We start from the raw sequence: 72,089 nt of genomic DNA on the forward strand, positions 1-72,089 counted from the left end.
TGCTATTATAGTTGGATCTTATGTTTCTCCTCCCCCTCTTCTCTCTTGTAATGAATTGAGTTTCCCCTTTGAAGTTATCTTATCGGATTGAGTCTTTAAAGATTTGAGAACACTTGATGTATGTCTTGCCATGGATATCTGTGGTGACAATGGGATATCACGTGATTCACTTGATGTATGTTTTGGTGACCAACTTGCGGGTTCCGCCCATGAACCTATGCATAGGGGTTCACACACGTTTTCGTCGTGATTCTCCGGTAGAACTTTGGGGCACTCTTGGAGGTCCTATGTGTTGGTTGAATAGATGAATCTGAGATTGTGTGATGCATATCGTATAATCATGCCCACGGATACTTGAGGTGACATTGGAGTATCTAGGTGACATTAGGGTTTTGGTTGATTTGTGTCTTAAGGTGTTATTCTAGTACGAACTCTAGGGCTGTTTGTGACACTTATAGGAATAGCCCAACGGATTGATTGGAAAGAATAACTTTGAGGTGGTTTCATACCCTACCATAATCTCTTCGTTCGTTCTCTGCTATTAGTGACTTTGGAGTGACTCTTTGCTGCATGTTGAGGGATAGTTTTATGATCCAATTATGTTAGTATTGTTGAGGGAACTTACACTAGCGAAAGTATGAACCCTAGGCCTTGTTTCCTAGCATTGCAATACTGTTTACGCTCACTTTTATCATTCTTTACCTTGCTGTTTTTATTATTTCAGATTACAAATACCTTTATCTACCATCCATATACCACTTGTATCACCATCTCTTCGCCGAACTAGTGCACCTATACAATTTACCATTGTATTGGGTGTGTTGGGGACACAAGAGACTCTTTGTTATTCGGTTGTAGGGTTTCTTGATAGAGACCATCTTCAGCCTACGCCTCCTATGGATTGATAAACCTTAGGTCATCCACTTGAGGGAAATTTGCTACAGTCCTACAAACCTCTGCACTTGGAGGCCCAAAAACGTCTACAAGAAAAAGGTTGTGTAGTAGACATCAAGCTCTTTTCTAGCGCCGTTGCCGGGGAGGTTAGCACTTGAAGGTATATCTTTAGATCTTGCAATCAAGTCTTTTAGTTTCTTGTTTTATCACTAGTTTAGTTTTTAAAAGAAAATTACAAAAAAAATGGAATTAAGTTTGTCTCATATGCTTCACCTTTTAAATATCTTTCGTGAGTATGATGGAAAGGATAATTGTGCTCAAGTGCTAGAAGAAGAAATCTATAAAATGTTTGGCACTAAATATTTGAATGATGAGCATGATTGCAATGTTGTTAGTATGAATTCCTTGAATATCCATGATGCTAATGATATGCAAAGCCACAAGCTTGGGGAAGCTATGTTTGATGAAGATGATATTTTTTGTCCCCCAAGTTTTGATGAGCAAATTTATTATGATGAAAGCATGTGTCTGTGTCAAAACCGGCGGATCTCGGGTAGGGGGTCCCGAACTGTGCGTCTAGGCCGGATGGTAACAAGAGGCAAGGGACACGAAGTTTTACCCAGGTTCGGGCCCTCTCGATGGAGGTAAAACCCTACGTCCTGCTTGATTAATATTGATGATATGGGTAGTACAAGAGTAGATCTACCACGAGATCGGAGAGGCTAAACCCTAGAAGCTAGCCTATGGTATGATTGTTGTTGGGTATGTTGTCCTACGGACTAAAACCCTCCGGTTTATATAGACACCGGAGAGGGTTAGGGTTACACAAAGTCGGTTACAATGGTAGGAGATCTACATATCCGTATCGCCAAGCTTGCCTTCCACGCCAAGGAAAGTCCCTTCCGGACACGGGACGAAGTCTTCAATCTCGTATCTTCATAGTCCAGGAGTCCGGCTGAAGGCATAGTCCGGCCATCCGGACACCCCCTAATCCGGGACTCCCTTAGTAGCCCCTGAACCAGGCTTCAATGACGACGAGTCCAGCGCGCAGATTGTCTTCGGCATTGCAAGGCGGGTTCCTCCTCCAAGTACTTCATAGAAGATTTTGAACACAAAGATAGTGTCCGGCTCTGCAAAATAAGTTTCCACATATCGCCATAGAGAGAATAACATTTACAAAAATCTAATCTGCTGATGTATTCCGTAGTGTGACACACCACGGCCAAGCCTTTATCTGAGTCATTTTATTATCCCACCTCAGCGCGCCATGCGAGGCGGTTTCCTTGGCACATCTTGTTAAAGCAGAGATCGTGTCCCCTTATTCCGGGATTCTCATCAATACGGGCGTGGGTAAGCCAACCGCTTCTAGGACTCCTAGATTATAGGCAAGTCCAAACGGACACGGAGAGGACGCTTGATATTCACCCTCTTTATAAAGGGACAAGGCTTTTATTTTTCCCTCCTGTGCTCAATCGAATCCTTCCCCCACCTCAAGCTCAAACGCCCAAAGCTCTGGTCAGGTGCTCCGAACCTTCAGTCATGTCTGGATCTAGCCTTCAAGGCCGATGGGTGCCTTCCTCCGTCACGGAAGAAGACATCAAAAAGTTGAGGGAGGCCAGATATCTGACCGCCGAGATCTTGCATCGGTTGCCTCCCCGAGGGCAGGCCGCCCCTACCCCCGAACCCAACGAAAACATCGAGTTCATTTCCCACTTCCTCCGAGGTCTAGGCCTTGCTCTGGATCCTTTCGTCAGGGGTTTGATGTTTTATTACGGGCTAGACTTCCATGATCTAGCTCCGGACTCCTTTCTTCATATCACGACATTTATTGTCGTGTGCGAGGCCTTCCTCCGGGTTACCCCTCACTTTGGCCTATGGCTCAAGACCTTTGAAGTAAAGCCGAAGATGATCGAGGGGCAACATGCAGCGTGTGGAGGTGCCTCAATACGCAAGATGACGGGAGCTCCGTGGCCCAAAGGTTCCATCCCAGAGGTGTCTGAATCGTGGCAAGAGGAGTGGTTCTACATCACGGCTCCTAGAAGTGCCAAGTGGGCGGCCGCCCCTGTTTTCCGCTTGGGCCCTCCACCACAACTGATGTCATGGATCAGCAGAGGTCTTGAGCTGGGGTCCAGCCAAGGACGTGCCTATACTGCAAGGCCGCATTCGAGATCTCTTCAATGGAGATTTCAGTTTGGTTGGCGGTAATACAAGTTATGCTAGTTCGTCAAGTCCAGCCTTGCAAACGCCGGCCTCTTCGCCTGTGGGAGTTCAATCCCGAGGGACCGCGTGTCATTCAAAATTTTCTCGGCCTGACGCACGAGGAGATGTACAAGTCATTCTTCGGACCTCAGGTGGAGTGTCCGGAAATCACCGAGGACGTGGGCCTGAGTAGTAACCGCGCCGCCGAACAGGTAAGGCATCTTCCGGCCGAACATACTATCTCTCCTTTGTTACGAAGTTATTTCTGAGAGTTTGCTTTTTGACCAGGACTGGCTAACAAAGGCGAAGTTGATTCGGTGTTCGGCCCCCCTCCCTAAGGGTTTGGAAAATCTGGTATTGGAAAAGATGCTCCAGACCGCACCTTGCCCGGAGCCCTTGAAGGAAGATACTGTGGAGGATAATACGGGCGGACGCGGGCCCCCAACGCTGCCCATTCTAACCGAGGGAGCGAGCGTCTCCATGAAGGAAGACAACCAGAAGAGGAAAAGGAATGCGCCCGGGGATTCGGAAGCCGAAGCTTCCAAACGGGAGAAGAAGTCTCCCACAGAGGGTCCTACCTTGGGGGGCGCTGTTGCCGCACAAAGTCCACGGGGGGATCAATTCTCCCGCGAGTCGTAAGTGACCCGAAATACTTTAATAGTACAGATATGCCATCTTTTTCTTCTCAGAAAATAACCACCGCATATATCTTTGCAGTTCGGGCCTTAGCCCCTCTCAAATGAGCTCGTCTTCGGGGGATCTTCTTCCAGAGATGATGGAGAGCGAAAAGCCTCCTCCAGACTCCTCCGCTCCGGAAGCAGGCGACCCTGAAGTGTCGTCGCGGAGGGCCTCTCCGAGACCGGTGAGGCCAGAAGATAATCCCATTGACCCCCGAAGCTCCCAATGTCCGGCTCCTGAAGAGAGCAGATAAAAGAGTCCGGCACTGTCTAGTGTACGATCGGATGTTCTGAGGGAGTTAGTGGGGCGAGCGGCCATCTCAGACGAACACCGTGTGCTGATGAATACGGTGATGGAGAGAATCTTGTCCGCCGAAAGCGGATTGCATGAAGCTTTTATGAGTCTACTGACAGGCTTTGAGGTACATAAAAGAATGTATGATAGTCCTGCACATGCTAGGTGTGCCCTGTGTAGATAGTAGCCCCTGAGACTCTGGTTGTCATCGGAAACAACGACGAACAGAGGATCATATTCCCAGGTAATAACCATACTGCCTCTATGTGCAGGTGATGGAAGCTCCGGTGGCTAGCCGGACTAGCGAGTTTGCCCATTTAGAACGGCAGTTGGATGCGGCGGACGCCGACATCGAGCTTGTTAGCAAAAGGCTGGACGAGACCCAGGGTAAGTGTCATTATCTGGTAAACACCACATAGGAAGAGCAGCATGATGCCAGTATCTTTAATATGTTGTGACTGCAGATTGGGCTGCCACTGTTGAAGCCTTGCGGGCAGAACTTGCCCGAGCCAAGGAACAAGCGAGGTTGGGTAATGCGGCTGCTTTGAAGGTGGCTGAAGAGTTGCAGCCGAGAAGGCCGCGCATGGCGAGAGCCGAGACAAGATGGCCAAGATGGCCATAGAATTAAAAGCCGCCGCCGACCATTGCCGGGTTCTTGAAAAGGAAAACCAAGCGAAGGCATCGGACCTTGAGAAGGCTGCTGCGACAAGAAAAGACCTCCGCTCTGCTATGAGGGCGAAGAAGGAGGAGCTGCGGGAAGCCGGGGATATTGTAGCTGGGAAATCCTTTATGTTGCGGAGGAAGTTCGGAGATCCACTGTATGCCCCTCTGGATCGGCTGTGGAGTTCGGAGGATGTGTATATGGATTTGGTGGCGAGCGCTACCGATGCGGCCAAGTACTTCCAAGGTCAGACGGACCGTGAAGTAGACCGGCTGTTTTGGAGACAATTCCATTCTACCGAGCGTCCGCTTTCATTGACTGAACAATTAGCCGAATGGGCCAAACTAAATAGGTTGTCCGGACTCTCCATGAGGTCTGTTGTGGATCAGCTATGGCCGGAAAGGTCAAAACCAAACAGCTATTTTAGCTTGGTGCAGCAGTTCCTTGACATGGTGTCGCGCATTAATGCGATGAAGAGGTCGACGTGCATAGAGGGCGCACGGATGGCCTTTGCCCATGTTAAAGCATACTGGGCGGAGATGGATGCTACCACTGTTGCAGCGCGGGATTCGGCCATAGGTCGAAGGGCTGCTGAGCACTACTTTGAAGAAGTTCTTGAGGGTGCTCGTTTGATAGAGACCCAGTGCTCTAAAAATATTATGTTTGAGTGATATGTAATCTCATTGTAAGCGAAATGCTTTTATAAATTTTTATAAGGCTATTTTTATACTTTTGCCTGAAAGTAATATGATGCCTCCTGGGCGGCCGTTTATGTATACATGTGTATAACCTGAAAGATTGCAGTCGTCGGCTTCAACCCCCACGTATATAATGCGGAGGTGCTCGTGAAAACACACGTTCACACTTAACCCAACGTCTTGGTACTATTAAGGAGGTGATAGCGGAGCGAGCGAGGCAACCGGACTATAATGCTTTAACACTTTCACTTAGCCATAGGAGTTTGACAGTGGGGCTACTAGATAGCCCCTGGTGGCTCCGCACTCTCCCGATCCCGGGGTGCGTACATGCCTGGCCGGAAAACGGCCCTTTGTTAAGGCGGAGGAACTATAACATTCCCACAGGTCATCGAGTGGTTGACCAGTCTCACACTATATCATGACAGTCAGTTTTCGGCTTTCTCTACTGAGGTGCTCGTCCGGATGAACCAGGGCACAATCGCAGTAGTTCTCCTGGTGCTACCTTAGCCGGTAAAGCGGAACGTAAGGCACCAAAACACAGGAGCCGGGCAAACCCAACATTTGACCAAAGACAATGATTCGGAGCTGATGCATATAGGGCCAAACTCGCGACGTCGAACACTCCCTAAGGTATTCGGTCTTTGTGGTATAAACCGGGCCCAAATAATGGCCTTTGTAAGAAGCCCCTTGTGTCCAGGTACATGCATTGTTCTGGCGTTGCCACATGCCAAGACGTCAGCATCCTTCTCAACGGTGGATATGTATCAACAAGAGATAGTAAAAAAGGTTTACGCAGGGTCTTAATCTTAAAAAATCCTTGGAGCGGGTCCCAGCTGCACGTCTGCGCCTGTATCTCCATTGTGCCGTATCCTGGACGGGTGTAGCACGATGATCGTCTGTAAAAGAGAGGAGTTTAGGTGAAAAAGTTGTCGTGCAAAAAGATAGTTTTTTAAAGAAACCATGTATAATTCAAGATGAGAAGAAATTGCCACTTGTCTGCGCGCGTTGAGCCCCTTGTATTGACAAATAGGGGTGTGACTATTTATTCGGTATAAGTAGCGGCGCCGGACTCGATTAGTTATGTCTGAGGTCTTGACGTCCTATTGGATGCTTTCGCTGGTTCGGGCGCCTTTAGTGTGCGGCTGCCAAGGCAGCCTCACTCTCTTCGGCGCGCAGAGATCGCTTGATATTTCCGTGCACTGAAATGATGCCACGTGGACCGGGCATCTTGAGTGTGAGGGAGGCGTAGTATGGTATTGCATTAAAGCGAGCGAAAGCTTCGCGTCCGAGCAGTGCTTGATAGCCACTTTGAAACGGAGCGATGTGGAAAGTTAGATGCTCGCGACGGAAGTTATCGGGGGAGCCGAATATAACTTGTAGTAGGAGGGAGCCCGTACAACGAGCCCCTGGGCCTGGCGTTACTCCTTTAAAGGTAGTATTGCTATGGCGAATTTGTGTTGGGTCTAACCCCATCCCGCGGATTGTATCCTGATATATTAGGTTTAGGCTACTGCCGCCGTCCATCAAGACTCTTGTGAAGTGATATCCGCCAATTACTGGGTCTAATACCAGGGCAGCCCATCCTGTGTGTCGGATACTTGCTGAGTAATCGCGATGGTCGAAAGTGATCGGTTGAGACAACCAGTGGCAGGACTTCGCGGTGACAGGCACTTGGGTATATTTACCTGGGAGTGCCGCGTTGTCCTTGATCACATGTAACACGTTTACTGTTTTGACTTCTGGTGGAAATTTCTTTTGTTCCCCCGTGTCTTGCTTGGGGGGCTCGTCCTCGTCTTCACTTGGTGTATCCTCCCCCTTGTGTACGGCGTTGAGCTTGCCGGACTGCTTGAAGACTCAGCATCCACTGTGGGTAGGATTAGCAGGTTTACCAGGGGTACTATGGATCTGACATACTTGGTCCAAAATTTTGTTGAGGCTGGATAGTTCATCCCTGGTTCCTTTAGGGGGCGGATTTTGACCTGGCCGAGAGCTTTTGAATCCAGCATTTACTGCCGCGCCCTTCGTGCTGTCTTCTTTATTCCAGTGTTTGTTATTGCTGTTGCGCCGTGATTTCCCGTTTCCATCTCTAACTTCAGATGTACTGGGGTCGCTGGTGCTGCATCTGGCTAGCCAGCTGTCCTCACCCGCGCAAAAGCGGGTCATGAGGTTTGTTAATGCGGCCATCGTTCTTGGCTTATTTTGGCCGAGGTGTCTGGCGAGCCATTCGTCACGGACGCTATGCTTGAAAGCTGCCAAGGCTTCGGCGTCCGGACAGTCGACAATCTGGTTCTTTTTAGTAAGAAACCTATTCCAAAGCTTTCGGGCTGACTCTCCAGGCTGTTTAGTTATATGACTCAAATCATCCGCATCCGGAGGTCGGACATAAGTCCCTTGAAAATTTGCCCGAAAGGCGTCTTCGAGCTCTTCCCAACTTCTAATGGAGCTTTCGGGGAGGCCTTTGAGCCAGTGACGAGCTGGCCCTTTGAGCTTAAGGGGTAAGTACTTGATGGCATGGAGATCATCTCCTCGAGCCATATGGATGTGAAGGATGTAGTCCTCAATCCAGACCCCAGGGTCTGTTGTTCCGTCGTATGCCTCTATGTTTATGGGCTTGAATCCCTCTGGAAATTCATGGTCCAGCACCTCATTAGTGAAACATAGGGGGTGTGCGGCACCCCTGTAGCTGGGTGTACCACGTTGTTCGGATGTTTGTTGTGTTGCATTGTATGCTGGGGCGCGCTTGCGTGGTCCGTAGATGGATCTTGTTGCGCCATTCTTTGGGTGCGAGCCCTCGCATGGGTCGCGTATTGTATTGTGAGCGGCATTGTATGCCGCTCTGTGTTGGTAGAGGGGTCGTCTATCCGACCAGGTGGCTGCTTTGATATTTGGTTGTGGGGGGTCTGAGGCCTCCTCATCGAATTCAGGTAGCAGCTTCCGCTTTGGGTAGCTCTTGGAGGGGCGATTGTCGCCGTACATCGATGCTGTGTTGAGTATTTTACTCCATATGATGTGGAGTGTGTCTTGCGCAGCCTTGAGCCTTTGCTTCTTCTTTTTCAGACTCCTAGCGGTGGCAACAAGCCTTTTACGGGCAGTCTGCTGCTCCGGGTGTCTGTCCGACATTATGTCGTCCGGACCATTATCCTTGATAGGATTTGTTTGTTCGGTTTGATTATCTGGATTGCCGTTGTCCGGCAGCGGTTCCCCCTGCTCCAGCGCTGGGTCTGTGTGGTCGCTATTTCTGTCGAGGAGGGATTTGGGGCGGCGCTTGTGTCGCCGCTTTGACTGCTTTTCGAGGGAACAAGCCTTCGGTGCGTCCTTCTGCTCCTCTTCGTCATCTTTTGGTGCGTCCACCATGTATACGTCATATGACGAGGTGGCGCTCCAGGGCCCAATAGGCGCTGTTTCGTCATCGTCTCCTTCATCGGCGTCCATACCGTCGATGTCTTCGGAGTCGAAGTCGAGCATGTCGGTTAAATCGTCGACAATGGCTACAAAGTGGGTGGTGGGTGGGCTTTGAATTTCTTCATCGTCCGTATCCCAATCTCGCTGACCATAGTCCGGCCAGGGCTCTCCTGATAAAGAGAGAGACTTTAGTGATTTTATAATATCGCCAAAGGGCGAGTGCTGAAAGATGTCCGCGGCAGTAAACTCCATGATCGGCGCCCAATCGGATTCGATCGGCAGAGGCGCGAATGGTTCGGAGTCCGGAGAGGAGTCCGGCTCCTTGGAATCATGAGTCTTGCGGAGTGCGGGGCTGGTGTTCGGCTCGATCGCCGTTAGGATCGCAGCCCCCGAGGCGGCGTCCAACCACCCATCCTCGATCAGCGCAGTTGGCTCCGAATTAAGGGTCGAAGCCGATGCGGGTGCGGCCTTCAGTGCACTGTTAGGCGGCAGAGCTAGATCATGCTCGTCATGACAGTGCGGCGCGCTAGGCAGTGGCTTGAATCCGTCGAAGATCAAGTCCCCGCGGATGTCAGCCGTGTAGTTTAAGCTTCCAAATCTGACCTAATGGCCAGGGGCATAGCTTTCGATCTGCTCTAGATGGCCAAGTGAATTGGCCCGCAGTGCGAAGCCGCCGAAGGTGAAGATCTGTCCGGGGAGGAAGGTCTCACCCTGGACTGCATCGCTATTGATGATCGTTGGAGCCATCGAGCCTGACGGCGACGACACAGAGGAACTCTCAATGAAAGCACCAATGTCGGTGTCAAAACCCACGGATCTCGGGTAGGGGGTCCCGAACTGTGCGTCTAGGCCAGATGGTAATAGGAGGCAAGGGACACGAAGTTTTACCCAGGTTCGGGCCATCTCAATGGAGGTAAAACCCTACGTCCTGCTTGATTAATATTGATGATATGGGTAGTACAAGAGTAGATCTACCACAAGATCGGAGAGGCTAAACCCTAGAAACTAGCCTATGGTATGATTGTTGTTGGGTATGTTATCCTACGGACTAAAACCCTCCGGTTTATATAGACACCGAAGAGGGTTAGGGTTACACAAAGTCGGTTACAATGGTAGGAGATCTACATATCCGTATCGCCAAGCTTGCCTTCCATGCCAAGGAAAGTCCCTTCCGGACACGGGACGAACTCTTCAATCTCGTATCTTCATAGTCCAGGAGTCCGGCTGAAGGCATAGTCCGGCCATCCGGACACCCCCTAATCCAGGACTCCCTCAGCATGCCTCCTATCTATGATGATTATTGTGATGACGCGTATGCTTTAAAGAATAATAATAATAACAATGAAACTTGTCATCTTGATTTCAATTTTCAATCCCATGATAGTTACTTTGTTGAGGTTGCTCCCACTACTATTAATGAGAAGAATTTTGCTTGTGTGGAGAGTAATAAAAATTCTATGCTTGTAGATCATGAAAAGAATGCTTTAGGTGATGGTTATATTGTTGAATTCATTCATGATGCTACTGAAAATTATTATGAGGGAGGAATATATGCTTGTAGGAATTGCAATAATATCAAGTTTCCCCTCTATGTGCTTAAAGTTTTGAAGTTATGCTTGTTTTGCCCTCCTATGCTAGTTTATTATTGTTTCCACAAGTTGTTTGCTCACAAAATCCCTATTCATAGGAAGTGGGTTAGACTTAAATGTGCTAGTCATATTCTTCATGATGCTCTCTTTATGTTTCAATTCTTATGCTTTATGTGAGCATCATTGAAATCATCATGCCTAGCTAGGGGCATTAAACGATAGCGCTTGTTGGGAGGCAACCCAATTTTATTTTAGCTCCTTGCTTTTTGTTCCTGTTTAGTAATAAATAATTCATCTAGCCTATGTTTGGATGTAGTTTTATGCTTTTAATTAGTGTTTGTGCCAAGTAGAACCTTTGGGAAGACTTGGGGTAAGTCTTGTTGATCATGCTGTAAAAAACAGAAACTTTAGCACTCACGACAATTGCTGTCATTTTTATTTGGAGAGTGCTCTTTAGTTAATTCTTTTTGCAGATGATTAATAGATAAATTTCTCAGGTCCAGAAATTTATTTTAGAATTTTATGAGTTCCAGAAGTATACGTTTGATCCAGATTACTACAGACTGTTCTGTTTTTGACAGATTCTGTTTTTCGTGTGTTGTTTGCTTATTTTGATGAATCTATGGCTAGTAAAATAGTTTATAAACCATAGATAAGTTGGAATACAGTAGGTTTTACACCAATATAAATAAAGAATGATTTCATTACAGTACCTTGAAGTGGTGATTTATTTTCTTATACTAACGGAGCTTACGAATTTTCTGTTAAGTTTTGTGTTGTGAAGTTTTCAAGTTTTGGGTAAGGATTCGATGGACTATGGAATAAGGAGTGGCAAGATCCTAAGCTTGGGGATGCCCAAGGCACCCCAGGGTAATATTCAAGGACAACCAAGAGCCTAAGCTTGGGGATGCCCCGGAAGGCACCCCCTCTTTCGTCTTCGTTCATCGGTTACTTTACTTGAAGCTATATTTTTATTCACCACATGATATGTGTTTTGCTTGGAGCGTCAATTTATTTTGTTAGGATTTTCTTGCTGTTATTTAGAACCATATTTTGCATCTTTTATTTCAATAAAAGTGGCATTGATAGCCTTTACTATGCCTATGTTACAAGTATACATGTTGCTGTTTGAAAACAGAAAGTTTACCGCTGTTGCAATAATTCCCTAGAAAAGTCAGAATGTGATAAAATGTTGAAACCTTTTGCATATTAAGATCTGATAAATTTACTACAGTGGGAATTTTATTTCATAATTTTTGGAGCTAGGTAAGTATGGATGTTGCAACATTCTTTACAGACTATCCTGTTTAGGCAGATTGCGGTTATGTTTGCATTGTTTGCATATGTTTGCTTCTTTAATGATTCTATTTGACGATAGGACTATTAAATATGCAGAGGCATTTAGTATGCAATGTTAAATAATAATTTTAGTGATTTGCTACAGTAGAGTATGATAAGGTTTTTGCAATGGTTTATACTAACGTATCTCACGAGTCCTTGTTGAGTTTTGTGTGGATGAAGCTTTTGAGATTTAGGGGGACCGTGATATGAGAGGAATTAAGGAGACACAAAAGCTCAAGCTTGGGGATGCCCAAGGCACCCCAAGATAATACCTCAAGAAGTCTCAAGCGTCTAAGCTTGGGGATTCCCCGGTTGGCATCCCACCTTTCTTCTTCAACAACTATCGGTTAGTTTCGGTTGATCCTAAGTTTTTGCTTCTTCACATGATGTTTGCCATTCTTAGAATGTCATTTTGCTTTGCTTGCTGTTTGAATAAAATACCAAGATCTGAAATTCTTAAATGTTAGAGAGTCTTCACATAGTTGCATAACTATTCAACTACTCATTGATCTTCACTTATATCTTTCGGGGTAGTTTGTCATTTGCTCTAGTGCTTCACTTATATCTTTTAGAGCATGGTGGTAGTTTTATTTTGAATAAATAGATGAACTCTCATGATTCACTTAGATTATTTTGAGAGTCTTAATAGCATGGTAATTTGCTTAAAATCCTAATATGCTAGGTATTCAAGAATAATAAAATTCTCTTATGAGTGTGTTGAATACTAAGAGAAGTTTGATACTTGATGATTGTTTTGAGATATGAGGATGGTAATATTGGAGTCATGCTAGTTGAGTAGTTGTGAATTTGAGAAATACTTGTGTTGAAATTTGTGATTCCCGTAGCATGCACGTATGGTGAACCATTATGTGATGGAGTCAAAGCATGATTTATTTATTGATTGCCTTCCTTATGAGTGGCGGTCGGGGACGAGCGATGGTCTTTTCCTACCAATCTATCCCCCTAGGAGCATGCACGTAGTACTTTGTTTTGATAACTAATAGATTTTTGCAATAAGTATGTGAGTTCTTTATGACTAATGTTGAGTCCATGGATTATACGCACTCTCACCCTTCCACCATTGCTAGCCTCTCTAGTACCGCGCAACTTTCGCCGGTACCATAAACCACCATATACCTTCCTCAAAAAAGCCACCATACCTACCTATCATGGCATTTACATAGCCATTCCAAGATATATTGCCATGTAACTTTCCACCATTCCGTTATTATGACACGCTTCATCATTGTCATATTGCTTTGCATGATCATGTAGTTGACATTGTATTTGTGGCAAAGCCACCATTCATAATTATTTCATACATGTCACTCTTGATTCATTGCATATCCTGGTACACCGCTGGAGGCATTCATATAGAGTCATATATTGTTCTAAGTATCGAGTTGTAATTCTTGAGTTGTAAGTAAATAAAAGTGTGATGATCATCATTATTAGAGCATTGTCCCAGTGAGGAAAGGATGATGGAGACCATGATTCCCCCACAAGTCGGGATGAGACTCCGGACGAAAATAAATAAATAAAAGAGGCCAAAGAAGCCCAAATAAAAAAAGAGAAAGAAAAGAGGCCATAAAAAAGAGAAAAGGCCCAAATAAAAAAATAAAAATAAAAAATGAGAGAAAAAGAGAGAAGGGACAATGCTACTATCCTTTTACCACACTTGTGCTTCAAAGTAGCACCATGATCTTCATGATAGAGAGTCTCCTATGTTGTCACTTTCATATACTAGTGGGAATTTTACATTATAGAACTTGGCTTGTATATTCCAATGATGGGCTTCCTCAAAATGCCTTAGGTTTTCGTGAGCAAGCAAGTTGGATGCACACCCACTAGTTTCTTTTGTCGAGCTTTCATACACTTATAGCTCTAGTGCATCCGTTGCATGGCAACCCCTACTCACTCACATTGATATCTATTGATGGGCATCTCCATAGCCCGTTGATACGCCTAGTCGATGTGAGACTATCTTCTCCCTTTTTGTCTTCTCCACAACCACCATTCTATTCCACCTATAGAGCTATGTCCATGGCTCACGCTCATGCATTGCGTGAAGATTGAAGAAGTTTGAGAACACCAAAAGTATGAAACAATTGCTTGGCTTGTCATCGGGGTTGTGCATGATTTAAATATTTTGTGTGGTGAAGGTAGAGCATAGCCAGACTATATGATTTTGTAGGGATAACTTTCTTTGGCCATGATATTTTGAGAAGACATGATTGCTTAGTTAGTATGCTTGAAGTATTATTATTTTTATGTCAATATTAAACTTTTGTCTTGAATCTTATGGATCTGAATATTCATATCACAAGTAAGAAGAATTACATTGAAATTATGTCAACTAGCATTCCACATCAAAAATTATCTTTTTATCATTTACCTACTCGAGGACGAGCAAGAATTAGGCTTGGGGATGCTTGATACGTCTCCAACGTATCTATAATTTTTTATTGCTCCATGCTATATTATCTACTGTTTTAGGCAATATTGGGATTTATTATACACTTTTATATCATTTTTGGGACTAACCTATTAACCGGAGGCCCAGCCCAGATTTGTTGTTTTATGCCTATTACAGTGTTTCGAAGAAAAGGATTATCAGATGGAGTCGAAACGGAACGAAATCAACTGGAGAAGTTATTTTTGGAAGGAAACACATCTGATGGACTTGGACCCCGCGTCAGAAGATACGGGAGCTACCCACGAGGATGGGGGGCGCGCCCACCCCCCTAGGGTGCGCCCCCCTGCCTCGTGGGCCCCCCGTGGCTCCCCTTACGTGCTTCTTCTGCCTATATAACTCCATATACCCTAAAACTTCCAGAACGCACAATAGATCGGGAGTTCCGCCACCAGAAGCCTCCGTAGCCACCAAAACCAATCTAGACCCGTTCCGGCACCCTGCCGGAGGGGGCAATCCTTCTCCGGTGGCCATCTTCATCATCCCGGTGCTCTCCATGACGAGGAGGGAGTAGTTCTCCCTCGGGGCTGAGGGTATGTACCAGTAGCTATGTGTTTGATCTCTCTCTCTTGTGTTCTTGATTTGGCACGATCTTGATGTATCATGAGCTTTGCTATTATAGTTGGATCTTATGTTTCTCCTCCCCCTCTTCTCTCTTGTAATGAATTGAGTTTCCCCTTTGAAGTTATCTTATCGGATTGAGTCTTTAAAGATTTGAGAACACTTGATGTATGTCTTGCCATGGATATTTGTGGTGACAATGGGATATCACGTGATTCACTTGATGTATGTTTTGGTGACCAACTTGCGGGTTCCGCCCATGAACCTATGCATAGGGGTTGGCACACGTTTTCGTCGTGATTCTCCAGTAGAACTTTGGGGCACTCTTGGAGGTCCTATGTGTTGGTTGAATAGATGAATCTAAGATTGTGTGATGCATATCATATAATCATGCCCACGGATACTTGAGGTGACATTGGAGTATCTAGGTGACATTAGGGTTTTGGTTGATTTGTGTCTTAAGGTGTTATTCTAGTACGAACTCTAGGGCTGTTTGTGACACTTATAGGAATAGCCCAACGGATTGATTGGAAAGAGTAACTTTGAGGTGGTTTCGTACCCTACCATAATCTTTTCGTTCGTTCTCCGCTATTAGTGACTTCGGAGTGACTCTTTGTTGCATGTTGAGGGATAGTTTTATGATCCAATTATGTTAGTATTGTTGAGGGAACTTACACTAGCGAAAGTATGAACCCTAGGCCTTGTTTCCTAGCATTGCAATACCGTTTACGCTCATTTTTATCATTCGTTACCTTGCTGTTTTTATTATTTCGGATTACAAATACCTTTATCTACCATCCATATACCTCTTGTATCACCATCTCTTCGCCGAACTAGTGCACCTATACAATTTACCATTGTATTGGGTGTGTTGGGGACACAAGAGACTCTTTGTTATTTGGTTGCAGGGTTGCTTGAGAGAGACCATCTTCATCCTACGCTCCTACGGATTGATAAACCTTAGGTCATCCACTTGAGGGAAATTTGCTACTGTCCTACAAACTTCTGCACTTGGAGGCCCAACAATGTCTACAAGAAGAAGGTTGTGTAGTAGACATCAAGGCCCAAATAATGGTGAAGTGTTATGTAGTCGACGTTCACATAACACCACTAGAGGCTAGACAACATACATCTTATCAAAATATCAAACAAATACCAAATTCACATGACTACTAATAGCAAGACTTCTCCCTTGTCCTCAGGAACAAACGTAATTACTCACAAAGCATATTCATGTTCATAATCAGAGGGGTAATAATATGCATATAGGATCTGAACATATGATCTTCCACCAAATAAATCAACTAGCATCAACTACAAGGAGTAATCAACACTACTAGCAACCTACTAGCACCAATCCCGGACTTTGAGACAAGAATTGGATACAAGAGATGAACTAGGGTTTGGAGATGAGATGGTGCTGGTGAAGATGTTGATGGAGATTGCCCCCTCCCGATGAGAGGAGCATTGGTGATGACGGTGGTGATGATTTCCCCCTCCCGAAGGGAAGTATCCCCGGCAGAACAACTCTGTCGAAGCTCTAGATTGGTTCCGCCAAGGTTCCGCCTCGTGGCGGCGGAGTCTTGTCCCGAAAAGTTCCTTCCTATTTTTTTCTCATCGAAAGACTTCATATAGGAGAAGATGGACGTCGGAGAGCCACCAGGGGGCCCACGAGGTAAGGGGCGCCCTAGGGGGGCGCCCCCCACCCTCGTGAGCAGGGTGTGGGCCCCCTGGCCTTCATCTTTGGCGAGGATTTTTCTTTATTTAGTTAAGATGTTCTGTGGAGTTTCAGGACTTTTGGATTTGCGCAGAATAGGTCTCTAATATTTGCTCCTTTCTAGCCCAGAATTCCAGCTGTCGGCATTCTCCCTCCTTATGTAAACCTTGTAAAATAAGAGAGAATAGCCATAAGTATTATGACATAAAGTGAAATAACAGTCCATAATGCAATAGTTATCGATATAAAAGCATGATGCAAAATGGACGTATCAACTCCCCCAAGCTTAGACCTCGCTTGTCCTCAAGCGAAAAGCCGATAACAATAAATATGTCCTCATGTTTAGAGGTAGAGGCGTCGATAAAAATAAAATACGGACATGAAGGCATCATGATTATTCTCATAACAGCAACATATATAGATTTTGTCATATGATTACTTATGTTCAAGTGATGATCTATTCACAATGCAAAAGTATAAATCATAAACCTTATTGGGCTCTGAGGGAGTCCTGGATTAGGGGGTCTCCGGACAGCCGGACTATATCCTTTGGCCGGACTGTTGTACTATGAAGATACAAGATTGAAGACTTCGTCTCGTGTCCGGATGGGACTCTACTTGGCGTGGAAGGCAAGCTAGGCAATACAGATATGGATATCTCCTCCTTTGTAACCGACCTTGTGTAACCCTAACCCTCTCTGGTGTCTATATAAACCGGAGGGTTTTAGTTCGTAGGACACAACAACTACAACATACAATCATACCATAGGCTAGCTTCTAGGGTTTAGCATGGGGAAATATGCCAGACCTGCGAGACGTATTGGAGGACAAAGCAAAACATGCAAGATCGATCTACGGATCACGAGGGCGCGCCACTATGCGAGACGATAAACGTCACGCCGGATACAGTAAAAGTAAATCCGGTCGGGCCGAACACAGCGGGCAAGACTCATTGGAGCTGCGTCGCGATATAGCCCATTACAGAGGCGCCGCACACCCCTTATGCTTCATAGATGAAGTAATGGATCATCAAATCCCAGAGGGTTTCAAACCCGTAAATATAGAATCATACGACGGCACAACAGATCCTGCGGCATGAATCGAGGATTTCCTCCTGCATATCCACATGGCACGCGGTGATGATCTACATGCCATTAAATACCTCCCACTCAAACTCAAAGGACCAGCTCGGCATTGGCTCAATAGCTTGCCAGCAGAGTCCATGGCTGTTGGGAAGATCTGGAAGCCGCATTCCTCGACAACTTTCAGGGCACTTATGTGCGGCCACCAGATGCCGATGACTTGAGCCACATAATTCAGCAGCCAGAAGAATCGGCCAGGCAATTCTGGACTCGGTTCCTAACAAAGAAGAATCAAATTGTCGACTGTCCGGATGCAAAGGCCCTAGCGGCTTTCAAACACAACATCCGCGACGAATGGCTAGCCCGGCACCTTGGTCAGGAAAAGCCAAAATCTATGGCAGCCCTCACGACACTCATGACCCGCTTTTGTGCGGGAGAAGACAGCTGTCTGGCTCGCAGTAATAACATATCAAAGAACAATGGTACTTCGGATACCAAGGACGGCAATAGCAGGTCATGTCGCAACAAACATAAGCGCCGCATTAACAGCGATAATAACGTGGATACGGTAGTCAATGCCAGATTCAAAGGCTCTAAACCCGGTCAGTGGAAAAAACCATTCAAACAAAGTACGCCGGGTCCGTCCAGCTTGGACCGTATACTCGATCGCTCGTGTCAAATACATGGAACCCCAGACAAGCCAGCCAATCACACCAACAGGGATTGTTGGGTGTTCAAGCAGGCCGGCAAGTTAATTGCCGAAAACAAGGACAAGGGGGCGCATAGCGATGACGAGGGGGAATCCCGGCAGCCACACATCGGAGGACAGAAGAGGTTTCCCCCGCAAGTGCAGACGGTGAACATGATATACGCAACCCACATCCCCAAGAGGGAGCGGAAGCGTGTGCTCAGGGACGTATATGCGTTGGAGCCGGTCGCCCCAAAATTCAACCCGTGGTCCTCCTATCCGATCACTTTCGATCGTAGGGACCATCCCACTAGTATCCGTCATGGCGGATTTGCCGCACTGGTTCTGGACCCAATCATTGATGGATTTCACCTCACTCGAGTCCTTATGGATGGCGGCAGCAGCCTGAACCTGCTTTTTCAGGACACAGTGCGCAAAATGGGTATAGACCCCTCAAGGATCAAACCCACAAAAATGACCTTTAAGGGCGTCATTCCAGGCATGGAGGCCCATTGTACAGGCTCAATCACACTGGAAGTGGTCTTCAGATCCCCGGATAACTTCCGAAGCGAAGAGTTAATCTTCGATATAGTCCCATTCCGCAGTGGTTATCATGCACTGCTCGGGCGAACCGCATTTGCGAGATTCAATGCGGTACCGCATTATGCACACCTCAAGCTCAAGATGCCAGGACCTCGCGGGGTTATTATAGTCAATGGAAACACAGAGCACTCTCTTCGAACAAAGGAGCACACTGCGGCCCTCGCAGCAGAAGCGCAAAATAGCCTCTCAAGGCAATCCACCAGTTCGGCATTTCAAGACCCGAACACCTTCAAGCGCGCTCGGAGCAATCGGCAAATAGACCGCCTGGCGCGATCTGAGCTCGCGTAGCAATGCGGCCCCCACCCCAGTCCCAGCCAAACGGCGAAGCTCGTGCCACGCGTACATAATTACGCATTAAAAATACCTTGGGCACAGGTGGGGAGGGGGCACACTGCGGCATGCCCCAAGACGCGGCTTAAACCACACTAGAGGCTTCCCGTTTGGTTATTTTTCTCTTCTTTCAGGACCTTAATCTCTGGAAACCCTATCCGGCAGCACTATTGCCGAACACATGATGCAGCAACCAAGGAGGCAGAAAGCTACGTCACACCACGGAATTCCCAGGTGGATTACAATACCGAGCGAAATATTCGATTTAATATCATTCCTCAGCTTGCCCTTGGAAGGGACATAGTCCTACTCTTTGCTTATCGCACTATTTGTATCACTCTGCTTTAACGCAATTTTTTGAATAAACAATGCATGACATTACGACTATTATTGCATTCTTGTTATATATATATATATATTGAAGGAAATATGCCCTAGAGGCAATAATAAAGTTATTATTTATTTCCTTATAATCATGATAAATGTTTATTATTCATGCTAGAATTGTATTAACCGGAAACATAATACATGTGTGAATACATAGACAAACAAAGTGTCACTAGTATGCCTCTACTTGACTAGCTCGTTAATCAAAGATGGTTATGTTTCCTAACCATGAACAATGAGTTGTTATTTGATTAACGGGATCACATCATTAAGAGAATGATCTGATTGACATGACCCATTCCATTAGCTTAGCACCCGATCGTTTAGTATGTTGCTATTGCTTTCTTCATGACTTATACATGTTCCTATAACTATGAGATTATGCAACTCCCGTTTACCGGAGGAACACTTTGGGTACTACCAAACGTCACAACATAACTGGGTGATTATAAAGGAGTACTACAGGTGTCTCCAAAGGTACATGTTGGGTTGGCGTATTTCGAGATTAGGTTTTGTCACTCCGATTGTCGGAGAGGTATCTCTGGGCCCTCTCGGTAATGCACATCACATAAGCCTTGCAAGCATTGCAACTAATGAGTTAGTTGCAAGATGATGTATTACAGAACGAGTAAAGAGACTTGCCGGTAACGAGATTGAACTAGGTATTGGATACCGACGATCAAATCTCGGGCAAGTAACATACCGATGACAAAGGGAACAACGTATGTTGTTATGCGGTCTGACCGATAAAGATCTTCGTAGAATATGTAGGAGCCAATATGGGCATCCAGGTCCCGCTATTGGTTATTGACCGGAGACGTGTCTCGGTCATGTCTACATTGTTCTCGAACCCGTAGGGTCCGCACGCTTAAGGTTACGATGACAGTTATATTATGAGTTTATGCATTTTGATGTACCGAAGGTTGTTCGGAGTCCCGGATGTGATCACAGACATGACGAGGAGTCTCGAAATGGTCGAGACGTAAAGATTGATATATTGGAAGCCTATGTTTGGATATCGGAAGTGTTCCGGGTGAAATCGGGATTTTACCGGAGTACCGGGAGGTTACCGGAACCCCCCGGGAGCTATATGGGCCTTAGTGGGCTTTAGTGGAAAGGATAAAGGGGCAGCCCAAGGTGGCTGTGCGCCTCCCCCCTTCCCCTAGTCCTATTAGGACTAGGAGAGGTGGCCGGCCCCCTCTCTCTCTTTCCCCCCTCAAGGAATCCTATTCCAACTAGGATTGGGGGGGGGGGGAATCCTACTCCCAGAGGGAGTAGGACTCTCCTGGCGCGCCCTCCCTTGGCCGGCCAGCCTCCCCCCCTCTAGTCCTTTATATACAGAGGCAGGGCACCCCAAAGAACACACAAGTTGATCCACGTAATCTATTCCTTAGCCGTGTGCGGTGCCCCCAGCCACCATATTCCTCGATAATACTGTGGCGGAGTTTAGGCGAAGCCCTGCTGCTGTAGTGCATCAAGATCGTCACCACGCCGTCGTGCTGACGGAACTCTTCCCCGACACTTTGCTGGATCGGAGTCGGGGATCGTCATCGAGCTGAACGTGTGCTCGAACTCAGAGGTGCCGTAGTTTCGGTACTTGATCGGTTGGATCGTGAAGACGTACGACTACTTCCTCTACATTGCATCAACGCTTCCGCAGTCGGTCTACGTGGGTACGTAGACAACACTCTCCCCTCTCGTTGCTATGCATCACATGATCTTGCGTGAGCGTAGGAAATTTTTTGAAATTACTACGAAACCCAACATATATATGTGTGTGTGTGTGTGTGTTCATTAATGACGCCTTGCAACCGTACACTTTGGTACGGCCAATACACCAGGGGCTTACGTACCCCACAATACGGTGTGAAAAGTCCGAACACTTTCACAAGTGCGGCACCCCGAACTTGTAGCATTATATGCATCAGCTCCGAATCATGTCTTTGGTCAAATGTTGGGTTTGCCCGGCTCCTATGTTTTGGCACCTTACGTTCCGCTCTATCGGCTAAGGTAGCGCTAGGAGAACTACTGCGATTGTGCCCCGGTTCTGCTGGGTTCAGCACCTCAGTAGAGAAAGCTAAAACTAACTATCATGATAAGGCGAGAGACTAGTCGTTGTTCGGCGAGGTTTTCGAGTCCCTGAAGACTTATGCCGCTTAGGGCGAGGGGCCGGCCTTGTCCGGCTTAAAGGCGTGTATTGCGCCCCGAGTTCGGCCTTCCGAAAACCAGGGGCTTCGCCGAAATTTAAAATTATAGAATTCTATGGCTAAGTGAGAGTGATAAAGCATTATTAGTCCGGTTGCCTTGTTCGTTGTGCTGAGCACCTCCCTCGAAGGACCCAAATATGGGAACAAGAGTGCTCAGGTTTATCCCAAACACCCCAGCACTCGTGGCATGGGGGCAGAAGCCGAGGACTAGCCATCTCTCAGATTGGATAAACGGCCAAACAGAAGGTAATATTTTAAATTCACACAAGCATTGCATAGCGCATATGAAACAAGTTTTCATCATACAGGATCACACGAGCAAGTTTACTCAAATATTACATCCTTGGAACATTCGTCAGCTACAAGACGGGCACCCTTCAGGACACCCTCATAATAAATTTCGGGGGTGCGATTCTCCTTGCCCTGAGGCGGCCCTTCCTTGATCAGCTTCACGGCCTCTAGCTTGGCCCACTGCACCTTCACACGGGTGAAAGCCCGGCGTGCACCTTCGATGCAGATGGACCACTTGACGACCTCCAGCCGTGGGCAGGCATCTACAAGCCGCCTCACCAGGCCGAAGTAGCTGTTCGGAAGGGCGTCGCCGGGCCACAGCCGGACTATAAGGCCCTTCATGGCCTGTTCGGCCACTGAGGGAGTCCTGGATTAGGGGGTTTTCGGATAGCCGGACTATACCTTCAGCCGGACTCCTGGACTATGAAGATATGAGATTGAAGACTTCGTCCCGTGTCCGGAAGGGACTTTCCTTGGCGTGGAAGGCAAGCTTGGCGATACGGATAAGTAGATCTCCTACCATTGTAACCGACTTTGTGTAACCCTAACCCTCTCCGGTGTCTATATAAACCGGAGGGTTTTAGTCCGTAGGACAACATACCCAACAACAATCATACCATAGGCTAGCTTCTAGGGTTTAGCCTCTCCGATCTCATGGTAGATCTACTCTTGTACTACCCATATCATCAATATTAATCAAGCAGGACGTAGGGTTTTACCTCCATCGAGAGGGCCCGAACCTGGGTAAAACTTCATGTCCCTTGCCTCCTGTTACCATCTGGCCTAGACGCACAGTTCGGGACCCCCTACCCGAGATCCGCCAGTTTTGACACCGACATTGGTGATTTCATTGAGAGTTCCTCTGTGGCGTCGCCGTCAGGCTTGATGGCTCCTACGATCATCAATGGCGATGCAGTCCAGGGTGAGACCTTCCTCCACGGACAGATCTTCGTCTTCGGCGGCTTCGCACTGCGGGCCAATTCACTTGGCCATCTGGAGCAGATCGAAAGCTATGCCCCTGGCCGTCAGGTCAGATTTGGAAGCTTAAACTACACGGTTGACATCCGCGGGGACTTGATCTTCGACGGATTGGAGCCACTGCCGAGCGCGCCGCACTGTCACGACGAGCATGATCTAGCTCTGCCGCCGAACAGTGCCCTGGAGGCCGCACCCGCATCGGCTTCGGCCCTTAATTCGGAGCCAACTGCGCCGATTGAGGATGGGTGGTTGGATGCCACCTCAGGGGCTGCGATCCCAATGGCGATCGAGCCGAACACCAGCCCCGCACTCTGCGAGACTCGTGACTCCAAGGAGCCGGACTCCTCTCCGAACTCCGAACCCTCCGCGCCCCTGCCAATCGAATCCGATTGGGCGTCGATCATGGAGTTTACTGCCGCGGACATCTTTCAGCACTCGCCTTTCGGTGATATTCTGAAGACACTGAAGTCTCTCTCTTTATCAGGAGAGCCCTGGCCGGACTACGGTCAGTAAGGTTGGGATTCGGACGATGAAGAAATTCAAAGCCCACCCACCACCCACTTTGTAGCCACTGTCGACGACTTAACTGACATGCTCGACTCCGAAGACATCGACGGTATGGACGCCGATGAAGGAGACAATGAAGAACCAGCGCCTATCAGGCCCTGGAAAGCCACCTCGCCATATGACATATACATGGTGGACACCCCAAAAGAAGGAGATGGCGATGGAATAGTGGAGGATGACCCCTCCAAGAAACAGCCTAAGCGCCGGCGTCAGCGGCGCCGCTCAAAATCCCGCCAAAACAAATACGGTGATTCCAGCACGGGAGATAATAATACTCCGGAAAGTGCCGAAGAAAACCCCCTCCAGCAAGATTTAGCACAGGAGGATGGAGAAACCAGCCCTCATGAGAGAGCGGCAGACAGAGAGGTCGAGGACGATAATTATATGCCTCCCTCCGAAGACGAGGCAAGCCTCGACGACGACGAATTCGTCGTGCCAGAGGATCCCGTTGAGCAAGAGCGTTTTCAACGCAGGCTTATGGCCACGGCAAGAAGCCTCAAGAAAAAATAGCAACAGCTTAGAGCTGATCAAGATTTGCTAGTCGACAGATGGACTGAAGTTCTTGCGGCCGAAGAGCATAAACTCGAACGCCCCTCCAAGAGCTACCCAAAGTGCAGGTTGCTACCCCGATTAAAGGAGGAAGCACTTGATGCAGCTGACCGGCCACCTCGTGGCCGCGACAGAGAGGCCTCTCGGCCCTCCACTCAAGCCGCACCCCGTACCAAGGCACGGGAATATGCGCCGGACTTACGAGATATGTTGGAGGACAAGGCAAGGCAAACAAGATCGATCTACGGATCGCGTGGGCGCCCCACGGCTCGAGACGGTAACCGTCACGCCGGCCACAAATTTAGCAGGGCCGAACACAGTAGACAAAGCTCATTGGAGCTACGTCGTGATATAGCCCAGTACAGAGGCGCCGCACACCCACTATGCTTCACAGACGAAATAATGGATCATCAAATCCCCAAGGGTTTCAAACCCGTAAACATCGAATCATATGATGGCACAACAGATCCTGCGGTATGGATCGAGGATTATATCCTTCATATCCACATGGCCCGCGGCGATGATTTCCACGCCATCAAATACCTCCCACTCAAGCTTAAAGGACCAGCTTGGCATTGGCTTAACAGCTTGCCAACAGGATCAATCAGTTGTTGGGAGGACCTGGAAGCCGCATTCCTCGACAATTTCCAGGGCACTTATGTGCGACCCCCAGACGCCGATGACCTAAGTCACGTAATTCAGCAGCCAGAGGAATCGGCCAGGAAATTCTGGACACGGTTCCTAACAAAGAAAAATCAAATAGTCGACTGTCCGGACGCTGAGGCCCTAGCAGCCTTCAAGCACAATATCTGTGACGAGTGGCTTGCCCGGCACCTTGGACAGGAAAAGCCGAAGTCAATGGCAGCACTCACGACACTCATGACCCGCTTTTGTGCGGGAGAAGACAGCTGGCTTGCTCGTAGCAACAATATGACAAGAACCCTGATAATTCGGATACCAGGGACAGTAGTGGCAGGTCGCGTCGCAACAAGCAGAAGCGCCGCATTAACGGCGACAATGTTGAGGATGCGGCAGTTAATGCCGGATTCACAGGATCTAAATCCGGTCAGCGGAAAAAGCCATTCAAAAGGAATCCTAGGGGGCCGTCCAGTTTGGACCGTATACTCGACCGCTTGTGCCAGATACATGGCACCCTCGAAAAGCTGGCCAATCACACCAACAGGGATTGTTGGGTGTTCAAGCAGGCACGCAAGTTAAATGCCGAAAATGAAGACAAGGGGCTGCATAGCGATGACGACAAGGAGCCCCGGCCGCCGAACAACAGTGGACAGAAGGGTTTCCCCCCACAAGTGCGGACGGTGAACATGATATACGCAACCCACGTCCCCAAAAGGGAGCGGAAGCGCGCGTTAAGGGACGTATACGCGGTAGAGCCAGTCGCCCCAAAGTTCAACCCATGGTCCTCCTGCCCGATCACCTTTGATCGAAGGGACCATCCCACTAGAACCCGTCATGGCGGATTCGCCGCATTGGTTCTAGACCCAATTATTGACGGATTTCATCTCACTAGAGTCCTTATGGACGGCGGCAGTAGCCTGAACCTGCTTTACCAGGATACAGTGCGGAAAATGGGCATAGATCCCTCGAGGATTAAGCCCACCAAAATGACCTTTAAAGGCGTAATACAAGGTGTAGAGGCCAACTGTACAGGCTCAGTCACACTTGAAGTGGTCTTCGGATCTCCGGATAATTTCCGAAGCGAGGAGTTAATCTTCGACATAGTCCCATTCCGCAGTGGCTATCACGCACTGCTCGGGCGAACCGCATTCGCCAAGTTCAATGCGGTACCGCACTACGCATACCTTAAGCTCAAGATGCCAGGCCCTCAAGGAGTAACTACGGTCAATGGAAACACCGAACGCTCCCTCCGAACGGAGGAGCACACGGCGGCCCTTGCAGCGGAAGTACAAAGCAGCCTCTCCAGGCAGTTCTCCAGTCTGGCCATTAAACGACCAAGCGCGCCCGGAGTAACCTACAACAAGACCGCCCGGCACGATCCGAGCAGGCGTAGCAATGCGGCCCCAACCCCAACCCTCGCAAAAATGTGACACCAGTACTTCGCGTACATAACTATGCTCTAGAAATACCATGGGTACAGGGGGAGGGGCACCATCACGGCACGCCCGAAACACAGCTTAAACCGCACCAGGGGCTGCCAATTTTTTAATTTTCTCTTACTTTCAGGACTCCACTCTTCGGAAGGCCTGTTCGGCAGTTCAATTGCCGCACAAACGATGCAAGAACCAGGGAAGCAGACAAGCCACGCCGCATTACGGAACTCCCAGGTGGTCTCTATCACGAGCAGTATACCTGTTTCGCATACTATTCCGCAGCTTGCCCCTGGAACGGACATGTTACATAGTCCAACCTTTTGCTTATCGCATTATTTGTATCGTTCTGCTTTGATCGCAGCCCTCTTTAATAAACAGTGCATACCTTTTGTCTATTTTGCATTACTCTTTATATATATATATATATATATATATATATATATATGTTCCTTAACGACATATTGCACCCGTACACTTTGGTACGGCCTAAATACGCCAGGGGCTTTAGTACCCCTCAATATGGTGTGAGAAGTCTGAACACTTTAACAAGTGCGGCACCCCGAACTTATAGCATTATATGCATCGGCTCCGAATCATGTCTTGGGTCAATAGTTGGGTTTGCCCGGCTCCTATGTTTTGGTGCCTTACGTTCCGCTATATCGGCTAAGGTAGCACTAGGAGAACCACTGTGATTGTGCCCCAGTTGAGTTGGGTCGAGCACCTCAGTGGAGAAAGCTAAAACTGACTGTCATGATGAAGCGAGAGCTGGTTGCTGTTCGAGAGGTTTTTCGAATCCCTAACGACTTATGCCGCTTAGAGCGAGGAGCCGGCTCTGTCCGGCCAAGGCATGGATAGCGCCCCGAACTCGGTCTTCCGAATACCAGTGGCTTCGCCGAAATTTAAAATTATAGAATTCTATGGCTAAGTGAGAGTGTTCACGCATTATAGTCTGATTGCCTTGTTCGTTGGGCTGAGCGCCTCCCTCGAAGGACCCAAACATGGGAAAAAGAGCGCTCAGGTTTATCCCCGAATACCCCAGCACTAGCGGCACGGGGGCAGAAGCCGACGACTTGCCATCTCTCAGAATTGATAAACAGCCGCACAGAAGGTAATATTTTAAATTCCAACATCATTGCTTAGCACATATGAACAAGTTTTCAGCGCACAGGACAAAACGAGCAAGTTTCACTCAAAAATTACATCCCTAGAACATTCATCCGCCACAAGGCAGGCACCCTTCGGAACATCCTTATAATAATTCTCAGGCTTGCGATGCTCTTTCCCCGGTGGTGGCCCGTCCTTCACAAGCTTCTCAGCATCCAGCTTGCCCCAGTGCACCTTAGCACAGGCAAGGGCCCTATGGGCACCTTCAATGTAGACGGAGCGCTTGATGACTTCGAGCCTTGGACAGGCCTCCACCAGCCGCCGCACCAGCCCGAAATAGCTCCCAGGCAGAGCCTCTCCAGGCCACAACCGAACTATGAGGCCCTTCATGGCCTGTTCGGCCGCCTTGTGGAGCTCGACCAGTTGCTTTAGCTGGTCGCTCAGGGGCACGGGGTGTCCGGCCTCAGCATACTGAGACTAGAACACCTTCTCTGTCGAGCTGCCCTCCTCGGCTCGATAGAATGCGGCGGCATCGGACACACTCCGGGGAAAATCTGCGAACGCTCCTGGAGAGCTCCGGATTCGGATAAGTAAAAAGTAACTCACGTTTATGTGTTTGCTTTGCATAAAGAATGCCTTACCCGCCGCTATCTTCTTCACCTCATCCAACTCCTGGAGGGTCTTCTGGGATTCGGCGTTGGCAGACTCGGCATTTTCAATAGCCATCGTGAGCTCGGACGCTCGCGTCTTTGAGTCAAGCTCCAAACTCTCATGTTTTTCCATGAGAGCCTAGAGCTCTTGCCGCACCTTGCCAACCTTGGCCTCATACTTCTCCCGCTCGGTGCACTCTGTGGCCGCCCTCTTCTCGGCCTCGACCAGCGCTTGCTTAAGGGTCGCCACCTCAGACGTGGCCCCTACAATAGCCACGATAATCCTGTCATTTTTTGCAATTGCAAATTTATATATATATATATATATATATATAAGGTATTTCTTACCTTCATTGTCCTCGAGCTGCTTCTTGGCACGCCCGAGCTCTTGCTCGGACCGCTCGAGGTTCTGCCTTAGCGTGTCCACTTCCGCAGTCAGTGCGGCGGACGCAAGCAGAGAAGCCTGCATACGCATATTGACTCCTTTTTGTTATACTTCTGCGAATTTTATTTGATCCTCTATTCGGCTTTTCTTCCAGAACGCCAAACAGAGCATCAGGGGCTACTGTCTATGCGGTAATATTATTTACACATTCTTTACTTACCTCAAAGCCTTTTAAAAGGCTAGTACAAGTTTCAGTCAGTCCGCTCTTGGCGGACTGAACCTTCTGGACCACCGCACTCATAATGGTGCGGTGCTCCTCGTCGATGGAGGCGCCTTGGAGCGCCCCCAACAGATTGTCCGGCGCCTCCGGTTGGACGGGGGTCACCGGCACGGTGGGCTTGCTCCTCTTGGAAGGAGGTCCCCCGCCGGACTCTGGAACCTTTGAAGGCTCCGGAGCGGTGTCTGGCCTAGAGCCGGACTTGGAGCCCTGGGGGGTTTCATCCCCTTTACTCCTGGAGTCCGGGAGGTCGCCTTGCGGCGCCTCCAGGACCACCTCCTCCCGGCTTGGAACCTGTTGGGACAACACTTCGGTGTCGTCCGTAGGACGGGGGGAGGAAGCCGTCGGAAGCGAGTTCACATCCGACGAGTCCAGTGAGCCGCTCGACGATGCGTCGAGCCGGTCTTTGGGTGGGCTGCATAAACATATTCGACATAAGGGAAAGTTGTGCAATAAACGAATACTATGAATTACTCTGGTATCCGGATACTTACGATTTAGCCAGGGGCTTGGCCCTGGGCGGCCACTCCTCTCCGCCGTCGTCGGCGTCGGTGGAGTAGTCCGGAGGAAGGGTTTTCCCCTTCTTGGACCCTTCGTCCTCCCCGGCTGGGGCAGCCTTCCTTTTCTTCCCTTCCCCCGCTGGAGGGGGAGGGGTCTCTTCTTCCTCCTCCTCGTCTTCATGGGAGGAGTGCGTCTTGGAATCGTCGGATGAGGGATCCGACACCTCCAGGCGCTGGGCACTCTTTCGAGTCCCCCTGGCCCTCTTCTTGGCCTTCTTCTCCGGCACCACATGGGGTGCCGGAACCAACAGCTTCGCCAAGCGAGCGTCCGCTGGGCCTTCGGGCAAAGGAGCCGGACAGTTGATCTGTCCGGACGTCTCCTGCCAATCCTGTCAAAGGTAAGGGAGCTTAGATCCCGCATGGAGTCAAACTATGAAAAACTGATACCCTGTAAAAGGAAAAAACAGCTTACCGCATGAGCGTGACGCTGCGTACTGAATCCGCGATCCTTGGTAGCGGATGCGGGGGCCTCGGCGCCCTTTAAAAGCACCTTCCAGGCATCTTCGTACGTCGTGTCGAAGAGCCTGCTCAGAGTTCGGTGTCGCGCCGGGTCGAACTCCCACAGGTTGAAAGCCTGTTGTTGACACGGGAGGATCAGGCAGATGAGCATAACCTGGACTACGTTGACAAGTTTGAGCTTCCTGTCCACCAGGGTTTGGACGCATGTTTGGAGTCCGGTCAGCTCTCCTTTTTTACCCCATGACAGGCCCGTCTCCTTTCAGGAGGTGAGCCGCGTAGGGGGTCCGGATCGAAACTCGGGGGTTGCGACCCATTCGGGGTCGCGTGGCTCGGTGATGTAAAACCACCCCGATTGCCACCCCTTCAGGGTCTCCACAAAGGAGCCCTCGAGCCATAAGACGTTGGGCATCTTGCCCACCATGACGCCTCCACACTCCGCCTGGTTGCCGCGCACCACCTTCGTCTTGACATTGAAAGTCTTGAACCATAGGCCGAAATGGGGGCGGATGCAGAGGAAAGCCTCGCACACGACGATAAACGCCGAGATGTTGAGGACAAAGTTCGGGGCCAGATCGTGGAAATCCAGGCCATAGTAGAACATGAGACCCCGGACAAATGGGTGGAGAGGGAAGCCCAGTCCGCGGAGGAAATGGGGGAGGAACACCACCCTCTCATGGGGCCTAGGGGTGGGGATGAGCTGCCCCTTTTTGGGAAGCCGGTACGCGATGTCGTTAGATAAGTATCCGGCCTTCCTCAGTTTTTTGATGTGTCCCTCCGTGACGGAGGAGACCATCCACTTGCCTCCCGCTCCGGACATGGCTGAAGAAGGTTGAGGTGGGGAGTGCGGACTTGGGCGCTGGAGCTCGAGTGTGCAAGAATGGATAAGCAAGGGAGGAAGAAGGCGTAGGTGAAAAGGTGGATCCTTATACCCTTATATGGGTGGACGCAACTACGTGTCCCCACCAGCCTGGTAAAACTCGCTTATCTCCAAGCGCCGTAATCAATGGCGCGGTTGGGTTACCCACGTCCGTATTGATGAGAATCCCGGAATAAGGGGACACGATCTCTGCTTTAACAAGACGTGCCAAGGAAACCGCCTCGCATGACGCGTCGAGGTGGGATAATAAAACGACTCGGTTAAAGGCTTGGTCGTGGTGTATCACACTACGGAATACGTCAACAGATTAGATTTGTGTAAATATTATTCTCTCTATGGCAATATGTGGAAACTTATTTTGCAGAGCCGGACACTATCTTTGTGTTCAAGATCTTCTATGAAGTACTTGGAGGAGGAACCCGCCTTGCAATGCCGAAGACAATCTGCGCGCCGGACTCGTCATCATTGAAGCCTGGTTCAGGGGCTACTGAGGGAGTCCTGGATTAGGGGGTGTTCGGATAGCCGGACTATACCTTCAGCCGGACTCCTGGACTATGAAGATACGAGATTGAAGACTTCGTCCCGTGTCCGGAAGGGACTTTCCTTGGCGTGGAAGGCAAGCTTGGCGATACGGATATGTAGATCCCCTATCATTGTAACCGACTTTGTGTAACCCTAACCCTCTCCGTGTCTATATAAACCGGAGGGTTTTAGTCCATAGGACAACATACCCAACAACAATCATACCATAGGCTAGCTTCTAGGGTTTAGCCTCTCCGATCTCGTGGTAGATCTACTCTTGTACTACCCATATCATCAATATTAATCAAGCAGGACGTAGGGTTTTACCTCCAACGAGAGAGCCCGAACCTGGGTAAAACTTCGTGTCCCTTGCCTCCTGTTACCATCTGGCCTAGACGCACAGTTCGGGACCCCCTACCCGAGATCCGCCGGTTTTGACACCGACAGCCGCCTTGTGCAGCTCGACCAGCTGCTTTAGCTGGTCGCTCAGAGGCATCGGGTGTTCGGTCCCAGTATATTGAGACCATAATAGCTTCTCCGTTGAGCTTCCCTCCTCGGCCTGGTAAAATTGTGCGGCGTCCGACACGCTGCGGGGCAAATCTGCGAATGCTCTTGGAGAGCTCTGAATTTGGATAAGTAATCGGTAATTTACTTTTACATGCTTGCTCTGCATATAGAATGCCTTACCCGCCGCTATCTTCTTCATTGCGTCGATCTCCTGGAGGGCCTTTTGGGCTTCGGCCTTGGCACTCTTTGCGCTCTCGAGGACCGCGGCAAGCTCAGACTCTTGCGTCTTCGAGTCAAGCTCCAACGCCTCGTGCTTCGTCACGAGAGCCTGGAGCTCTTGCTGCACCTCGCCCACACGAGCCTCTTGTTTTCCCCGCTCGGTGCGCTCCTTGGCCGCTTTATCTTCGGCCTTGGTTAGCACTTGCTTCAGGGTCGCCACCTGGGTCGTGGCCCCTGGCAAATATAGGATGATCCTGTCATTTTGCAATCGCGTCTTCTTTTATATATACATATCTATAGACAGGGTATTACTTACCCTTGTTCTCCTAGAGCTGCCTCCTGGTAAGGCCGAGCTCTTTCTTGGACCCCTCGAGGTCCTGCTTCAGTACGGCAACCTCCGTAGTCAGTGCGGCGGATGCCAGCAGCGAGGCCTGCATACGCATATTGACATACTTATATTAGACTTCTACGATATTATTTGATCATTTGTTCGGCTTTTCTTTGTGAACACCGAACATAGCATCAGGGGCTACTGTCTATGCGGTAATATTTTTTCTATCTTTCCCTAATAATAATAAAGCACGGATTGAGTCTCCGGGTTCACCGTCGCGCACGTTTTTGCGAAAAAGTTCTTATGATTTTATGTATTCAACCCGCGATCCAACATAATCTGCAAAAGGAAAAAACCATTCGCTGGAAAATTATAGGGGCTGTTTGGTTTTCGCCTGTGTACGCCCTGCCAATCTTGGCAAGCCAAATAATTGGCGTAAGAATTGGCCGCCCCAGACTTGCCAATGATTTGACGTGAAACTAAACTGGAGGAGTTGAGGTGGGCTGGGCGCACCAAAAAATTGGTGCCCATTCAAACAGAATGCCAAGCCTAGTCAACGACCAAAATTTTGGATCGGCAGCTGAGGGCTGCAATCCAAACAGCCCCATACGCATCTGCCTCCACGCCTGGCCGAGCCAAATCCCTCCCCCCGCCGCACCACTCACCGCTGTGGCCGACCTCAAACCTGCCCGCCGGCCACCACCGCACCTCTGCCCTCTCGCCGCCTCCGCTGCGGCGGTCGAGCGCCGCTTCTGAATCAGGTCAACGTGATGGCTCAGGCGGCTGGGGACGACGCGCCTGCTTGATGCAGAACAACGGCGGCGGGATCCGGTGGGCGCGGGAGAAGGAGGGATCCGGCGCGGCGGCGCGAAGTACTTGCAGGTGGAGGCGGGCCTCCATGGCTGGCAGGGAGATCTTCAAGGTCATGGCGGGGCTTCGATTTTTCTGATAGAAAAAAGAGACAGAGGAGGATCCAGGGAGGAGGGGAGGTAGGAGAAGAAGAACGGGGAACAAGGAAGGGTGCGACAGGGGTGCAGCTGTGCGAGGGCACTGGTCTCCCGCGTGAGGAGTGCCTCTCCTCGGGAGGATCGGAAGGGAGCGAGTGAAACTCAAATACACTTCAGAGCAAGGTATTGTTGTAGACCTCCTTCCAATCTGTGATGACTACTAACTAATACTCCTACCAAGTTACCCATATAAGCTACAGAGGATAGTTTTGATACTGATGCAAAATCTTATGTTGAAACTCGTGCAGCACCAATATGTGTTATACTAGGGAATAGTTACTGTATAACTAGCACTTTGTAGTGGCCTAAGATCATCTTAAACTTCCATCTACTGAGATGTACTCATGTGTTAGGTGCGTCTACAGCTGCTAATTTAAAGGGATTTGATTGTCCCGCTTCTGAGCATAAGCATGATAAAGTGCAGCAACCGACTTTGGCTTATTGTTTTGGAAATCGCAACCGGTGCTCTCCTGCTTGTTTTTGTGATTATTGGTGTTGTTACTGCCTACAGAAGCTGCAATCTAAAGCCTTCTATAAGAATATCATCATGGCGTAGATTAAAAAGTTGGAGCAACGAGATAACAATACTGATTGGTTGGTATTAACTTTATAAGATAATTGATAAATTGATTATTTTGTCTACTGAAGCCAATTATTTTATGAACTGAAGAAATCATTCTTATGAGCAGGCCAACAACGTAAGCCCCACCAGTGACGCGACGGGAGAGCTCCGACCTGTATGTGGTAGTGGGAACGCAGATCCGTGTCGCCGGCCTACACAAGGCCATGGCCAACGTGCCGACGCATGGTTCATTGTACGTCTTCGTCAGGTAAGCAAAGTGATCCTCCTTTCCTCTTTCTCGTCAGATCCGTTTTATCGTTGTGATACTACATTTAAGTCAATCAATTTTTATGATTCTTTCAGTGTTAAAGAAAATGGATTTTTACCTGAATAAATTGCGTGTATAGATATGTAGAGGATGAACTCAACAAGCGGATCTTTCAAGGTTAATTAGCTTTGCACATTTTATTAAATAGATGCAACGGCATAGCACCTTCAATATCATGCTTGCACTCACATGTTGTTCCAACAGCACCATGAATGCTGCCCAGAATTGCCATGCCTTCAGCTTTTGCTATAAGTTCCTATGCTGCTCCTTTTTAGGTGACTTTTCATGCGATTTCTACTTCTAAAAATTAGAAAATACCTTCAGATCAAAGCAGCGGATTTGTAGATGTTTGGGAATTGGTGCTACTCCATCTCCATCCGGCCAACGGTCTTTGGTCACTGATTCTTAGGTACGACATTGTTTTACTTTTATGTTAAATCCCATTTAGTTTGGCACCTCCATTTATTGGTTCGAGCCGAGCAAAGACCCTGTCGAGCAGTATCACTCACTAGAAGCATAAATTTTCATATCAGTGATGAGATAAATCCTGTGTACCAGTGCTTAGTAGCTAGGGAAATGCGGCTGGTATTTTTTGTCAGTATGTAGGTAGCTTCCTGATGTGTGTGGCTGTGTGTTCATTCACATAGACCTGAACTTATTTTGTTGGCTTCATTTTAGTAAAGATGGGGTGGGGAAAAACACTACACCCTATATATGTAAGTTGACTGAAAATAATAATATGTTTCAGTAGCTATATTTATCTGGTTACTAACATGTTTGTAGGCTAGATGTTCCTGTTGGGTTGTCTCGCTGTAGAACCTACCCCTATTCATATGTTACACATTTTGTGTAGCTATTAAGGAAGAAAGTAATGACATTCACATGCTAGAGTCTCCCCATCAGCATTTGATGGCAGGAGCCGCTGTTTTACAAAATGGATGTGAAACCAAAATCATATTCTACTAACTTTTATTTAGTGCATATTATCATTTAGCAGTACGTTGGTTGTGCCTCCCTGTGACGCCCCGAGACCGATGCTTGAGAAGACCTCCATATATTCTGGGTTTCGCCGTGTGTTTCATTTGTGCCTGCCCTTTTATTTTTGCATTGCATCATGTCATCATGTCATCATGTCATTTTTTAACTCAACTAAATAAATGGCATGGATCTTTGATCCATTTAAATCGAGGTAATTCACATGGTGAGTTCTCTTTATAACACATATCCTCCCGATATTAGGAAGCTATATTAAATATTTTTTTAATTTGAAATTCACCATAACACACTTGCAAAATCCCAATGCCTTTGTTATCACAACTCTTGGTCTCTAACTTTGCCATATATCCTTTCTTCATTTTCCAGAGCTCCACCTAAATTATCAACATTTTTGGACACTCCTAAAACCTCATCCCAGTTCAAACCCATTTGAATTAAATTCAAATGAGTTTGAATTCTTTTGTTTGATCTGGCTTTTTCTATTTTTCTCGAAACGAGCATATTTTTGTGAGTTCGGGAAAATTAGCTCCATGCGCAAAATCCTTCCCTAACCCTCTTTTTCTTTTCCTCTCTCTATTTTTCTTTTCTGCTAAAGAGATAATTTCTAAAGAGAGAGAGGGAGAAGAGAGTCCAGGCCCATCCTTTCTGCAGCCCAACGAGCCGCCGGACTCCCTAGGCGAATCTCTCCCTCTACTGGGCCGGCCTCCTAAGGCCCAATAGTGCCCGATCCCTTCTAACCTAGCGAGCCTCTCGCTCGATCGCCCTCTCCCTCCCGCAGCGCCGCACTCGCACCAACGCCCGCTGCCACTCGCTCGATCTGAGCACCCCAGCACCAACGAGCACCGCCGCCTTGCGCCACCCCTCTCGCCTCTCGCCTCCTTCATCTCCTGCGTGCCCACGCCGCCGCCCATCCATGGCCGTTGCGCAGCCCCGACGCCCGCGCACCCCTGCAGCCTCGCCTTCGGCCGCGCGGTCCCAACCGAAGCCGCTGCTACCGTTCAGGTCGACCAGCGCCGGCCTCGACCTTCTCCCTCGCCCTCGGCTCGCGCCTCCTTCCTCACCCTGGATGTTGCAGGGAGCTCAAGCCCCGCAGTCGGTCGCCCGCAACCTCCTCCTCCTGGCTCTGCTCCGGCCCTCCATCGCCTCTGTCGCGCCTCCCTTCGCTTCTTCTGCTGCAGTGCGCGGCCACCGCGAGTTCCCCTTCCCTCGTCTCGCGCCAACAAACCCGGCCATCTTTGTCTCATGTACGAGCCTGAGACGCATGCTGCACGTCCACATCCTGATTGGCCTCCCCTTCCTTTTGCCTTCCCCTGCTCACCTTCAAACTTTGGCCGTCGGATCCATGGTAGCCGCCGTGGGCTCATCGCCATGCTGCTGCTCTGCCTTTGCAGTCGGCCCCTGCAACCTTTGCCTGCTCTGAACTTCCTGTACGAGGCCTCCACCACGCGTGTGCGTCCAGCGCCCCGTGTGTCTTCGTTGTTGTGTGAGCACGGGATCATTTTCCACCTAGTTCAACTTCTTCGCTTCGCGCAACTGTGCCAAGGCATACCCCCCGGGTTCGCCAAGTTCCACCACCGACGACCATTTTGGATACGCCAAGACCCTGACCATCAAGTACCACGACGTCCGTCGATCGCCAAGTACCCCTTCGGATACGCAAGTCCCTCGAAGGTCCATCGATGCCTAGTACGACTACAGGACCGGAACGTAGTACCACGATGACCGTTGACATGTACCACTACACCGCACCGAAACGCCAAGACCATCCCGGATATTGCCAAGTACCACTTCGGTTCTGGAATGTGACGAGTACCACGACTACCCTCGAGGACATTGGTTCCATCAAGTTCGACTACAACATGTGTACAACTACCGCCGCCATGATTTTCGACAAGACGTCGTGTGCCTCTACTTCCACTACCGTCCCGATGATCACAGATGAACGATAGCACTACTACTTCCACTACGACTGTCGCAAGAACGGGACCGGCAAGTCCGAAGACCCCAAGTACCACGACACCGATGACATGAACATCTACGGAATGTGTACGACTACACGATGTGACGCCAAGTTCGATGACGGTCATGTACCACTACCGCTCCTCGAACATGGACGACTACTTCCTCTTCGACTCGTGAACCTCTACTTCCACTACGATCTGCGAGTACCACTACTTCCACTACGAACTCGAACCGCCGCAAAACCGCACGCTTCAAAGGTAAAACGCCCAGACGACGCCTGTGGATGAATGCATGTGTGGTGTATGATATGCCTGTGTTTGCTCCGTGTCGGAGTTGTTCGTTGCACGAAGCCCCTCTTTTGCCTTGCCACCATCATGTGGGACACCCGGTTTTCGGGAGCACCCCACCATCCTTGCATGACACGCTTCCATCACTTTTCCTTTTGCACCGGTATCTCCGTGAGCTACCGAAACCGATATGGTGCCGTGGCATCATTTTCGGATTCTTCGTCGTGGCACCCTTTCTTTCCACCACGGTGACAAATGCTTGATAATGCTCATGCCAACATTGCTTTAAAACTTCCATAAACTTGCACTTGTCATCCGCATCATGATAACAACATTTAAAATGTTTAAAATTGTTGTTGCACCAAATTGCTAAATGCATATGGGGATTTACCGGAATTGTTGTTTGTTATTTCCGGCCTCTTTTAAACTTGCCTAGTTAGGTAGTCATCTTTTGCTTCACCTCTTGCCATGTTAATCAACATTTAATATCGTTGGGTACCTAAACGAGAGAACTAAATAACTCATGTGGTTTTTTTCTTCAATATGCAACGGAGAGTTGCATATTGAGCCTCACTTAACTTGTAGTTTTGTTTGTGCACTTTGCCATGCCATGCATATTTAAATCGGACATGCATCATACTTGGTTGTGCATCGTGCCATGCTTATGTGGTGGTTGTTTACTATGTTGTTTGCTTTCTTTCCGGTGTACTTCGTCTCGGTAATCCGGTAACGTCGTGTTGTGAGGATTCGTTCGACAACGTCCGTTTGTCTTCTTCATGGACTCGTTCTTCTTTCTTGCGGGATTTCAGGCAAGATGACCATACCCTTGAAATCACTTCTATCTTTGCTTGCTAATTGCTCGCTGTTTTGCTATGCCTATACTACGATACCTACCACTTGCTTATCATGCCTCCCATATTGTTGAGCCAAGCCTCTAACACACCTTGTCTTAGCAAACTGTTGTTTGGCTATGTTACCGCTTTGCTCAGCCCCTCTTATAGCGTTGTTAGTTGCAGGTGAAGTTTGGAGCTTGTTCCATGTTGGAATATGGATATTTTGTTGGGATATCACAATATCTCTTATTTAATTAATGCATCTATATACTTGGTAAAGGGTGGAAGGCTCGGCCTTATGCCTGGTGTTTTGTTCCACTCTTGCCGCCCTAGTTTCCGTCATATCGGTGTTATGTTTTCGGATTTTGCGTTCCTTACGCGGTTGGGTTATAATGGGAACCCCTTGACAGTTCGCCTTGAATAAAACGCCTCCAGCATGGCCCAACATTGGTTTTACCATTCGCCACCTAGCCTTTTTCTTTCCCTTGGGTTCTGCAGACTCAAGGGTCATCTTTATTTTAAACCCCCGGGCCAGTGCTCCTCTGAGTGTTGGTCCAAACTGAGCGATGTCCGGAGCTACCAGGGGCAACTCTGGGCTGGCCCACCCGACGTCTTGCTCATCCGGTGTGCCCTGAGAACGAGATATGTGCAGCTCCTATCAGGATTTGTCGGCACATCTGGGTGGCTTTGCTGGTCTTGTTTTACTATTGTCGAAATGTCTTGTAACCGGGATTCCGAGCCTGATTGGGTCTTCCCGCTAGAAGGAATATCCTTCGTTGACCGTGAGAGCTTGTTATGGAATAAGTTGGGACACCCTTGCAGGGTTTGAACTTTCAAAAGTTGTGCCCGCGGTTATGGGCAGATGGGAATTTGTTAACGTCCGGTTGTAGAAAACCTGAAGTTGACCTTAATTAAAATGCATCAACCGCGTGTGTAACCGTGATGGTCTCTTTCCGGCGAAGTTCGGGAAGTGAACACGGTGTTGGAGTTATGCTTGACATAGGTTGTTCTAGGATCACTTCTTGATCATAGTTTTATCGACCGTGCCTTGCCTTCTCTTCTTGCTCTCATTTGCGTATGTTTAGCCACCATATATGCTAGTCGCTTGCTGCAGCTCCACCTCATACCTTTTACTTTACCCATAAGCTTAAATAGTCTTGATCGCGAGGGTGTGAGATTGCTGAGTCCCCGTGACTCACAGATACTTCCAAAACCAGTTTGCAGGTGTCATTGAACCGTGCAGATGACGCAACCAAGCTTAAGGAGGAGCTCGATGAAGATCTTGTCCTTTGTGTTGTTTTGTTCTAGTTGATCAGTAGTGGAGCCCAGTTGGGGTCGATCGGGGACCTTGTCGCATTTGGGGTTCTTCTTTTATTTTGGTTCCGTAGTCGGACCTTGATTGTATTTGGATGATGTAATGCTTTATTCATGTATTGTGTGAAGTGGCGATTGTAAGCCAACTATGTATTCTTTTCCCTTATGTATTACATGGGTTGTGTGAAGATTACCTTACTTGCGACATTGCTTTCAATGCGGTTATGCCTCTAAGTCGTGCTTCGACACGTGGGAGATATAGCCGCATCGAGGGCGTTATACTCCCCGTGATCAATGGAGATCTTCTGTAGATGTACTGCAGTCTTTTCATGCGTTAAACTTCTCAATGGTTGACCATGGAAATTCTGTGTAGCTCTCATTTTCTCCATATGTTTCTGGTTTCAAGGAGAATTCTTACTCCTTTTGGAATTACCATCCTTAAACATTGTAAATTTCAATCTCTTGCGTATATACATCAAAGACTGTTTTTCGAATGCTTATCATGAACTAAACTCCCTGCCCCCTCCTTCTGTCACATGTGTTGCTCCTTGTCATCAGTGAGCTCCAGAAAACCCAACTACAGGTACAAAATAGTTGCCACTCAGTTAGCATTTTAGTTAATAGTGTAAACATGTTAGTAACACTATAATGTTGGACAGTAAATGAATTTGACTACATCCGAACGAACTTATCTTGCTTCCAAGAAGGGTAAAATCATCTTTAATAATTTCCGGGATTTCGCTTATATTCATGTTTCTTAACATGTTTGGAATGTCGTTTCCTCCAAAATGCAGCATTTACATTCCATTTGGAGCATAGGATGCATTTTTTATTAGTTGCTAACCGAAAAAACAACTTCTCTAATAAAAATGCTATCCACCATTAGACTTAATTAATTGTCTTCTAGACACACCTTCAAATATATACAAGTTCTCTGATAAGGTAGTCGTGGGAAGACTATATATTTGGTTTACATTGTAAATATTTTCAGTGACCACAAATTTGACTTTCTTTTTTGCTTCTTTTCAGCTTTCAGGTCCTAGATGAGAAGGTAAGGATGTACTTGAACATTATGAGAAGACCCAGTTCCATCACCTCAGAAGCGAGAAGTTAACCATTTAATATCGTTGGTTCTAATTTTTTTTAAGAAAAATGTTCATTCTACTATTAGCACCACGATCACGTGTCAATTGTAGATTCTTAATTGCTTGGAATTATTTTATATGTTGGGTTCCTTCGGTTCATATTTATTCAACAAAAAAATATTTTCAAGATTGGTCCATTTGAGGATCAAACTTCGAACATGTGAATTGATGTGGCATCAAGCTAAGTCTGTTGATACCTTGCTCTCCTTTTTTTGCTTTGCACAATTAATCTCGTCACTGGAGATGTATGTTAATACTCTAGCTTTGCTCATTTTTTCTTTTGAGTTCATCTTAGTCGATTGAATATTGTGTCACAATTTACATGGTCATGTGGGTGAATTGTTTCTCCCGTTGCAACGCACGGGCATGTTTCCTAGTATTTTAAAAAAACACTTACCTCAAAGCATGTTAGAAGGCTGGCACAGGCTTCAGTCAATCCGCTCTTGGCGGACTGAACCTTCTGGACCACCGCACTCATAATAGTACGGTGCTCCTCGTCGATGGAAGCGTTGCGAAGCGCTTCCAGCAGATTGTCTGGCGCCTCTGGATGGACAGAGGTCACCGGCACAGGCATCTTGCCCCTCTTGGAAGGAGGCCGCCTGCCCGAGCCCGGAACCACTGGAGGTTCCGGCGCGGTGTTCGGCTGAGGGCCGGACTCGGAGCTCTCAGGGGCCCCGTCCCCTCGACTCCCGGAGTCCGGAAGGTCGCCTTGAGGCGCCTCCAGGACTGTCTCCCCTTGACCCGGTGCCTCTTGAGACAGCACCTCGGCGTCGTCAGCAGGATGAGGGGAGGTGGCGGTCGGGACTGGATCGCTATCCATGTCCGACGAGCCCAGGGAGCCGTCCGATGATACATCGATACTGGCTCGTGGCGGCCTGCATAATTATGTTCGACGTTAGGGAAAGCAGTGCGACAAAGGAATGCTATTAGTTACTCTGGTATCCGAATACTTACGATCTCCCCAGGGGCTTGGCCCTGGGCAACCACTCGTCTTCGTGTTCATCGGCGGCGGTGGAGCTGTCCAGAAGGAGAGTCCTTCCCTTCTTGGAGCCTTCGGCCCCCCAGTTGGGACGGCCTTCCTTTTCTTGTCTCCCCTGCCTGGAGGGGGAGCATCTTCTTCTTCCTCCTCATCTTCGGGGGAGGAGTGTGCCGCAGAGTTATCGGACGATGAGTCCGATAACACCTGGCATCGGGAACTCTTTCGGATTCCCTTGGCCTTCTTGGTCTTCTCCGGCACCTTGTAAGGAGCCGGAGTCAGCATCTCCGTCAGGAGAGCGCCCGCAGTGTCTTCGGGCAAAGGGGTCGGACAGTTAATCTGCCCCGACGTCTCCACCCAGTCCTGTCAAAGGCATGGAGATTAGACCCCACGCATGATTAAGCTAGGGGAAATAAATGTCCTACGGGACGTATTAAACTCACTGAACGCGCTAGGCGCTTTGCGCTTAGTCCGCGGTCCTCGGCGAGAGAAGGAGGGACCTCGGCGCCCTTGAACATCACCTTCCAGACGTCCTTGTGCGTCGCATCAAAGAGCTCGCTCAGAGTCTGGTGCGGGGCCGGGTCGAACTCCCACAAGTTAAAATCCCGTTGTTGACACGGGAGGATACGGCGGATGAGCATAACCTAGACTATGTTGACAAGCTTGAGCTTCTTGCTTGCCATACTCTGGATACATTTTTGGAGTCCATCCAGCTCCACCGATGAACCCCACGACAAGCCCTTCTCTTTCCAGGAAGTGAGCCGTGTAGGGAATTCGGATCGAAACTCGGGGGCTGTCGCCCATTTGGCGTCGCGCGGCTCGGTGATGTAGAACCATGCCGATTGCCATCCCTTTATTGTCTTCACAAAGGAGCCTTCAAGCCATATAACATTGGGCATCTTGCCCACCATGGCTCCGCCGCATTCTGCTTGTTGGCCTCGTACCACCTTCGGCTTGATATTGAAGATCTTTAACCACAGGCCGAAGTGGGGCCGGATGCGGAGGAAAGCCTCACACATGACGATGAACGCCGAAATGTTGAGGACGAAGTTCGGGGCCAAATCATGAAAGTCCAGCCCGCAGTAGAACATGAGACCATGGACGAATGGATGGAGGGGAAACCCCAGTCCGCAGAGGAAGTGGTGGAGGAAAACTACCCTCTCATGAGGTTCCGGGGTAGGGACGATCTGCCCCACAGCGGGCAGCCGATGCGCGATATTCGCGGCTAAGTATCCGGCTCCGCGCAGCTTCTTGATGTCTCCATCTGTGACGGAGGAGACCATCCACCTGCCTCCCGCTCCTGACATGGTTGGAGAAGGTTGAGGTGGGAAGTGCGGACTTGGGCGCTAGAGCTCGAGTGTGCGAAAATGAATGAGCAAAGGAGGAAGAAGGCGTGGATGAAAAGGTGAATCCTTATCCCTTTATATGGGCGGACGAAACTATGCGCCCCCCACTAGCCTGGTAAAACTCGCTTATCCTACAAGCGCCGTAATCGATGGCGCGGTTGGGTTACCCACGCCCGTATTGATGAGAATCCCGTAATAAGGGGACACGATCTCTGCTTTGACAAGACGTGTCAAAAAACTGCATCGCGTTATGTGCGGGGCTAGTTAAAGGAAACGGTTCGAATAATCACCGGGCCATGACATAACGTCATGCTGTCAAAACAAGTCAGCAAATTGGATTTGCGAAAATATTATTCTCTCTACGGTGGTATGTGGAACTTATTTTGCAGGGTCGGACACTATCCTTGTATTCAAATTCTTCCGTGGTGTATTCGGAGGAGGAACCCGCCTTGCAATGTCGAAGACAATACTGCGCGCCGGACTCATTGTCATTGAAGCCTGGTTCAGGGGCTACTGAGGGAGTCCTGGATTAGGGGGTCTCAGAACAGCCGGACTATATCCTTTGGCCGGACTGTTGGACTATGAAGATACAAGATTGAACACTTCGTCTCGTGTCCGGATGGTACTCTACTTGGCATGGAAGGCAAGCTAGGCAATACGGATATGGATATATCCTCCTTTGTAACCGACCTTGTGTAACCCTAACCCTCTCTGATGTCTATATAAACCGGAGGGTTTTAGTCCGTAGGACACAACAACTACAACATACAATCATACCATAGGCTAGCTTCTAGGGTTTAGCCTCTCCGATCTCGTGGTAGATCTACTCTTGTACTACCCATATCATCAATATTAATCAAGCAGGACGTAGGGTTTTACCTCCATCAAGAGGGCCCGAACCTAGGTAAAACATTGTGTTCCCTGCCTCCTGTTACCATCCGGCCTAGACGCACAGTTCGGGATCCCCTACCCGAGATCCGCCGGTTTTGACACCGACAGGCTCCGACAAACTATAATCTCAGTCATTGAAGCAATTGCAATTTATCATAACATCGGAAAGAGTCTATGTTAGAGCTAAAAAGCAAGTCCACATACTCAACTATCATTTAGTCCTCCATAATTGCTAACACTCACGCAATACTTGTGGTTACGGAGTTTTAATCGGACACAGAGAAAGATAGGGGCTTATAGTTTTGCCCCACAACCTTTTACCTCAAGGGTAATGTCAACAATAATGGTTCATGCTCCCCTACATCCAATTAGATATATATATATATATATATGTATCATGTTCTTTCCAACATGGTGAGCTTGCCAAAGGATAAAATGAAAAAGAAAAGGTGAAGATCACCATGACTCTTGCATAAGGTAGAAGATAATAATAAAGGATAGGCCCTTCGCAGAGGGAAGCAGAGGTTGCCATGCGCTTTTATGGTTGGATGCATAAAATCTCAATGCAAAAGAACGTCACTTTATATTGCCCCTTGTGATATGAACCTTTATTATGTAGTCCGTCGCTTTTATTACTTCCACATCACAAGATGGTATAAAGCTTATTTCTCCCACACCAATCAATCATACATATTTAGAGCAATTTTTATTGCTTTGCACCGATGACAACTTACTTGAAGGATCTTACTCAATCCATAGGTAGATATGGTGGGCTCCAATGGCAAAACTGGTTTAAGGGTATTTGGAAGCACAAGTAGTATTTCTACTTGGTGCTGAGAATTTGGCTAGCATGAGGGGGAAAGGCAAGCTCAACAAGTTAGAGGATCCATGACAACATACTTTATCTCAGATATAAGAAAGACATAACTCATTACGTTGTCTTCCTTGTCCAACATCAACCCTTTAGCATGTCATATTTTAATGAGTGCTCCCAATCATAAAAGATGTCAATGATAATATATCTATATGTGAAAACCTCTCTTTCCTTATTACTTCCTATTAATTGCAACAATGACCAAAGCTATGTCTGCCAACTCCCAACTTTTAATCATCATACCCTTTCTATGTGAAGTCATTACTCTCAATAAGATCAATATGAATTTTTTGTTTCTTTTTATTCTTTTTCTCCTTTCTTTTATTCACCCAAGATCATGGCAAAATAATCAAGCCCTTGACTCAACACTAATCTTTATTATATATAGCTCACGGACTCGATTATAAAGAGAGATCATAAAGCAAAACTCAAAACTAGATCATGCCATAAACTTTATTCTAATAGATCAAGATACTATTAATAGGATCGAACTAAGAAAAACGATAAAGATAGGAGTTGTGATTGTGATACGATACCGGGGCACCTCCACCAAGCTTGGCAGTTGCCAAGGGGAGTGCCCATACCCATGTGATTATATCTCCTTCTTTGTTGTCGGTGTAATATTCTTGGCGATGATTCCCCTCAGGATGCGGTTCTCCTCCTCGAGCTTATTGACTTGCTGTTTGAGGTCCATTATTTCCTTACGAAGCTTTCCTGTGATAGCTAAAGCTCCTTGCACCCAAGGGTGTTGCATAGCTGCGGGAGAACAAGTGACACTCCTCTTCATATTTTCATAAGAAAGAAATCTAACATTAGAAGGGATAACGGAGTTTGGAATAGTTGAGCCCAACTCGGAGGCGAGAGGTGACTTCTTGATCCTCCATGGCATCTACTCTCATCAAGTCAGCCTCCATCTCTTCCTCCGTTGCTGGCCCAAAATGGTCAACGTCGCTGTTCGCCCTTGGTTCCGGTGCCGGATTAGATACCCGGCTCTCCCCGATTGACTCTCGAGAAGACATCTTGCTCTAATCTGCAGCAGCAACAGCTCGAAAACAAAAACAAAGGAGATTTACGTGATATGGGAGTCAAAACCTTCGGGAGAATATATAATGAATTTTTACCGACCAAAATATGTAACGTGCAAGAAAACAGATTCCGGAAGGCACACGAGGTGCTCACGAGGTAGGGGCGCGCCCAGAGGGGTAGGGCGCGCCCACCACCCTCGTGGGGCCCTCGTGTCCTTCCCGGACTGCTACTTATTTTTCTATTTTTCTAAATATTCCAAACCGGAGAAATATTGCCTTAAAAATTGTTTTGGAGTCGGTTTACTTACTGTACCACATACCTATTCCTTTTCGGAGTCCGAAACATTCCGGAAAGTGTCCCTTATGTATTCCTCCGGGGTTACGGTTTCAATAATATTGGTTTCAACATTTATGGGATTATCTGAGATATAATGTTTAATTCTTTGACCGTTTACCACCTTCGGATTTGTGCCCTCGAAGTTGTTGATTTTTATGGCACCGGAACGATAGACCTCTTCGATAACATAGGGGCCTTCCCATTTAGAGAGAAGTTTTCTTGCAAAAAATCTTAAATGAGAGTTGTATAGCAATACATAATCACCTACATTAAACTCACGCTTTTGTATCCTTTTGTCGTGCCATCTTTTAACGTTTTCTTTAAACAACTTGGCATTTTCATAAGCTTGGGTTCTCCATTCATCAAGTGAGCTAATATCAAATAACCTCTTTTCACCGGCAAGTTTAAAATCATAGTTGAGCTCTTAAATAGCCCAATATGCCTTATGCTCTAGTTCGAGAGGTAAGTGACATGCTTTTCCATAAACCATTTTATACGGAGACATACCCATAGGATTTTAATATGCAGTTCTATAGGCCCATAATGCATCATCAAGTTTCTTGGACCAATTCTTTCTAGACCTACTAACAGTCTTTTGCAAAATTAATTTGATCTCTCTATTGCTCAACTGTACTTGACCGCTAGACTGAGGGTGATAAGGAGATGCAATTGTATGATTAACATCATATTTAGCAAGCATTTTACGGAAAGCACCATGAATAAAGTGTGAACCACCATCAGTCATTAAATATCTAGGGACTCCAAACCTCGGGAAAATAACTTCCTTAAGCATTTTAATAGAAGTGTTATGATCAGCACTACTAGTTGAAATAGCTTCTACCCACTTAGTAACATAATCAACAGCAACTAAAATATGTGTGTATCCATTAGAGGCAGGAAAAGGTCCCATATAATCAAAGCCCCAAACATCAAACGGTTCAATAACAAGATAATAATTCATAGGAATTTCTTGACGTCTACTAATATTACCAATTCTTTGACATTCATCACAAGACAAGACAAACTTACGGGCATCCTTGAAGAGAGTAGGCCAATAAAAACCAGATTGCAATACCTTATGTGCAGTTCTATCTCCAGCGTGGTGTCCTCCATAAGCCTCAGAATGACACTTGCGTAGGATCTGGTCCTGTTCATGCTCAGGTACACAACATCTAATAACACCATCTACTCCTTCTTTATAAAGATGTGGGTCATCCCAAAAGTAATGTCTTAAATCATAGAAAACCTTTTTCTTTTGCTGGTATGTGAAGCTAGGTGGTATAAATTTAGCAACAATATAATTAGCATAATCAGCATATCATGGAGTACTACGAGAAGTACTTATAACATTTAATTGTTCATCAGGAAAGCTATCATTAATAGGTAGTGGGTCATCAAGAACATTCTCTAACCTAGACAAGTTGTCTGCAATGGGGTTCTCAGCTCCCTTTCTATCAACAATATGCAAATCAAATTCTTGTAGCAAGAGAACCCATCTAATAAGTCTAGGTTTAGCATCTTTCTTTTCCATAAGGTATTTAATAGCAGCATGATCAGTGTGAATAGTTACTTTAGAATCAACAATATAAGATCTGAACTTTATCACAAGCAAATACAACTGCTAAAAGATCTTTTTCAGTAGTAGCATAATTTCTTTGAGCATTGTCTAGAGTCTTACTAGCACAATGAATAACATTTAATTTCTTATCAACTATTTGCCCTAGAACAACACCTACAGCATAATCACTAGCATCACACATAATTTCAAAGGGTAAATTCCAATCAGGTGGCTGAAAAACAGGTGTAGAGACTAATGCTTTCTTAAGTATTTCAAATGCTTCTACACAATCATCATCAAAGACAAATGGTATATCTTTTTGCAATAAATTAGTCAGAGGCCAAGAAATTTTTGAGAAGTCCTTAATGAACCTCCTGCAAAATCCGGCGTGACCAAGGAAACTTCTTATACCTTTGATGTCCTTGGTACATGGCATCTTTTCAATAGCATCGACCTTGGCTTTATCAACTTCAATACCTCTTTCAGAAACTTTATGCCCCAAGACAATACCTTCATTAACCATAAAGTGGCACTTTTCCCAATTCAAGACAAGATTAGTTTCTTCACATCTCTGCAAAACTCGATCAAGATTGCTCAAGCAATCATCAAAAGAGGAACCATAGACGGAAAAGTCGTCCATGAAAACCTCACAAATCTTTTCACAAAAGTCAAAGAATATAGCCATCATGCATCTTTGAAAGGTAGCAGGTGCATTACATAAACCAAAAGGCATATGTCTATAAGCAAAAGTACCAAAAGGGCATGTAAAAGTAGTCTTTGATTGATCTCTAGCCAACACAGGTATTTGAGAGAAACCAGAATAACCATCTAGAAAGCAATAGTGTGTATGTTTGCATAATCTTTCTAGCATTTGATCAATAAAAGGTAAGGGGTAATGATCTTTCTTAGTAGCTTTATTTAATTTGCGGAAATCAATTACCATCCTATAACCTGTGATAATTCTTTGTGGAATCAATTCATCTTTATCATTAGGAACAACAGTAATACCTCCCTTCTTAGGGACACAATGGACATGACTTACCCACTCACTATCAGCAACGGGATAGATTATACCTACCTCCAGAAGCTTTAGTATTTCTTTTCTTACCACTTCTTTTATTCTAGGATTCAGACATCGTTGAGGATCACGAACTGGTTTGGCATCTGCTTCCAAATTTATTTTATGTTCACATAAAGTGGGATTGTGTTGGAGAACGTTGCAGAAAACAAAAAATTTCCTACGGTTTCACCAAGATCCATCTATGAGTTCATCTAGCAACGAGTATTCAGATTGCATCTACATACCTTTGTAGACCGCGAGCGGAAGCGTTCAAAGAACGGGGATGAGGGAGTCGTACTCGACGTGATCCAAGTCACCGGAGATCCTAGCGCCGAACGGACGGCACCTCCGCGTTCAACACACGTACGGTCAGCGTGACGTCTCCTCCTTCTTGATCCAGCAAGGGAGAAGGAGAGGTTGAGGAATATGGCTCCAGCAGCAGCACGACGGCGTGGTGGTGGTGGAGCAGCAGTACTCCGGCAGGGCTTCGCCAAGCTCGTGACGGAGGAGGAGAGGTGTTGGGGAGGGGAGGGGCTGCGCCTTGGATGTGTCTATCAGCCCTCCCCTCGCCCCTCTATTTATAGGGGAAGGGAGAAGGGGGGCCGGCCCCTCTAGATGAGATCTAGAGGGGGGCGGCGGCCAAGGGGAGGGGGCTTGCCCCCCAAGCAAGGGGGGCGCCCCCCTCAGGGTTTCCCCCAACCCTAGGCGCATGGGCCCTAGGGGGGAGTGGCGCCCCATCCCACTTTGGGCTGGATCCCTTCCTCATACAGCCCACAAGGCCCTCCGGGAGAGGTGGCCCCTCCCGGTGGACCCCCGGAACCCCTCCGGTGGCCCCGGTACAATACCGATATGCCCCCGAACCTTTCCGGTGACCATATGACAACTTCCCATATACAAATCTTTACCTCCGGACCATTCCGGAACTCCTCGTGATGTCCGGGATCTCATCCGGGACTCCGAACAACTTTCGGGTTACTGCATATACATATCTCTACAACCCTAGCGTCACCAAACCTTAAGTGTGTAGACCCTATGGGTTCGGGAGACATGTAGACATGACCGAAACAGCTCTCCGGTCAATAACCAACAGCGGGATCTGGATACCCATGTTGGCTCCCACATGCTCCTCGATGATCTCATCGGATGAACCACGATGTCGAGGATTCAGGCAACCCCGTATACAATTCCCTTTGTCAATCGGTACGTTACTTGCCCGAGATTCGATCGTTGGTATCCCAATACCTCGTTCAATCTCGTTACCGGCAAGTCACTTTACTCGTACTGTAATGCATGATCCCGTGACCAGACACTTGGTCACTTTGAGCTCATTATGATGATGCATTACCGAGTGGGCCCAGAGATACCTCTCCGTCATACGGAGTGACAAATCCCAGTCTTGATCCGTGCCAACCCAACAGACACTTTCGGAGATACCCGTAGTATACCTTTATAGTCACCCAGTTAAGTTGTGATGTTTGGTACACCCAAAGCACTCCTACGGTATCCGGGAGTTACACGATCTCATGGTCTAAGGAAAAGATACTTGATATTGGAAAAACTCTAGCAAACGAACTATACGATCTTGTGCTATGTTTAGGATTGGGTCTTGTCCATCACATCATTCTCCTAATGATGTGATCTCGTTATCAATGACATCCAATGTCCATAGTCAGGAAACCATGACTATCTGTTGATCAACGAGCTAGTCAACTAGAGGCTTACTAGGGACATGTTGGTGTCTATGTATTCACACATGTATTACGATTTCCGGATAACACAATTATAGCATGAATAAAAGACAATTATCATGAACAAGGAAATATAATAATAATCCTTTTATTATTGCCTCTAGGGCATATTTCCAACAGTCTCCCACTTGCACTAGAGTCAATAATCTAGTTACATTGTGATGAATCGAACACCCATGGAATTCTGGTGTTGATCATGTTTTGCTCTAGGGAGAGGTTTAGTCAACGGATCTGCTACATTTAGGTCCATATGTACTTTACAAATATCTATGTCTCCATCTTGAACATTTTCACGAATGGAGTTGAAGCGATGCTTGATGTGCCTGGTCTTCTTGTGAAACCTGGGCTCCTTGGCAAGTGCAATAGCCCCAGTGTTGTCTCAGAAGAGTTTGATCGGCCCCGATGCATTGGGTATGACTCCTAGGTCGGTGATGAACTCCTTCACCCAAATTGCTTCATGCGCTACCTCCGAGGCTGCCATGTACTCCGCTTCACATGTAGATCCTGCGACGACGCTTTGCTTGCAACTGCACCAGCTTACTGCCCCACCATTCAAAATATACACGTATCCGGTTTGTGACTTAGAGTCATCCAGATCTGTGTCGAAGCTAGCGTCGACGTATCCCTTTACGATGAGCTCTTCGTCACCTTCATAAACGAGAAACATTTCCTTAGTCCTTTTCAGGTACTTCAGGATATTCTTGACCGATGTCCAGTGTTCCTTGCCGGGATTACTTTGGTACCTACCTACCAAACTTACGGCAAGGTTTACATCAGGTCTGGTACACAGCATGGCATACATTATAGACCCTATGGCTGAGGCATAGGGGATGACACTCATCTCTTCTATATCTTCTGCCGTGGTCGAACATTGAGCTGAGCTCAATTTCACACCTTGCAACACAGGCAAGAACCCCTTCTTAGACTGATCCATATTGAACTTTTTCAATATCTTATTAAGGTATGTGCTTTGTGAAAGACCTATGAGGCGTCTTGATCTATCTCTATAGATCTTGATGCCTAATATATAAGCAGCTTCTCCAAGGTCCTTCATTGAAAAACTCTTATTCAAGTAGGCCTTAATGCCGTCCAAAAGTTCTATATCATTTCCCATCAAAAGTATGTCATCTACATATAATATGAGAAATGCTACAGAGCTCCCACTCACTTTCTTGTAAATGCAGGCTTCTCCATAAGTCTGCATAAACCCAAACGCTTTGATCATCTCATCAAAGCGAATGTTCCAACTCCGAGATGCTTGCACCAGCCCATAAATCGAGCGTTGGAGCTTGCACACCTTGTCAGCATTCTTAGGATCTACAAAACCTTCCGGCTGCATCATATACAGCTCTTCCTTAAGATAACCGTTAAGGAATGCCATTTTGACGTCCATTTGCCATATCTCATAATCATAGTATGCGGCAATTGCTAACATGATTCGGACGGACTTCAGCTTTGCTATGGGAGAGAATGTCTCATCGTAGTCAACCCCTTGAACTTGTCGATAACCCTTAGCGAGAAGTCGAGCTTTATAGATGGTAACATTGCCATCCGCGTCTGTCTTCTTCTTAAGGATCCATTTATTTTCTATGGCTCGCCGCTCAACGGGAAAGTCAGTCAAATTCCATACTTCGTTTTCATACATGGATCCTATCTCGGATTTCATGGCTTCCAGCCATTTGTCGAAATCCGGGCCCGCCATCGCTTCTTCATAGTTCGAAGGTTCACCGTTGTCTAACAACATGATTTCCAAGACAGGGTTGCCGTACCACTCTGGTGCGGAATGTGTCCTTGTGGACCTACGAAGTTCAGTAGCAACTTGATCTGAAGTTTCATGATCATCATTAACTTCCTCTCTAGTCGGTGCAGGCACCTCAGGAACATTTTCTTGAGTTGCGCCATTTTCTGGTTCAAGAGGTAATACTTCATCAAGTTCTACTTTCATCCCACTTATTTCTTTTGAGAGAAACTCTTTCTCTAGAAAGGATCCATTCTTGGCAACAAAGATCTTGCCTTCAGTATACCCAATAGTTTCTTTAGGGTATCCTATGAAGACGCATTTTTCCGACTTGGGTTCGAGCTTTTCAGGTTGAAGTTTCTTGACATAAGCATCGCATCCCCAAACTTTTAGAAACGACAGTGTCGGTGTACTAGAGTAGGGGTACCCTAGTACCCCGAACTTGTGCACGGGCAGTCGCAGCACCCCGTGGCAAGCCTTGCCGGGTGACCGCCAAGATCCTCCGCGGCTACTTTGAAGACCATTCAAGAACAAAGTACTCAAACCAAGGCCCCGGCAAGAGGAGCTTGCCGGGAAGGCCAACCAAGGCCCCGACAAGAAAAGATGGCCGGGAAGAAGACAAGACCCCGGCAAGAGGAGCTTGCCGGGAAGGCCGCTCAAGGCACACCAAGAAAGCTTGCCGCGACGCGCCACGCGTCCCGGCAAGGCCCGGTGAGCGACAAGCTCCCGAATACGACAAGGCGACGACCGCGGCAAGGAGCTTGCCGCGGGAAGCCCCCACTTCGTGCCCGCGCTCCAGCACACCTGCCAACGTGTCGCTCTGGGACCCTCCCAAGCACACATGGCAGAAAGGCCGTGCAGCTAGGGGTGCGCGGTGGCAAGCAGGAGCTGACAAGATAACCATCGTGGCAAGCAGGCGCTGACAAGGTAACCATCGTGGCAAACGGTGGCGTCCCTAGCGGTCCATTTCGGTACTGTTTAGGCGACGCAGACGGGCAATTAATGCCCTTGTCCCCTGCCGCCAGGGTTAGGTATGATAACACTGTACAGGTAGCTGTACCAACCACCACTTTTACATTTTTGCCCCCCGTTGCTATGTCGGTAACCCCTTGAGCATATAAAAGGAGGCCCGAGTGCAACGAAGAGGGAGGTCAGCCAGTTCGTCCACTCACGCTCGGTCTTGCTAGCCGCCGGTGTGTACTGTAGCACTCCGCGCTCCCGAGCTAGAAATCAATACCAAACCACAAAGCAGGAGTAGGGTTTTACGCATCCGTGCGGCCCGAACCTGGGTAAACCGCTCGCGTGCTCCGCCTCGATCTGCTCTTTGCGCGACCTCCGCCCCCCGCCGAACCGAAAGGGACCCGGTCCGCCGGTCCCATAGGTGCCCGTGGATCAGCAACCCCGGCATCTCTGGCGCGCCAGGTAGGGGGCGTCGAAGTTGTGTGAACCAGATCCGGCGTTCTCGCGAGCTAGATCTTCTTCATCTTCATCAACGCCAGATCCGGCGTTCTTGCGAGCCAGATCTTCATCATCTTCATCAACATGCCGCCGAAGAAGAAAGTTTCGGAGGTAGCCGCTTCGTCCGCGCTGAGCCAGCCACCGCCGGAGCAAACGGTGGGTGGGGCAAGCGCCGGCGAAAGAACACGCGTCGACGAGGGAACTCGCGGTGCTGCCAGGTCCCAGGACAAGGCTGCGCTGCCCGTAGGCGGCGTAGCCGGCTCCCACAATGACCGGGCGCACTCCAAGACCTCGGCGTCCGTGCATGCACCGCGCCCATCTCAAGAGGTGCGGGACCGGCAGCGTCATGGTACTCACGGTACCATGCGTTCGCTAGATCAAGATCGAGCTGGTGGATCTCGGAGCGCTCAGGACCACCATGCACGTCAACCTGCTGGCGCGAGCGAGACACGGTCGCCTGGACGAGATACTGCTCCTTCTAACGTGGTTAGAAGTCCGAGCATATCCCGCTCCTCCCACCGTTCGCCACCGCCACCCGCCACCGCAGCAGAAGCTTTGGCGCGAGCTCAGCTGCTCCTAGACTACCCTCCAGCGGCGGACAAGGTCGACGACTGGAGAGCCACTATCCAGAGTCTCGCCGGCTTCGCCAACGGCGACTCTCCACGGCAGCCGAGCGCGTCTCAGCCGCGGCATGCCAGCCAGGCACGAGCCGGAGACGACAAGACTGGTGGGGGTGCAACTACTGTGCACTCCCCACCCCGAAGGCCAAGATCGTCGACTCGACGGTCCACCTCGACAGCGACTCCACCGCGTCGTCAGATCCGCGAGCTCGTCGCGATCAGCGCCAAGTTCTTCAAGAACGACAACAAGAAGACGCTCGCACTCGCATCGAGCGCCGGAGAGAAGCGCGGCGTCAATCAGACCAGCGCGCTGGGCCCTCTGTTGACATGCATGCACCGGAAGAGCCAGGCAACTTGCCATACGCGGTAGGTTGCCCTGCGTTCACCCGCGAGCTGCGGCAAGTCCAGTGGCCCAGTACGAAGAACTTCAAACCAGATGTACCCGAGAAGTACGACGGCAAGTCGCATCCATCGGAGTTCCTCAGCATCTACACCATCGCGGTGCAGGCTGCTGGGGGGCGGGACGACAAGATCCTTGCCAACTACTTCCCGTTGGTACTCAAGCCCAACGTCAGGTCCTGGCTCATGCACTTGCCGGACAGCTCCATATCCTCCTGGGCTGATCTATGCCATCAGTTTGTCGGCGCCTTCACAGGCGGCCACAAACCTCATGGCCAAGAGAGCGATCTTCACCTGCTCGTCCAGAAGGAAGGAGAGCCCCTGCGCAAGTATATCCAGAGATTCAGCCGTGTACAGCACAACATCCCAAATATCCACCCCGCCGCGGTAATTAGCGTGTTCCATCAGAACGTGCGTAACCGCAGGATGCGGGAGGAGTTGGCGATGTGCAAGATTCGGGACATCAGCGAGCTATATGCCCTGGCCGACAAGTGTGCACGCGCTGAGGAAGGGAGGAAATTCCCCGGAGAAAGCACTGGGGCAGGGGGATCTGACAGCGAGGATGCAGCCCCGGCAAGGAAAAACCGGCGGCGCAACAACAGGAAGAAGCAGAACAAAGAGGTGATGGTCGTTGAGCAGTCCGGCGGCGACGGCGGCGCCAAGCAAGCCAGGGTCAGTAGCTCCGGCAAGGAGGTTGCCGCGTGCGCCAACTGCCAGGCTGTGGCAGCCGCCGACAAGCAGGACGGCTCCGACAAGCAATACTGCAAGATTCACCGCACCAAGGGCCATGACCTCCAGAGCTGCAAGAAAGTCGAGCAGCTTGTCCAGCAGCAAAGAGCTAAGTACGAGCGGCGCGACAAGGAGAGGGCCCAAGGAGATGCTGGAGGATCCGGCAAGAAGCGCGCCGGACAGGGAGGACGCCGCGACAAGGCCAAGCAGCGGCAAGGAGACAGGCCTCCCCGCGGCCGCGACAACGACGAAGAAGACGACGACGAAGACATGGATGATGTTGAGACCAGTGAACAGGAGTTTCAGAAAGCCACAGAGGTCTTATGCGTTGACGGCGGTGCTTCTCTGCACACTTCACACCGCCAACTCAAGCAGTGGGCGCGGGAAGTCAATGTAGCGGAACCACCTGTCGAATCACGCAAGCTTCTGAAATGGTCCAGCACGCCTATCATCTTTGACATTGAGGACCACCCTGATCGAACAACTGCGGTCGGGTGCTTGCCGATGTTGGTCTCACCAACTATCCGCAACCTCAAGGTCACAAAGATGTTAGTTGACGGCGGGGCCGGCTTGAACCTGATCTCCTCCGCTGTTCTCCAGAAACTCCAAATCCCTGACAGCGAGCTCGAAGAGACCGGCACATTCCAAGGAATTAACCCGGGAAGGAGCAAGCCGAAGGGGAAGGTCACGCTGCCGGTAACATTTGGCAGCGAGCTAAACTTCAGGACGGAGAGGGTCACATTCGACGTTGCCGATATCCCATTGCCCTACAATGGGATACTTGGCCGTCCAGCACTCGCCAAGTTCATGGCAGCCTCTCACTACGCATATAACATGCTGAAGATGCCAGGCCCGATAAGCGTCATCTCTGTCCCCGGCGACAAGAAGGATGCTCTTACCTGTGCCGACAAGATCTACCGGGAAGCAGCAGCCACGGCAGATCGCAATCCACTTGCCGCTGAGGCTCCCGGGGGGAAGAAGACCAAGTCCGGCAAGAGTTTTGATGCCCACTCCGGCAAGCGCACCTCTTCGGGGTGCTGCGCCGCCGTCGAGGACGCACCATCGAGCTCCACCGGCAGGACCAAGTCCGGCAAGAGTTCTGGTGCCCACTCCGGCAAGCGCACCTCTTCGGAGTGTTGCGCTGCCGTTGAGGACGCGCCATCGAACTCCACCGGCAAGTGCAAGAAGACGATGGCGGCTCCGCCAGAGACGAAGAAGGTGCCCACCAAGGAGGACGGCACTGATGGTACCTTCACCATCAGTGCCACGCTCGACCCTAAATAGGAAAGCGTGCTCGTTACTTTCCTGCGGGCGAATGTCGACGTGTTTGCATGGCAGCCGTCTGACATCCCCGGTGTTCCTAGGAAAGTGATTGAGCACCACCTTGCCGTTTGTCCTCATGCGCGGCTCGTCAAGCAGAAAGTCAGGAAGCAGGCAATGGAGCGCCAAGAATTCATTGCAGAAGAAATCAAGAAACTGGAAGCAGCAGGCCTTGTCAGAGGAGTGCTCCATCCCACGTGGTTGGCCAATCCTGTCGTTGTGCGCAAGGCAAACGGGAAATGGAGACTTTGCATCGATTTCACTGATGTTAACAAAGCTTGTCCCAAAGACCCACTTCCTTTGCCGCGCATTGACCAGATTGTTGACTCCACAGCCGGATGTAATTTGCTCTCATTTCTTGACGCATACTCAGGATATCATCAGATCTTCATGGCAGAAGAGGATGAGGAGAAGACCGCATTTATTACTCCATGTGGCACGTACTGTTTCGTACGGATGCCTTTCGGATTAAAAAATGCTGGTTCGACATTTGCAAGAGTAGTCCATGTTGCTCTTGAGCCACAGATACACAGAAATGTGGAAGCCTACATGGATGATATAGTGGTCAAGAGCAAGGACAGAGCAACCCTGACTCAAGATTTGGACGAAACCTTTGCAAATCTGCGCAAGATCAGCCTCAAGCTCAACCCAGAGAAGTGTGTGTTTGGAGTTCCCTCCGGCAAGCTTCTCGGGTTCTTCATGTCTCAGCGGGGAATTGAAGCCAATCCCGACAAGATCAGGGCCATTGAGCAGATTGAAGCACCAAAGCGCGTCAAGGATGTACAGAAACTTGCCGGTTGCATGGCTGCTCTCAGCAGGTTCATCTCTCGGTCTGCTGAGCGCGCCCTGCCGTTTTTCAAATTATTGAAAAAGGCAGGTCCAATGAAATGGGCTCCGGACGCGGAGGCTGCGCTGCAAGACCTGAAGAGATACTTGTCCTCCCCTCCAATACTTGTCGCACCTAAGCCACAAGAGAAGTTGCTGCTGTACATAGCGGCAACCAATCAAGTGGTTAGTGCTGTGTTAGTAGCAGAGAGGGAGGCAGATGATGAGCCAGCAACCGCGGCAAGCGCGTCCAGCGACAAGCAGGGGGCTTCCCCGACAAGCTCTGGTCCCGACAAGGATGGATCTGCGCAGATGCACGAGGAGACACGGAAGAAAATGGTGCAGCGCCCAGTTTACTTTGTCAGTTCCCTCCTGCAGGGGGCTAGGTCAAGGTACTCTGGTGTGCAGAAATTGCTTTTCGGCCTTCTCATGGCCTCGAGAAATCTGCGCCATTACTTCCAAGCACATGAGATCACAGTTGTCACTCGCTTTCCACTGAAGAGGATACTGCAGAATCCAGAAGCGACAGGCAGGATTGTTGAGTGGGCACTGGAACTGTCAAGCTTTGGCCTCAAGTTTGAAAGCACTTCAACTATTCAGAGCAGAGTATTGGCAGAATTTATAGCAGAATGGACGCCAACACCAGATGAAGAAATTCCAGAAACGAGCATCCCCGACAAGGAAGCAAGCAAAGAGTGGCTGATGTACTTTGATGGTGCCTTTTCGCTGCAAGGCGCCGGCGCAGGTGTGCTGCTTATCGCACCCACCGGAGAGCACCTCAAGTACATAGTCCAGATGCACTTTCCCAAGGAGCAAGCAACAAACAATACTGCAGAGTATGAGGGCTTGCTTGCCGGTCTCTGGATCGCGGCAGACCTTAGGATCAAGAAGCTCATTGTCAGGGGTGACTCACAGCTTGTCGTCCGCCAAGTAAACAAGAATTATCAGAGTCCGTTGATGGAAGCTTACGTTGACGAAGTGAGGAAGCTAGAAGAACACTTTGACGGCCTACAAATGGAGCATGTTCCAAGAGCTCAGAACGCCATTGCAGATGGCCTGTCAAAGTGTGCTGCACTTAAGTTACCTGTGGAACCAGGGATCTTTGTGCTCAAGCTGACTCAACCGTCCGTAACACCATCAACTGGACAGAGCAGGAAAAGGAAGTTGATTTCTGGTGACTATTTGCCGGCAGAGCTTCCCGAAGCCGCCGCCAAGAGGGTCCCTAAGATCAACGCCGAAAACGCTGAGGAGCAGCCTGCTCCGGCAAGCCCTAGGGTTTGTTCCGTCGAAGCAGAAGCTCCCGATAAGTTTCGCTCCAGCAAGCTTGTCGGGGAACGTCAAGCTCCGGCAGAGACGCAGCTTCTCGCCGTAGAAGCGGATGTTCCCGCAGCAGCCTCCAAGACCAGCACTAAGAACGCTGAGGAGCAAGATGCTCCGGCAAGCCCTAGGGTTTGTTCCGTTGAAGCAGAAGCTCCCGATGAGTTTTGCTCCGGCAAGCTTGTCGGGGAACGTCAAGCTCCGGTAGAGCCGCAGATTCTTGCCGTAGAAGCGGATGTTCCCGCAGCAGCAGAGTTGCCTTTAGTCCTTGTTGTCGAGCCACAGGCTCCAACATGGGCGCAGCAGATTGTCCGTTTCCTTCAGACAGGAGAACTTCCCGAAGAGCAAGGAGAAGCGGAAAGAGTAGCCCGACAGTCAAGTATGTACCAGTTTGTCGACAAGACACTGTACAGAAGAAGACTCAACGGGGTGAAATTGAAGTGTATTCCCCGGGAAGACGGACAAAAGCTGTTGGCAGAGATACACGGAGGCATATGTGGTCACCACATTGGCGCAAGAGCACTTGTCGGCAAAGCGTTCCGGCAAGGTTTCTTCTGGCCAACGGCCCTCCAGGATGCAACTGCACAAGTAACCAAGTGTGAAGCGTGCCAGTTCCATTCCAAGCAGATACACCAGCCAGCTCAAGCTCTCCAGACGATCCCTTTATCCTGGCCATTTTCGGTCTGGGGGCTCGACATCCTCGGCCCCTTTCCCCGAGCTGTCGGGGGCTTTGAGTACTTGTACGTTGCAATCGACAAGTTCACAAAGTGGCCGGAAGTGGAACCAGTGAGGAAGGTGACCGCACAGTCAGCCGTCAAGTTCTTCAGGTCGATTGTCTGCCGCTTCGGGATCCCTAACAGGATAATCACCGACAGCGGAACACAATTCACGAGCCGCACCTTCATGCAGTACGTCCAAGATCTTGGCGCCAAGGTCTGTTTCGCTTCTGTTGCTCACCCGAGAAGCAACGGTCAAGCGGAGAGGGCAAATGCTGAAGTGCTACGCGGGCTCAAGACCCGAACTTTCGACAAGCTGCACAAGTGCGGAAGAAACTGGATCGAGGAGCTGCCGGTGGCTCTTTGGTCGATCAGAACGACGCCAAATCGAGCCACTGGACAGACACCCTTTGCTCTAGTCTATGGAGCAGAGGCAGTTACCCCCACGGAACTCGTATACAGGTCACCTCGAGTGCTCGCTTATGATGAGCTCGAGCAAGAGCGGCTGCGGCAAGATGACGTGCTGCTCCTTGAGGAAGACCGTCTCCAGGCTGCTGTGCGAGCTGCTCGCTACCAGCAAGCTCTGCGCCACTACCATAGCCGCAGAGTCAATGCCAGGAGTCTCGAGGAAGGTGACCTTGTTCTTCGGCGCGTTTAGTCGGCCAAGAATTCCAACAAGTTGACGCCGAAGTGGGAAGGCCCTTACCGGGTGAAGCGAGTCACAAGGCCTGGCGTTGTCCGCCTTGAGACCGAAGATGGCGTACCAGTGAGCAACTCCTGGAACATCGAGCATCTTCGTAAGTTTTACCCGTAAGGCGCGGTTGTCGGACCCTGTCCGGCAACCACCTTTCTGTACAAGTCTTGCCGCTGTTGCATGTAATCCTTTGTACAGAGCCAGGCGCAGACCCTGAGCACCAGTAAATGAAGCGCTGATTACCCTGGGGTTAGAGCATGCATGCTAGGTCGAGTCTCGTCCTTGGTTAGGGTTGATAGTGCCTAACAGCGCCTAACCCCTAGCTTAGAGGTCGAGAGTCCGTCCCTTCGCTTTTCCTTCGTTCGCAGGGCTCGCATATCCTGGCCGGACCGCTCGAGGGCGAGAAGGAGAAGAAGGGCGCACCGGCACCTGAGCCCCAGCAAACCGGTGTTGCTGGGGGCTGCGGGTGCCAAGATTCATCCACGGCAAGCCAGAGTTGTCGGGGGCTGCAATATCAGATAAGTCCTTCGTCCCTCTTCATGCATCCTCTTATGGACTGGGGAATGCGAAACCGCGTTTCTTCCCGAAAACTGCCGTGCTCCCTCAACTCTAGGCCCCGGGGCCAAGTTTGGTCGTAGTCGCAGCAGCAAAGGGATGAAACGAGGAGGCCGCACCCACCTCGTTCCCGCCTCCGTCAAAGGCGTGAGGAAGGTCGAGCGACGTGGGAAGGCGGCAGGGCCTGTTGCCGGGAGATGAAATGTCTGTCCGAGGGATACCAAGGATTTGCTCCTTGGCGTGGGTTCAACCCGCGGGACAAATAACCCGGCAAACATCCCCTTTTCATTAAAAAACATCCCACTCAGGTACAGTCCATAGAGGATGAAAAACATGAAAGAGAGGACTACAAGTTTTAGATGCAGCTAAGGCCCGAAGGCTTACAAATTAAAAAGATAAGGTGCCCGTAATCCCTTTCCTCTCCCTCTCTTCAGGAGATAGGTCAAGGAGGCAAAAAGGGCAAAAAAGGCGCCTAGGCGAGCTACGGGTGCCAGAAGACACCAAGAGAACATCCCAGGGGCCGTCCGAAGGCTGGACGGTGATGGCGGCGCCGGAAGCGGGGCTCGAAGACGGGGCGGCGGGACGTCAGCACGCTGTCGAGGGCACCACACCCTCGTACTCCGACCTGACGGCCTTGTCGCCAGCCCTCTTCCCCTTTCGCAGCCTCCCTACACCAGCCGCCCAAGGAGACGGCCCCGGGGAGTTCAAGGAGCTGGCGACGTGGATGATGGGGTCGCCGGTGCCGTGCAAAGCGGCGCCCGACACCTAGTCGGACCCGCCATCCCACCGCCCGTTACCCTCATCGTCGCTGCCGCTCTCCTCCTCGTCGCTATCGCTCGAGGAGGAGCCTTCACTATCGGAGGAGCTGTCCACACAGCACTTCGCCCGAGTGCCGAAGCACCCGAAGACCTTGACGGAGAGGAGATCGCCCTCCATCAACTTAAAATGGAGGGTGAGCCCCCCCGTCAGGCTGTGGATACGGGCGAACGTCTTCCACCCTCGATCAAGATACATCACATTAGGGGCTGGGAATACAACGCGGACTCGCGTGCCGCTGATCCCACAGCCCCTCATGTGCAGTCTCAGTGTCTCGGGCGGGTCCAACTCCATTGCGCTCGCAAACGGAGCTGGAAGCCGGAGGCGACGATGGGGCGCCCGGCGCAGCCTGACGAAGAACTCGCAAGGGTTGTCCCCTATATGGACCGCCGTGGGGGGAGGAGCCGCCGGCGGAGGCGAAGCTGGCGCGCCGCCCCGTCCGCCTCTTCCCCGAGCGCCTCGACCTCGTCCTCGACCTCATCCGCGACCTCGCCCCCTTCCTCTCCCCCTTATGGCTGGCTCTTCCACCATGAGCGCGGGAAAGGGAGGGGTGCGCTGTCTGGCGGCGACCCTCGCCGCCACCGATGAAGGGCCAGGGTTCCCTTTCTCCATGACGAATGAGAGAAAGGGGAGCAGAAGCTGAAGAAAGAAGGAGATGGGAGAGTGCGGGTTTCTGCGCTCCCCTCCCGCTCTTTATAAAGGAGCGAGGTGGGGGCTCGGCCGCCCCGCTTAGCGAATCAAGGCACGGGGAGAGCAGGGAATCGGGGCCAACCCGCTGCCTCTGCTCGCGACGGCCCAGATTCCCACTCCCACCGTCCACGACTCCAAGCGCATGGGAGCCGCGTGGCGGGGATGCAGAGCTGAGGCGACGGATGAGGCGGCCTCGCCCCACCCCGTGATCGCGGGGAGCGGGCGCCTCAAAAACCGCGCACCGGCCCCATCCAGTAAATGCAACACGCCCCCACGCCTACCTCCGTTTAGGTAGGAGGGCGCGAACCGCCCCCTTCATCATGGCTTGACGCATGCCCATGGGGCTGAGCCCCGCGCACGCCGCCCACGTCACCCACGACGCCGCGTTCGACGCATGCCGTTCTGGGCGTGCGCGGTGGAAGCGGAGAGATATGCGGCGTGACCTAGGCCGCGCGTGCCCGTGCATTGTTTTGGGCCTGGCCCAACAGCGCTCGGCACCGTGTCTGGCCCAGGCCCGGGGGCTCCTGTCGGTGTACTAGAGTAGGGGTACCCTAGTACCCCGAACTTGTGCACGGGCAGTCGCAGCACCCCGCGGCAAGCCTTGCCGGGTGACCGCCAAGATCCTCCGCGGCTACTTTGAAGACCATTCAAGAACAAAGTACTCAAACCAAGGCCCCGGCAAGAGGAGCTTGCCGGGAAGGCCAACCAAGGCCCCGGCAAGAAAAGCTGGCCGGGAAGAAGACAAGACCCCGGCAAGAGGAGCTTGCCGGGAAGGCCGCTCAAGGCACACCAAGAAAGCTTGCCGCGACGCGCCACGCGTCCCCGCAAGGCCCGGTGAGCAACAAGCTCCTGAATACGACAACGCGACGACCGCGGCAAGGAGCTTGCCGCGGGAAGCCCCCACTTCGTGCCCGCGCTCCAGCACACCTGCCAACGTGTCGCTCTGGGACCCTCCCAAGCACACGTGGCAGAAAGGCCGTGCAGCTAGGGGTGCACGGTGGCAAGCAGGCGCTGACAAGATAACCATCGTGGCAAGCAGGCGCTGACAAGGTAACCATCGTGGCAAACGGTGGCGTCCCTAGCGGTCCATTTCGGTACTGTTTAGGCGACGCAGACGGGCAATTAATGCCCTTGTCCCCTGCCGCCAGGGTTAGGTATGATAACACTGTACAGGTAGCTGTACCAACCACCACTTTTACATTTTTGCCCCCCGTTGCTATGTCGGTAACCCCTTGAGCATATAAAAGGAGGCCCGAGTGCAACGAAGAGGGAGGTCAGCCAGTTCGTCCACTCACGCTCGGTCTTGCTAGCCGCCGGTGTGTACTGTAGCACTCCGCGCTCCCGAGCTAGAAATCAATACCAAACCACAAAGCAGGAGTAGGGTTTTACGCATCCGTGCGGCCCGAACCTGGGTAAACCGCTCGCGTGCTCCGCCTCGATCTGCTCTTTGCGCGACCTCTGCCCCCCGCCGAACCGAAAGGGACCCGGTCCGCCGGTCCCATAGGTGCCCGTGGATCAGCAACCCCGGCATCTGACAGCTTAGGTTTCTTCCCAAACCATAATTCATACGGTGTCGTCTCAACGGATTTTGATGGAGCCCTATTTAAAGTGAATGCGGCAATCTCTAAAGCATAGCCCCAAAAAGATAGTGGTAAATCGGTAAGAGACATCATAGATCGCACCATATCTAATAGAGTGCGATTACGACGTTCGGACACACCATTACGCTGAGGTGTTCCAGGCGGCGTGAGTTGTGAAACTATTCCACATTTTCTTAAGTGTGTGCCAAATTCATGACTCAAGTATTCTCCTCCACGATCTGATCGCAGGAACTTGATTTTCCTGTCTCGTTGATTCTCAACCTCACTCTGAAATTCCTTGAACCTTTCAAAGGTCTCAGACTTGTGTTTCATTAAGTAGACATACCCATATCTACTCAAGTCATCAGTGAGGGTGAGAACATAACGATAGCCACCGCGAGCCTAAACACTCATTGGACCGCACACATCAGTATGTATGATTTCCAATAAGTTGGTTGCTCGCTCCATTGTTCCTGAGAACAGAGTCTTGGTCATTTTACCCATGAGGCATGGTTCGCACGTGTCAAATGATTCGTAATCAAGAGACTCTAAAAGTCCATCTGCATGGAGCTTCTTCATGCGTTTGACACCTATGTGACCAAGGCGGCAATGCCACAAGTATGTGGGACTATCGTTATCAACCTTACATCTTTTGGTATTCACACTATGAATATGTGTAGCATTACACTCGAGATTCATTAAGAATAAACCATTCACCATCGGAGCATGACCATAAAACATATCTCTCATATAAATAGAACAACCATTATTCTCGGATTTAAATGAGTAGCCATCTCGCATTAAACGAGATCCTGATACAATGTTCATGCTCAAACTTGGCACTAAATAACAATTATTGAGGTTCAAAACTAATCCCGTAGGTAAATGTAGAGGTAGCATGCCGACGGCGATCACATCGACCTTGGAACCATTCCTGACGCGCATCGTCACCTCGTCCTTCGCCAGTCTCCGTTTATTCCGCAGCTCCTGCTTTGAGTTACAAATGTGAGCAACTGCACCAGTATCAAATACCCAGGAGCTACTATGACTACTGGTAAGGTACACATCAATTACATGTATATCACATATACCTTTCGTTTTGCCGGCCTTCTTGTCTTCTAAGTATTTGGGGCAGTTCCGCTTCCAGTGACCACTTCCCTTGCAATAAAAACACTCAGTCTCGGGCTTGGGTCCATTCTTTGGCTTCTTCCTGGCAGCTTGCTTACCGGGCGCGGCAACTCCCTTGCCGTCCTTCTTGAAGTTCTTCTTACCCTTGCCTTTCTTGAACTTAGTGGTTTTATTCACCATCAACACTTGATGTTCCTTTTTGACTTCTACCTCTGCTGATTTCAGCATTGCAAATACTTCAGGAATGGTCTTTTCCATCCACTGCATATTGAAGTTCATCACAAAGCTCTTGTAGCTTGGTGGAAGCGACTGGAAGATTCTGTCAATGACCGCGTCATCCGGGAGATTAACTCCCAACTGAGTCAAGCGGTTATGTAACCCAGACATTGTGAGTATGTGCTCACTGACAGAACTATTTTCCTCCATTGTACAGCTGAAGAACTTGTCGGAGACTTCATATCTCTCGACCCGGGCATGAGCTTGGAAAACCATTTTCAGCTCTTCGAACATCTCATATGCTCCGTGTCGCTCAAAACGCTTTTGGAGCCCCGGTTCTAAGTTGTAAAGCATGCCGCACTGAACGAGGGAGTAATCATCAGCATGTGTCTGCCAAGCGTCCATAACGTCTTGGTTCTGTGGGACGGGTGCGTCACCTAGCGGAGCTTCTAGGACATAATCTTTCTTGGCAGCTATGAGGATGATCCTCAGGTTCCGGACCCAGTCCGTATATTTGCTGCCATCGTCTTTCAGCTTGGTTTTCTCTAGGAACGCGTTGAAGTTGAGGACAACATTGGCCATTTGATCTACAAGACATATTGTAAAGATTTTAGAGTAAGTTCATGATAATTAAGTTCATCTAATCAAATTATTTAATGAACTCCCACTTAGATAGACATCCCTCCAGTCATCTAAGTATAACATGATCCGAGTTGACTAGGCCGTGTCCGATCATCGCGTGAGACGGACTAGTCAACATCGGTGAACATCTTCATGTTGATTGTATCTTCTATACGACTCATGCTCGACCTTTCAGTCTACTGTGTTCCGAGGCCATGTCTGTACATGCTAGGCTCGTCAAGTCAACCTAAGTGTTTGCATGTGTAAATCTGTCTTACACCCGTTGTATGTGAACGTTGGAATCTATCACACCCGATCATCACGTGGTGCTTCGAAACAACGAACTGTCGCAATGGTGCACAGTTAGGGGGAACACTTTCTTGAAATTATTATGAGGGATCATCTTATTTACTACCGTCGTTCTAAGTAAACAAGATGCAAAAACATGATAAACATCACATGCAATCAAATAATAATAGTGACATGATATGGCCAATATCACATAGCTCCTTTGATCTCCATCTTGGGGCTCCATGATCATCTTGTCACCGGCATGACACCATGATCTCCATCATCATGATCTCCATCATCGTGTCTCCATTGAGTTGCTCGCCAATAATTACTTCTATTACTATGGCTAACACGTTTAGCAATAAAGTAAAGTAATTTACATGGCGTTTCTCAATGACACGCATGTCATACAAAAATAAAGACAACTCCTATGGCTCCTGCCGGTTGTCATACACATCGACATGCAAGTCGTGATTCCTATTACAATAGCATGAACATCTCATACATCACATATATATCATTCATCATTCATCACAACTTTGGCCATATCACATCACAAAACACTTGCTGCAAAAACAAGTTAGACGTCCTCTAATTGTTGTTGCAAGTTTTACGTGGCTGCAATAGGGTTCTAGCAAGAACGTTTTCTTACCTACGTGAAAGCCACAACATGATTTGTCAACTTCTATTTACCCTTCATAAGGACCCTTTTCATCGAATCCGCTCCAACTAAAGTGGGAGAGACAGACACCCGCTAGCCACCTTATGCAACTAGTGCATGTCAGTCGGTGGAACCAGTCTCACGTAAGCGTACGTGTAAGGTCGGTCCGGGCCGCTTCATCCCACAATACCGCTGAAGCAAAATAAGACTAGTAGCGGTAATAAAGTTGACAACATCTACGCCCACAACAAATTGTGTTCTACTCATGCAAAGAGAACTACGCATAGACCTAGCTCATGATGCCACTGTTGGGGAACGTTGCAGAAAACAAAAAATTTCCTACGGTTTCACCAAGATCCATCTATGAGTTCATCTAGAAACGAGTATTCAGATTGCATCTACATATCTTTGTAGACCGCGAGCGGAAGCGTTCAAAGAACGGGGATGAGGGAGTCGTACTCGACGTGATCCAAGTCACCGGAGATCCTAGCGCCGAACGGACGGCACCTCCGCGTTCAACACACGTACGGTCAGCGTGACGTCTCCTCCTTCTTGATCCAGCAAGGGAGAAGGAGTGGTTGAGGAAGATGGCTCCAGCAGCAGCACGACGGCGTGGTGGTGGTGGAGCAGCAGTACTCCGGCAGGGCTTCGCCAAGCTCGTGACGGAGGAGGAGAGGTGTTGGGGAGGGGAGGGGCTGTGCCTTGGATGTGTCTATCAGCCCTCCCCTCGCCCCTCTATTTATAGGGGAAGGGAGAAGGGGGGCCGGCCCCTCTAGATGAGATCTAGAGGGGGGCGGCGGCCAAGGGGAGGGGGCTTGCCCCCCAAGCAAGGGGGGCGCCCCCCTCAGGGTTTCCCCCAACCCTAGGCGCATGGGCCCTAGGGGGGAGTGGCGCCCCATCCCACTTTGGGCTGGATCCCTTCCTCATACAGCCCACAAGGCCCTCCGGGAGAGGTGGCCCCTCCCGGTGGACCCCCGGAACCCCTCCGGTGGCCCCGGTACAATACCGATATGCCCCCGAACCTTTCCGGTGACCATATGACAACTTCCCATATACAAATCTTTACCTCCGGACCATTCCGGAACTCCTCGTGATGTCCGGGATCTCATCCGGGACTCCGAACAACTTTCGGGTTACTGCATATACATATCTCTACAACCCTAGCGTCACCAAACCTTAAGTGTGTAGACCCTATGGGTTCGGGAGACATGTAGACATGACCGAAACAGCTCTCCGGTCAATAACCAACAGCGGGATCTGGATACCCATGTTGGCTCCCACATGCTCCTCGATGATCTCATCGGATGAACCACGATGTCGAGGATTCAGGCAACCCCGTATACAATTCCCTTTGTCAATCGGTACGTTACTTGCCCGAGATTCGATCGTCGGTATCCCAATACCTCGTTCAATCTCGTTACCGGCAAGTCACTTTACTCGTACTGTAATGCATGATCCCGTGACCAGACACTTGGTCACTTTGAGCTCATTATGATGATGCATTACCGAGTGGGCCCAGAGATACCTCTCCGTCATACGGAGTGACAAATCCCAGTCTTGATCCGTGCCAACCCAACAGACACTTTCGGAGATACCCGTAGTATACCTTTATAGTCACCCAGTTAAGTTGTGATGTTTGGTACACCCAAAGCACTCCTACGGTATCCGGGAGTTACACGATCTCATGGTCTAAGGAAAAGATACTTGACATTGGAAAAACTCTAGCAAACGAACTATACGATCTTGTGCTATGTTTAGGATTGGGTCTTGTCCATCACATCATTCTCCTAATGATGTGATCTCGTTATCAATGACATCCAATGTCCATAGTCAGGAAACCATGACTATCTGTTGATCAATGAGCTAGTCAACTAGAGGCTTACTAGGGACATGCTGGTGTCTATGTATTCACACATGTATTACGATTTCCGGATAACACAATTATAGCATGAATAAAAGACAATTATCATGAACAAGGAAATATAATAATAATCCTTTTATTATTGCCTCTAGGGCATATTTCCAACAGATTGATGCCCTTAAGATCATCAAGAGTATATCCAATAGCAGCACGATGCTTCTTCAGAGTTTTCAATAATTTTTCTTCTTCATGCTCTGAAAGGTTAGCACTAATAATAACAGGATATATCTTCTTTTCATCAAGATAAGCATATTTAAGATTATCAGGCAACGGTTTAAGCTCAAACACGGGATCACCCTTGCGTGGAGGAGGATCCCCTAAAATTTCAACAGGCAAATTGTGATGCAGAATAGGTTCCTGTTTAAAGAATACTTCATCTATTTCCCTTCTCTCATTCATGAACATATCATTTTCATGGTCTAGCAAATAGTGTTCTAAAGGATCACTAGGAGGTACAGCAATAGAAGCAAAACTAGTAATTTCATCCTTACTAGGTAATTCTTCCTCACGATGTTGTTTACTAAATTTAGAGAAATTAAACTCATGAACCATACCATCCAAGCCAATAGTAACAACATTCTTTTTGCAATCTATCCTAGCATTAACAGTGTTCAAGAACGGTCTACCAAATATAATGGGGCAAAAGCTATCCTGCGGAGAAGTAAGAACAAGAAAATCAGCCGGATATTTAGTTTTCCCACACAAGACTTCAACATCTCTAACAATTCCAATTGGTGAAATAGTATCTCTATTGGCAAGTTTAATTGTGTCATCAATACCTTCTAACTCAGCAGGTGCAATTTCATTCTTAATTTCTTCGTATAAAGTATGCGGTATAACACTAGCACTAGCACCCATATCACATAAGCCATGATAACAATGATCTTCTATTTTAACAGAAATAACAGGCATGCCTACCACAGGTCTATGTTTATCTTTAGCACAAGGTTTAGCAATTCTAGCAGTTTCACCTTCGAACTGAATAACATGCCCATCAATATTATCAGACAAGAGATCTTTAACAATAGCAATGTTAGGTTCTACTTTAACTTGCTCAGGGGGTGTATAAGTTCTAATATTGCTTTTACGAACAACAGTTGAAGCTTTAGCATGATCCTTTATTCTAACAGGGAAAGGTGGTTTCTCAACATAAGAAGTAGGAACAATAGGATCATTATAAGTGACAGTATTTTCTTCAACTTTAATTGGTGCAGCTACTTTTACTTCTATGGGAGGACGATATTTAAACCACTTCTCCTTAGGGAGATCAACATAAGTAGCAAAATATTCATAGAAAGAAGCTACTATCTCAGAGTCAAGTCCATATTTAGTGCTAAACTTACGGAAAATATCGGTATCCATAAAAGATTTAACACAATCAAACTTAGGTGTCATACCTGACTCCTTACCTTCGTTGAGGTCCCAATCTTCAGAGTTGCGTTTAATTCTATCCAATAAATTCCATCTGAATTCAATAGTCTTCATCATAAAAGAGCCAGCACAAGAAGTATCGAGCATGGTGCGATTGTTTTCAAAAAGCGAAGCATAAAAACTTTGCATAATTATTTCTCTCGAGAGCTCATGATTGGGGCATGAATATAACATTGATTTAAGCCTCCCCCAAGCTTGAGCGATGCTTTCTCCTTCGCGAGGCCAGAAATTATATATATATATATATATATAATTGCGATCATGATGAACAAGATGCATAGGGTAATACTTTTGATGAAATTCCAATTTCAATCTTTTATAGTTCCATGATTTCATATCATCACATAGCCTATACCATATCAATGCGTCTCCCTTCAAAGATAAAGGGAAGACCTTCTTCTTAGCAACATCATCGGGTTTACCTGCAAGCTTAAATAATCCACAAACTTCATCCACATATATTAAGTGCTCATCAGGATGCTTTGTTCCATCTCCTGTAAAAGGGTTAGCTAGCAGTTTTTCCATCATACCCGAAGGAAATACAAAAGGAGTTTCATTTTCAATAGGTTCAGTAGGTTGAGGAGCAACTCTTTGCTCTACTGGACGGGGTGAAGATACCCCGAACAAGCCCCTCAGAGAATTACTTTCCATAGTAACAAGTGACAGTAAATTTCAGCACACTATATAAATTTTTCCTTACCAAATTCCACCTACCAAAGGCGCTACACTCCCCGGCAACGGCGCCAGAAAAGAGTCTTGATGACCCACAAGTATAGGGGATCTATCGTAGTCCTTTCGATAAGTAAGAGTGTCGAACCCAACGAGGAGCAGAAGGAAATGATAAGCGGTTTTCAGCAAGGTATTCTCTGCAAGTACTGAAATAAGTGGTAACAGATAGTTTTGTGATAAGATAAATTGTAACGAGCAACAAGTAACAAAAGTAAATAAAGTGCAGCAAGGTGGCCCAATCCTTTTTGTAGCAAAGGACAAGCCGGAACAAACTCTTATATAAGGAAAAGCGCTCCCGAGGACACATGGGAATATCGCCAAGCTAGTTTTCATCACGTTCATATGATTCGTGTTCGATACTTTGATAATTTGATATGTGGGTGGACCGGTGCTTGGGTGCTGTTCTTACTTGAACAAGCATCCCACTTATGATTAACCTCTATTGCAAGCATCCGCAACTACAACAAAAGTATTAAGGTAAACCTAACCATAGCATGAAACATGTGGATCCAAATCAGCCCCTTACGAAGCAACGCATAAACTAGGGTTTAAGCTTCTGTCACTCTAGCAACCCATCATCTACTTATTACTTCACAATGCCTTCCTCTAGGCCCAAATAATGGTGAAGTCTTATGTAGTCGAGTTCACATAACATCACTAGAGGCTAGACAACATACATCTTATCAAAATATCAAACAAATACCAAATTCACATGACTACTAATAGCAAGACTTCTCCCTTGTCCTCAGGAACAAACGTAATTACTCACAAAACATATTCATGTTCATAATCAGAGGGGTAATAATATGCATATAGGATCTGAACAGATGATCTTCCACCAAATAAACCAACTAGCATCAACTACAAGGAGTAATCAACACTTCTAGCAACCTACTAGCACCAATCCCGGACTTTGAGACAAGAATTGGATACAAGAGATGAACTAGGGTTTGGAGATGAGATGATATTGGTGAAGATGTTGATGGAGATTGGCCCCTCCCGATGAGAGGAGCGTTGGTGATGACGATGGTGATGATTTCCCCCTCCCGGAGGGAAGTATCCCAGGCAGAACAGCTCTGTCGGAGCTCTAGATTGGTTCCGCCAAGGTTCCGCCTCGTGGCGGCGGAGTCTCATCCCGAAAAGTTCCTTCCTATTTTTTTCTCATCGAAAGACTTCATATAGGAGAAGATGGACGTCAGAGAGCCACCAGGGGGCCCACAAGGTAGGGGGGTG

General features: G+C 48.7%; 1 long non-coding RNA gene across 1 annotated transcript; it reads left to right on the forward strand.

Moving 5' to 3' along the window:
- The first annotated feature begins 32,735 nt into the window (after positions 1–32,735).
- Positions 32,736–39,609, forward strand: LOC147973231 (uncharacterized). The gene is made up of 4 exons (XR_015603621.1): positions 32,736–33,282; positions 33,849–33,989; positions 34,374–34,458; positions 39,345–39,609. It is a non-coding gene; the product is annotated as an uncharacterized LOC147973231 (long non-coding RNA).
- Positions 39,610–72,089: the final 32,480 nt, after the last annotated feature.

The sequence above is a fragment of the Triticum urartu genome, chromosome 5A, assembly GCF_056163025.1.
Source record: "Triticum urartu cultivar PI428250 chromosome 5A, HENAU_Tu73, whole genome shotgun sequence".
NCBI classification, from domain to species: Eukaryota; Viridiplantae; Streptophyta; class Magnoliopsida; order Poales; family Poaceae; genus Triticum; species Triticum urartu.